General features: G+C 32.4%; 5 protein-coding genes and 1 pseudogene across 5 annotated transcripts; 1 reads left to right on the top strand and 5 right to left on the bottom strand.

The window, feature by feature from the left end:
- Nucleotides 1-19,428: 19,428 nt before the first annotated feature.
- LOC125829633 (uncharacterized) lies at nucleotides 19,429-20,544 on the top strand (annotated as a pseudogene).
- A 1,359-nt stretch (nucleotides 20,545-21,903) lies between these two features.
- Nucleotides 21,904-23,019, bottom strand: LOC125829634 (F-box/kelch-repeat protein At3g23880-like). The gene has a single exon (XM_049508827.1). It carries the CDS (start codon nucleotides 23,017-23,019, stop codon nucleotides 21,904-21,906), a length of 1,116 nt encoding a protein of 371 aa, XP_049364784.1.
- A 5,240-nt stretch (nucleotides 23,020-28,259) lies between these two features.
- LOC125829635 (ribonuclease 1-like) lies at nucleotides 28,260-29,167 on the bottom strand. Its single transcript, XM_049508828.1, has 3 exons — nucleotides 28,940-29,167; nucleotides 28,378-28,849; nucleotides 28,260-28,273 (listed from the first exon to the last, which is right to left on the bottom strand). Exons 1-3 carry the CDS (start codon nucleotides 29,165-29,167, stop codon nucleotides 28,260-28,262), a joined length of 714 nt encoding a protein of 237 aa, XP_049364785.1.
- A 139-nt stretch (nucleotides 29,168-29,306) lies between these two features.
- Nucleotides 29,307-31,703, bottom strand: LOC125829636 (uncharacterized). Its single transcript, XM_049508829.1, has one exon. It carries the CDS (start codon nucleotides 31,701-31,703, stop codon nucleotides 29,307-29,309), a length of 2,397 nt encoding a protein of 798 aa, XP_049364786.1.
- A 13,115-nt stretch (nucleotides 31,704-44,818) lies between these two features.
- LOC125829637 (F-box/kelch-repeat protein At3g23880-like) lies at nucleotides 44,819-45,922 on the bottom strand. The gene has a single exon (XM_049508830.1). The coding sequence runs from the start codon at nucleotides 45,920-45,922 to the stop codon at nucleotides 44,819-44,821; it is 1,104 nt and encodes a 367-aa protein (XP_049364787.1).
- A 12,615-nt stretch (nucleotides 45,923-58,537) lies between these two features.
- LOC125829880 (uncharacterized) lies at nucleotides 58,538-59,288 on the bottom strand. The gene has a single exon (XM_049509094.1). It carries the CDS (start codon nucleotides 59,256-59,258, stop codon nucleotides 58,725-58,727), a length of 534 nt encoding a protein of 177 aa, XP_049365051.1. The 5' UTR covers nucleotides 59,259-59,288; the 3' UTR covers nucleotides 58,538-58,724.
- Between the last annotated feature and the right edge of the window lie 12,801 nt (nucleotides 59,289-72,089).

Consider the following 72,089-nt stretch of genomic DNA (forward strand, 5'->3'; position numbering starts at 1 on the left):
CTAAATTAGAACAAGTCCAAATCTGTACATGTCTAAAAAAAAAATACAAAATATTCCCCATATAACTTTGGTCACAACCAACTTAAGCAAGAATCACTCTGGGCATATAGATTTCTTAGAATGTTTATTTAATCACGATGGTAAAACAGAGATAAAAAGGGAAGTATTACCTGTTGTAGGGCAGTGAACAGGGTTAACTCGATCAAAGGTCTGTGTTCGAACAATGACGGACTCGAGCAGGCTTGAGATTGGAATTCCCGGCGAGTTCGAAAGAGAATATCAAAGGCAATTTTCTTAGCAAAATGCAGTGCTTTGAAGTACTATGGGGGCGAGAAACTTGGTTCAAAGCTGAAAATACAAATGTATACTTATAGGCAAAAATAAGAAAAGATTTGGGCGGGATTTGAAGCCGTTTGAAATTCGAAATCGCTGTTTCAAGCTGGTCTCAATATGTGACAAAGAACCATTGATAAACATGGATTTTCTTCACGTGATTCGTACAAATCCTCACTTGAAATAGTAACTCTGCCTTTGCTTTTGATATAGAAAACTACAGAGAACCTTGAAGCATGAAAGTGGGAAAAGAAATAGAGACGTGTATTCAATTTTTCAAACTTGCACGAAATGACGCATTAAGCGTCTGTCAATGGAAAAACATTTGAAAGTTACGCCTGAAGAGGAAAGAGGCCCGAGTGGCGCGTTTAGAGTAGAGAAAAGTTTAAAACCTAATTTGTTTGCTAGGGATTGAAGGGAATGGGCTGGCTGAAATGTAAATGGGCTAGCTCACTTGGGCTCATTTTGACATAAAAATGGGCTGATCACTTGGTTTGATTTAAGGCTTTTGGGCCAAATTTCTTAGCCTTTTCTTTTCTTCTTTTAAATTACTTTGGGCTTCTTACTTTATAACTAATACAAAATATGTTATAAGATGACAACTAATAATTTACATAATAAAAAAAATCAATATTACGACTTTATGCTAATGTTAAATATAGAAACAAGATATCGACTTATAATTAATTTAATAAAATATGAAGCTTGAAATAAAATGACGACAATCGATTATTTAAGGAAAAGAGGTATAAAAAAAATAATATTAGTAATTTTGATAATAAAACTAATAATTTTAGAATATATATAGTCATAATAGTAAAAATAGTTGTGAAAAGGGATTATTTTATACGTTATAAAATTAGAATCTTGAAAACAATAAATTAGAAAAAATGAGGGTCAAAATTGGGTGTCAACAAATAGGTCCACAGATATCCCTATGTATACATTCTAAAAATTGAGGGGATTCAATGTTAACCTTCATTGGTGATGGCCTAGTAATCAATTTGCCTTAACAACAAACAGCACATGAAAACTTATCATTTGTAAGAATCTTCAGGTTCTTTAATGGATGTCCATTTGAGTTTTCAATGATTCGTCTCATCATTATTGATCCAAGATGACCTATTCGGTCATGCCAAAGCACAAAAGTTTTTAAGTCAGTAAACTTCTGGTTTACGATAGAGTGTGCTTCAATTGTTCTTATTTTTGCATAATATAAGCCAGAAGATAAAGTTGATAATTTCTCTAACACATATTTCTGATCTGAGACAATCTTGGTAATACCAAGGTATTCAACATTCATTTCATTTATTGTCTCAACATGATATCCATTTCGGCGAATATCTTTAAAACTTAACAGGTTTCTTGGGGATTTAGAAGAGAACAATGCATCTTCTATAACAAGTTTTGTCCCCTTAGGCAGAAATATAGTAGCTCTTCCGGAGCCTTCTATTAAGTTCGAATTACCAGAAATTGTAGTAACATTTGCTTTTCTTCTAAGCAAGTAAGAGAAATATTTCTCATCTTTGAATATGGCGTGCGTTGCTCCACTATCAATTACACGAATATCTTCATGATTGATCATTGATCCAAACAAAATTTGAGAGGTATCCATATACTCTTCAAGATAAAAGATATAAACGAAGTAAACATTATAATATTATTACTAAAAGAAAACATTACACAACCTTTTATTTATTTACAAGACTAGGAAAACATATTCATACTAGTTCATACAAACGACAGAAGTAAAATATATTTACATTATTACAAACCCATCACCTATCAGGTGATCTATTTTTCCTTCGGGATTCTCAAAGAAATTTGCTATATCTAGATGCATGGGTTCAACATTATCTTCAGAGATAAAGTTGGCTTCTGCGTTATTTTTCACTTCCTTCAGGGAAGCTTGACATAGCTCAACCAGGTGCCTTGGCGTACGACAGGTACGCGACTAATGCCCTTTTCCACCACAACGATAACATTTGTTGTCTGAATTTTTCTTCTGCACCACTTCATGCTTTTCATCCTTCTTTTTACACTGGTGGTGGTGAAGGTTATTATTTAGTGCAAGACGATCACCATGATTGAAATTTCTTCCTCGACCACGGCTACGGCCACGACTTTTTCCAAGCTTAGATTGGTGAAAATTTGTCGTATTTACTTCAGGAAATGGCATAGAGCCAGTACGTCAACTTTCATGGTTTTTCATCAGTAAGTCACTATGTTGTTCAGCAACAAGGAGATGTGAAACTAATTCTGAATATTTTTTAAATCCCATTTCTCGGTATTGCTGCTGTAGGAGCACTCGAGGCAGGGAAAGTGGAAAATGTTTTCTCCAGCATATCATGGTCAGTGATATTTTCTCCGCATAATTTTAATTGTGAGATGATTTTAAACATGGAAGAGTTATACTCACTGATAGATTTAAAATCTTGAAGTCTTAAATGGATCCAGTCATAACGTGCCTGTGGAAGGACGACCAACTTCAGGTGGTCATATCTATCTTTTAAATTAGTCCACAACACCAGAGGATTTTTAACAGTGAGATATTCCATTTTTAAACCCTCATCAAGGTGATGACGGAGAAATATCATTGCCTTAGCACGGTTTTGATTCGATGCTTGATTTTTTTTTCTTGGATGGTGTCTGCCAGACCTATCGCATCAAGATGAATTTCTGCATCAAACACCTATGATAGATAGCCTTTTTTCGATATGTCTTAAGCAAGAAATTCAAGTTTAGAAAGATTTGACATTATTTAAGAAAGAAAAATTTATTCCTTCAAGACTTTTAAAGTCTTTACTTGAACTGGCAGAGACTCGTGCTGATAACGTGTTATAAAATAACTAACTAAAATTAATATACTAAAAGAAGGACAATTGAGAGAGTAATGTATTTCAATACATATATATTCCTTTGTAAATGTAATGGCTATTTATAGCCAAAAGATGACTTACAAATGTATAACTTGGCCATTTTAATTGGTCAAGTGATGGTGGCCCTCCAATGGGTTAGTCCCACATGGCATGAACCTTGGCTTTACACTATTACAAGTGATGTAAGTCCTCAAATTGTTGGGGGCCACATGGCATCCATATTTTCTTTACAACAAAGATTATATATTTCCAATACAATATTGCAAAAAGTAAACCCACGAGAAATTAACAACAGTTGAATGGGAAAACATTAAATATGGCTTTAATTGTATTGTACTAGTATATGTTATATTGTATGAACATATTCTATAATAGATGAAAAAGCACCTCCTCTGTTTATCTCTTTTTCATGAACATATTTATTTTCGGGAAGAAAATGTCTCTATTTGCTCCATTATAATTTAATTATTTATCAAGTAAAAGAGGTACTTAATATTTTTTTGAAATTTTAATAGGTACTACTTAATTATGTGTAGCAAATATTTATGATGTTATAAACTTAAATTTTTTATTTATTTTTCCATCTCTTTATTTTTAAAAATTACTTTTTATTTTGAATATTAATGTTAGATAGTTAATATTATATTATTGTTATCGGAAAAGGGCCAAACGTGTCCTTATCCTTTGAGAAATGGTTTATAAATACTCTCCTTCCACTTTCGGGTTCAAAAATACCCTTAATGTTTTTTTTTAGTTCAAACCTACCCCTCAAACTAACAGAACTAAAGTCAAGTTTTGACTCTTTTAAAAGAGACACCTAGCATTTTCTAATTGGTCCACAAATTTTAATTTCAAAATAATTTTATGAAAAATCCCCCCATTCAATTTTTAGAACCCAAACCACTTCAGTGGTCAAAGAACTCTTGGGTTCTCTGGGGAAACTATGGAAAATTAAGAAATGTGAAGGGCAGGACGGGGGAGGGAAACAAAGGGATATTATTAATAAGAACTATGAATAAACTGTGAAGCCATTTCTTTATCATATTCTTCAAATATTTTTCTTATAAGTGAAAAAAAAAAGACCAACCCACTGACCCATTTTAAGGTAAATAGAACTCTTCCATATAAGTTTTGCATCTCCATTTGGTTTGAATATTTTTAAAAGATGAAAGTTAAAAGGGATAGACTTTAGACAATTCGAAGTTGAACACTTTTGTTGTTTACTATGTTCATGAAAGCAATTATGTATATAATTATATTTTGATGTTTTAGTTGTTATAATGTTCTGCAAGAAATTACAAATGACTAATTTTGATGAATCAGTTCAGCCAAATGTTATGGCAATAACTATGCTTTTATGGTGAATTTGATTTATTAATGACAGTAAATTGCTTTTGTATGTTGGTTAAGTAATAGTTGGATTCAACAATTGTGAAATGTCAATATCAATGTCTTCACATTTCAGCAATAAGTGTTCAATAGTTCAGTTTTCTCATGTATTTTTTGTAATGAGACGATAGATTGAAGGAAGAAGAAAAAACTCAATAATTTAATTAATTCAGAAAAGTTGTTATAGTTATACTATTTTTTGTCATGACAATGAAAAGAGAAGAAAAAACAAAACTCTAGCTACTTTATATATTAACTTGTTATAGTTATACCATTCATTTAGAATAAATTATCTAATCAAATTCGATTTGACAATTCATTAATTTTACCTTAATCGACATTTTGCTTCTTTATATTTTTCATCTAAAAGAAGAAAAGAAAAAGAAGGATAAGGATTTGGAGATCAACTAATTAATTCATTATATTGTGGTCATTATTGTTTGTTACCCGATCGGTACGTTGCTGCCTTTAATATAGATTACTCATTTACTCATAATCAAATATGTCTATGCACAATAGTCAACTATTTCCATCTACGGAAAAAGAGTAAAAATGTCACTAATGAAATCAACAAAAATGCATTTAGTTGATAGTTTGGTTAAATAAAAGAAATATCTTTTTTTCTAAATAAAAATTAATAGTTTTTTTCTTTTAAAATACTTTTTCAAAACTAATTTTTTTTAATTTAAAAAGTATTTGGAAGTTTGTCGCCACAAGTGTAGCTCCCTTGTGTGTTAATTTTAGAAGAAAGATTTGAATATATAATAGACTTGATGGGCTGTTATTATAAGTAAAGATTGTATAAGTTGAACGTCATATATTAATTTAATAATGATTTGTCAAATTGAATAATTTATTCTAAATGATGAATGGTGTAACAAGTTAATATATATGCTACACTTTTCCTTCTCTCTTTTCACAACATATTATTACCCTCTTATATAAGCCAATAAGGGCTGGACTATCACAACATTAAATAATTGTACATAATGTTATTGAAATTGTACTATAAAATTGGATAAATACAAACTTGCCCCTCTCCTACAAACACACGTCTGTACTATTGTTGAACACGTATATTTTTCTCATAAAACACGTGTACTGTATTTTACCTCTCTTCAGTGGCAATTTTAAGAGGATTAATTCAACAATTCTATTCACCTTCTTGGGGTTTCTCTCGGCTGCAATAGCGATGTCTCTTCTTGGTTTTCACAGGTTTGATTTTTCTTCATCTTTATTTTTTTCTTTTAGTGTTGAAATTTTGTCCCAATAGATATGTGCCAACTTAAAAGAAAATGATGAATTGAAATTTTCAAATTTATTGATTATAAATAAAGAGGTACCATTTCAATAATGACTACATTCAATTAATGGTTGCTCAATGTGCACAATCTTTAGCAAACTGGAGATGGCTAATTTCTTAGAGATTCATAGAGTTTTTGGCACAAAATCTTGCAAATTCTAACTCTCTTTTGAGTTTTCCATAGAAAAACAGCTCAACCCTATCTCATTTGGTGTTTTCAAGATGTAATTCCAAAATTACATTATCTATTTTCTTTTGATTTTTACTACTGGTAAATTACCACTATAGAAAACATGCAAAAATTAGAAAGGGAACACGGTTTTTATGTTTCTTATACTCGCCTGCTATCCGCCCTTTTTAAGTTTAGAATTTACATTCTTAACTACTTCAGTTTGAAGCTTCCTGGGCATAATTTATTGATGACTCAAATAGTTTGGCTCCTAAATTGATCTGCATCTTTCTCTACTCTTTGACGAACTACTTGATTACTTTTAATCTTTAGAATTAGATGTGCTAGAGGAGTGAGTCTGTACATTTTCCTGAGACTTATCTTTTCATTCAGTTTTCACCTGTGTTGTTCGGAATCTTCAAAAATGTCAACGGGTTCATGTCAAATTCTCTAAAAGTAGAGTATATTTGAAGAATTCGACACGAATGCGACATTGAAAGTAAAGTGTCTGCGCAACTGAGATTTTTGCACTCCTTATAGGAAACACTCATTTGCTTGGAGTATCAAGTTTTGTACGATTCTAATTCATAATTTCTCAGGAATATGTAATTCTCAATGGATAATCTGCTTCTGTCTTTGAAATCTTTTCTTCTTTCTAATTTTCTTTTGTTTTGTAAATAGGTGCAATTTGAATCGACTTTTTTCATCTCTCGGAATAGGAAAATTGGAGTACTACATAGTCTCCGGTTCGTAGCTTCACAGTCATTCATCAAATTTATTTTTGGGAATTGTTAAAGAGAGAGTTAAGTGTGAATGGGTGTAAAATTGGCTGACGAGGCTATAACAAGGCATGTTGAGATGGTTTAGAAAGCATTTCAAGTAAGTTTTTCTCAATATGAAGTCACTAAACACTGCCATTAAACCCCCTCTTACTTTCGAGTCCCTCTATGTTCCACTACGCCTGAGATTCTTTTTTTCGTAGTAGCAACAACTCTTTAGATCTACCAAACAATGGCGGACAGAGAGACATTTGCTTTCCAGGCTGAGGTTAATCAGCTTCTCAGTTTTATTATCAACACTTTCTACAACTACAAGGAGGTCTTCTTGGCGAACTCATAAGCAATTCTTCCAATGTAAGTCTCAAGAGAGTTTTTTCTGTATTCTCTTTGTATATTTTTTAACGTCATCATCTAAGATACTGTAGTTTCACGCTTTTTGTGATTTTGAAATTTGACTACTTTAGAGAAATCTTGATTTTTTTTTATTGTCTTCATAGATATCTTTATGTGATCTTTTAGAGTACTGTGGTGTCATCGATCTGTGCGAATTTGAAATTTGATTATTTAGAGCAATCTGAGGATTTTTATTGTATTTGTGGATGGCTTAACTTGATCGTCTAGGATATTGTATAGCCATCACTCTTTGTGGTTTTGTAATTTGATTATTATAGAGCTGCCTGAGTTTTTTTTAGGTTGGTTATATGTGTTGTCTTCGTGGATAGCTTAACGTGGTCTTTTAGGATACTGTAGTGTCGTCGCTCTCTATAATTTTGATATTTGGTTATTTTATAGCGCAAATGACTTTCTATTTGAAGGTTTTTTATCTTTATTGTCTTCGTGGATGGCTTAAAGTGATCTTATAGGATACTGTACGTAGTGTTATGGCTCTCTGTGATTTTTGAAATGTGATTATTTTAGAGCAGTATGAGTTTTTTTGAGGTTTTTTATCTGTATATTATATTCATGGACAACTTGATGTCATCGTCTGGGTTACTGTGATTTCATTGGCCCTTGTTATGTTGAAATTTGATTATTTTAGAGCAACTATGTGACATTTAATATATCAGGCAGATATCATCTTCAAACTTAGCTAATAGAAGTGTGCTTGGTTTGTGGTTTATGTTTTCTAGGTCTCTACTCTGAACATAGATATTATCTATAGCTTCAATAGACTAATTAGAAGTCAGTGGCTTGAGAAGTAAATCCTCCTTGAAAGACTGACTATCTTTCACATTCTTACAAGAACCAAGATCAGACTGTCGGAAAAATCCACGAGGAATATATTCAGCATCCATAAGATGACATGAGGGTGTCAATCAACAAAGAAGAGCAGAATAATCAATAAACCAAGATTTCTGTTCAATTCAGAGAAATTTTGTTTCAATCAGGCAACACTCTTAAGTACCTTCTTTTATTTTTTCGTAACGGGTGTCCACCCTAGCTTGCACTCTAATAAGTACCTAATCTCAAAGCAAGTAAGAATACCAAATAGCCATTTCTGTATAAAATCCATGATAACAATCAAAAGTTCTCTTTTTGTAGGCCTTTTACTTTCTATAAATGTAGTTGACATATACTTGAATATAATACAACATTTTAGTGCTACCACAATGAGATGCCGAAAGAAATGGAAATAATTTAGATGAATGTTATACCAGCCTTTACAACCACCATAACTTTCTCACCAACATCACAACTACTTTTACCCTCCTGCTCCCCTTTCTTGCCCTCCTTACTAATTACACCAGAATAGTTTTCACGTCTTTCTTTAAACTTTTAAGAAAATCAACCCCACAGAACATTCATGTTTGCTTAACACAACAAGAAGATTTTCAAGAACAAAACTTTATATGCATTATTGTGTTGTCTGACGCACCATATACAATTGTAATTGGCACTATTCTATAACAGTATATATATGTTGGTAAAGAAGAGATAACTGATGAGACCCTCTTTAACAACTAATAAGCCTAAGTGAATTTCTCAAGAAACTAAAGGTAAAAAAAGAAAAAGGAGTCATCTTTGTCCTATATAAGAAAAGTACTATGTGATTACATGACATGAGAGGAGAAATCTATGCAAAAAGATTCCAAATTCAGTTGCAAAAGACTTATTTTTTTGGAGACTCTATGACTTTGAAATATGAGTAATTTAGAGCAGTTATATCATATCACACAGTTCATATATCAAGCAATCTTTGCATGTTTTGATGTCCATTTGAAAGCACCTGATTCGATGTTTTGAATTCAAAAAAATGGTTCATTCAATGTTTTGCTTTGTCGTCATAATATTTAGCCGATAAAAGTGAGTTCTATATAGTCTTATATTTGCCCTATTTTTGCTTAGATTAGGTAGTGCAGAAACTTGCTCGGTTTGCGTCTTTTAAAGTTCTAGAGTGGACAACAATTCACTCTTTGCAATTTATGTAGTAGTTGTTTCGTTTAGTGCATTGACACTGAGAGAGACTCAGTCAATGATTACTTCGCAGAAAACGGATTAAAGACGGCAAGCTTAGTTGAAAAAGTATTAGAAGAAATGATCTTTCCTCGGATAGAGTAGATAAACAATTTCTATTTTAAAATGCATCCTGCTTCAGCACTCCTGCCAATCTATAACATGATTATCATTTTTTTGCTTTCAGGTACTATGGAGATAGGCAACACTTCTTTGCTGAAGAATATGTAATTCTCACTTGTGTCCTTGAAATCTTTTCTTCTTTCTAATTCTTTTTCCTTCTGAAAACAAGTGCAACTTGAACCAATTTACTTGGTCTCTGTGAGTACAAATATGAGAGTATTTACATGGTGTCCACCTTGTGACATTACAATACTCATCAAATTTTACTTTTCAGAATTGGTAAAGAGAGAGATACATGTTAATGGGTGTGAAATTAGCTGGCGAGGCTAATTAAGAATGCTCGGAAAGCATTTCAAGTAAGTTGCTCTCAATGTGATTATCTTTTGCGCTGCTTTGAATAGATATTGAATGTAAATGTTATTGTACCATGCATTTGGTATTAATAATTTAGCACATTTGCTTTTAACAGATTTTTCACGTCTTTCATAGATCCTTACATAGTTGTGTGTGCGCAAAATTAGCCTAATCACAAATAATAGTTCTTTGACCATGATGGTTAGTAATACAATGCTTTACACTTTACAGTACTATTGTGCTAGCATAAAGAAAAAGTTGGAAGGAGCTATAATTTAAGTGCAACATAACAAATTGAAATATAAAAAATCATTGACCTTGATCAGATGTTGATGATACATATAAAAAATCACTGAGAGAGGTGACAAAGCAATTGTAGATAAATTAAAAACTCGGTGGAAAGCATATATTTATTTCTACTTCATGTATGAACATGTTGTGTTGTCATACGTGGAATATTGAACCGAAAGTGTTGGAGATTTTCTATCTCAAGATATATGAAGTACTACCATGTTGCTATAAATCTGCTAAAACAATTTTCAGTTTTTGGGACCAAATCTGAAATCAATGATTGTTAGGTATGTTACTTATTTTTTCTTTATTTTGTGGATCAACAACTTCAATCTTATTACATTGTAATAACTTAACTAGAGTTTTTTTCTTTTAAAAGACATACATGTGACGGACGGTGTGTGCTTATATTTGGTAATTCACTGGGTTTTTCATTTGTGTATTTTTCTGACATTCGTAATTGACTTCATCTTCTCTTTTTGCAGATTTTACTTGATTCATTCTTCTCATAAGAATGAGTTGGATTGTGCTCATGACATATAATCATATGAAGAGCTATGGTGACTTCTGGATGGTATAAATATTGCAAATTTGAACTTTCCAAATTATGGATAACATAGGCAACTCAATTGTATATCTCTTAGACTTCTATCTACGTAAAGAAATTTTGTGTTTCATTCGATTAGAATTGCCACTACAAAAATGATTGATGTAAACAGGCACAAGAATTGCTTTGCCAATGTTATTTTAAAAAAGATAGGCATCATGTTTAGTTTGTTTGTACTGTTGTATTGTTACAGTGAAAAAAAAATCGAAACCATGCATGTTAGGCCCGTGCTGAGCACGGGCTATTCCCTTCTAATATATATATACAAGACAAATATATTCATAAATAGCCAATTATAGTTTTTCTAAATTAGTAATAAAAAAAAGATATAGACATGAGAAAGAGAAATGAGCAATAACCCATTGACACATCAATCAATACAAATAAAAACTTCATTGCGACATTTAATTCAAACTCACTTGGCCGATAAATTCTTCAAATGAAAGCAATTGTAGAGTGCTTAATATTCTGGAAAAATTCACCTAATTAGAAAAATATTTCTACTAAAGTCCATTATACTTTTAAATAATTATATAGTCTCTTTTTATCGTTCTTTGTCTCTCCCACTCTCCCTTCTTACTGCTCGATCATGATGATACTAAGAAGCAATTGATAAATGTATCAAAGCATATATTAAGACCAAATACATGAATTTATCGGTCTATATTTTGATATCAATCAGATATACCTTCTATACCTTCTGTTAGTGAACCTTCAAAAATAAATAATTAAAATTGGATTAATTAATCAATGGAAAAGTAATCTATATAAAAAACAGTAACCGAGTAACAAACATTAATCGCCACAATGTAATGAATTAATTAGTTGAATTTCCACATTTTTATCCTTCTTTTTTTTTTTAGATGAAAAATAATAAAGAAACAAAGAGTCTATAAAGGTAAAATTAATGAATTGTCAAATCAAATTGGATTAGTTAACTTATATATTCTAAATGAATGGCATAACTATGACAAGTTAATATTAAAAGTAGCTAGAGTTTACTTTTTTCTTCTCTTTTCATTGTCATGACAAAAAATAGTATAACTATAACAACTTTTCTGAATTAATTAAATTATTGAGTAAACTATCACCTTTGATCTCTTTCAATCATAAATCCTTTAAACTCACTCTTAGTAATACACACTTGAAGAATTGTTACATATAGTGCGAGTCATCTACACTCGTAAACCGTGAGAACTCTATTGTTGAGGTGTGTTGTCATTTCATATTCTACTGTTGAGGTGTAATCTGTATATTCCATACCTCTAATGAGGCAAACACATCTTCACGTATTACACTTTACAACTGTTGTAGGCAATGTCTTCTAGATATATGATAGTATTTTGTATCAACATTCAATAAGACAAATGTAGAGAATAGACATCCTTAGACCCATTTCGAGGAAGTGAAGTCCATAAAACAGAACACTTTAAGATGTCATGAAAATGAAAAAAGAAAGAAAAAAGAGAACTCTAGCTACTTTTAATATTGACTTGTTATAGTTATACCATTAATTTAGAATAAATTATCTAATCAAATTCGATTTGCCAATTCATTAATTTTACCTTTATCGACACATTGCGTCTTTAATATTTTTCATCTCAAAAAAGAAAAGAAAAATAAGGGCAAAGATTTAGAAATTCAACTAATTAATTCATTACATTGTGGCGATTAATATTTTTTACTCGGCTATTGTCTTTAATATAGATTACTCATTTACTCATAACCAAATATGTCTATGCACATCTATCTATCTATCTATCTATCTATCTATCTATCTATCTATATATATATATATATATATATATATATATGAAATCAACAAAAATGCATTTAGTTGATAGTTTGGTTAATCGATCAGAAATATCTTTTTTTCTAAATAAAAATCAATAGTTTTTTCTTTTAAAACTAATATTTTTTTAATTAAAAAAAAATATTTATACCCCTTCAAATAGGGCAATAGTGTCATGTGAAGTAAGCTAATGTAAAGGACTAGTCAAATTTAGATGACTCTGAAGTTGTCCAAACAAAATTACACGCAATAATCTCATATTGCACCTAATTAAATCGGTACAAGCTAGAATGAACCATAAATAAATAACATGTAAATGTTATATATTGAATATGCTTAAACTTCTTATTGAAATTTAATATCTGGACACCATTTTTGTCAAATAACGACTGAGATGGAGCTCACTATTCCCTTGTCGTTTAATTGTTACTAAGCTCTCTTTATAATAGTAAACCCCACAACCCTTACACTTTAGAACTAGTCAAAGCCAATGTGACTAATTCTTCTATGATTCTTTGGTATTATAAACAAATAGTAATAATTTTCATATTAACAATGTTAAGCATGCATTGTTTGATTGTGTTAAATAAAAATGAATTATGCACAAACACTAAAGTATTTACATAAAAATTAGGTAAAAAGAAATCCAAACCATAATCAAACAAGTTATCATTTGAGTTTAGACCTGATGGAAGAGGAAACACTTACACTGGTCCTAATGTCTGAAAAATGTACAAAGAACCATTATACTCATGTTACTAATATCTTGACTATTGAGTGAACTAACTAAGACGGTTAACAAGTATTGTATCATGCAACAACACACATTCTCAGTCCAACAAGCCAAAACAATGGAATCACAGCTGCCTCAGCGACTGTTTTCACATTAACAATGCAAGAGTAGTTATAAGGAAAATAAAAGGTAATTTTACGTCTAACAATGTCGATAACCGATGCAACATTAATTAAAATACACTTCACTTTCATAAAAAATTAATGATATTAAAATGCTCACAATCACCAACAACTTAAGAGTATAAAAACACACGATAATCTCATATTGCACCTAATTAAAGCTAGAATGAACCATAAATAAATCAACAGAGGGCCTGGCAAAAGTCTAATAAAAGTAGAGGTTAACAACAACTTTGAAGGAATAAGAACCGGAAATAGCTGAAAACAAGATCACCTAGTTATGAGTGAGGCAGAAGACATCATTCCAAATTAAAATGAACCAACGTTACACTTTCCAGTAACCAAAGATACTAATGAAGAGGAAAAAGGAAGCTTTCGGGATAAATATAGTTGAAAGGAAATAAACATAGCATGATCAAATAATTAACTTGTGACGAAGATAAACACGTTATTCTATGAAATAAGAACATAATTACGAACTAATATGCTTCTAGGCAAAAGGTGTTGATATTGTATCCAAAAGGAGAGATAACTGCGACAATTAATTAAGAATAGGATAGGTCATTATAGAAAGCTTCTTAACTAGATGAATATATAAAATAATATTAACTAAATGATATAAAGACAAGTCAACAGTGAACTAGATGAATTGATTGCTAAACAAAATTGCACAAAGAAATGAAAGCTATGGTGGAAAACTATCATTTTAGCGTATCTAGATATGGTTCTTAATATTCACAATTCATCTTTAAGAAATCAACAAACTACCAGGAAAGCTTCTAAATTAAAAGGCAATCCAACTTGTAATTAAAGGAGAATTGAATAAAATAACCACAAATGAAGCAAGGATGAGTAAATTGACATGTGATAGTGAACTCAAAACATCAACCCCAAACTTCATCATTAACATATGGAAATCAAAGAGAAAATTTTTTTTTTTTAAAAAGGAAGGGGGCACAACTCATTGCAACACTGAACTAATACTTATATGTTCGCAACCTATCGAGACTTATGAAAGATGAAAGATGAAGATCATGTACATCACAAATAGTTACGATAATAGTGATTTATTTACCTAACATAGCAATTTAAGGGACAAACATGTGACTTAACCAATCACATATACAATAATTAAATTCACATGGCAAATAGGATCACTTATGATAAAGGAAAAAGAAAGGCTACTCCTAATTTTAGCGGAAAAACAAGGATTCAAATACTTTGCAACTTGATGGGTAATAAGTACTTATAATGTATCAACAATAAACAGTGATGATTTAATGCAATAACACAATATGAGATCCCATCATATTTTAGTACGCATCTCGGAGTTAAACAGCCCACTAATAATTAACAGAACACTAACACAAAACTCAAGAGAGGAATAAACACATATGAAGGAAATTAACACAAACCTCATAAGGGCCAAGACAGGATCGTGGAAAGGCGTATACGCTACTTTAATGCTCTATGTATTTCACGTTTAAAAATGTAAATAGTAGACATCTTTCGACCAAAGTCTAAACAAAAAGGAGGTTCATACTCGACTCATGCACGACATACTAAGCAATAGGACAATCAAGAAGTTGTCAAACGGGGAAACAAACTGCTATGGCTAACCAACAATGGATGAAACAAACTTCAACTTCTATATTAACTAACTTTAAGATTCCCTCTTCGTTTTGGAAAACAAATGACACCAGGAGTAGCGAAATGAATTAAGCTCGAAGACAACGAAAACAAAAAATGACAGAGATTTCACCACATCCATATAAGCAAATAAATAACGCAACAGATCCAAGCAAAGAATAAGAAGCATCAATACTAACTGCAAAACGATAAAATTTGTAGTCCGACAGTTGGACTGAGCCACAACATTGCCCAAGAACACATGTATCACATTATTATCACCAACCAAGTAGCATCTAACGACAAACAACCACATAATAAATACTTTCCTATATAAAAAATGTCGCATTGAAAAAAGAGATAAAAATGATGATGTTATCGCGAGAGGAGCGTTTACCTTTCTCCGGGCAGCGACTGGGACAACAACGGGCTTGAGAACAACAATTCTTCCACCGAAAATCCCAATACGAACAACAAATAAGAAATCTGGGCAGAATTAGAGCGAACTACCTTTTCGAAATTTAGAATCAACTGACTAAATGTGAAATTCTAAAGTGTAAAATGACTATTTACCGAAAACTCCAACTCCGAAAAAAAAACACCTCTATATTCACTTGAGCGTAGAGGGTTATTTATAGGGGAAATTCAGCGATTTAGGGGGAAATTCGTTGGAAAATTCAAACAAAATTTGAATTTCTTCTGCTATTTTCGAAGCAACAGTAAAGGAAATGGGAAAAAGCTGAATGTCGCGATTTTGTGGGAGTTTTGGATGTTGATGGACTGCTGGATTTCACACGCAAGGAAGAAGAAGAAAACGTGCAGGGGGTAGGGTCGGTTTGGTGCTGTGTGGAGTCGTTGCTGACTCTGTGATTTCACACGCAAGGAAGAAGAAGACCAGTATGGGCAGTGGGGTCGTTTGGTACTGGGTATGTACGCATACTGTTCGCTGAGGGTTCTGCTTTCTGGGTTTGTTCACGTCCCACGGAGAAGGAAGAAGGAACGTATAGGAGTGGGGTCGGTTTTGGTTGTTTTGGAATTGTTGTATATTGTATGTTGGGTTGGGAATTGTTATGAAGTAGTGGGCTGCTAGAATTGTTGAATTGGGTCACTTGAAATGGCCCAAAGCTGATCTTAAATATGGGTTGGAATTGATATTAGAGGATGGTTAAGGATTGCAATTGTAGCCAATTAGAATTAAGAAATTTGCCAAATTGAATTTTAGAATTTAAACACGATGAATAAAGATTAATTAATTAACGATCTTCTTAATCTTAACAAAGTAAAATAATTAACTGAATTATAAACTAATTATTTTAAAAAAAAACTATTATATAACTAAAATAATTAACCAAATATCTAATTAAAACAAATATTTTTTGAGACGGTTTTCGAATATTCATAAAATATACTAATTATATACATAATTATGTAAAACATATATATTATCTAAAAACTATAAAAAGTGACGAAACTATTTAAAATAACTTGCAAACTTTATATATTTTCTTAAAACTTTGTAAAACTAATTATTTTAACTCGTTTGAAATTGAAAAAATTCGATGATTAATTTATATTGTGGAAGGTCAAAATTGGGTGTTAACAAACATGCTTCATTATGATGTAGACCTGACAAGAAAGACAAAAAAATAATCTTCAAGGAATCATTATACTAATGTAACTAATATCATGATTGTTGAGTGAATTAGCTAAGATGGTTAATGACTATTGTATTATGCGACCATCTCATCTAAAAGTTTATCATTTTTTTTATGTTTTCAGATTCTTGGACAGAGGACAACCTAAAATCTCTCAATCTATAGAAGCTAAACTCGGTCAACAACAGACCAAATATATTTCTTTGGAATCCCAGCGGCCTCAACGACTGTCTTTCATCACATTAACAATGCAAGAGCAATAAGGAAAATAAAAGACCATTTTATATCTAACAATAATGTCAATAACAGATGCAGCACGATGCAACATTAATTAAAAGACGCTTAGGATGAGCCACTTTAATAAAAGTTAATAATATTAAAATTCTCACAATCACCAACAACTTAAGAGTATACAAACAAAATTACACACAATAATCTCGTATGTAAATGTTATTGAATATGCTTAAAGTTCTTATTGAAATTTAATATCTGGACACCACTTTTGTAAAATAACGATTGAGATGGAGCTCATTATTCCCTTGTCGTTTAATTGTTACTAAGCTCTCTTTATAATAGTAAACCCAACAACCCTTACACGTTAGAATTAGTCGAAGACAATGTGACTAATTCTTCTATGATTCTTTGGTATTATAAACAAATAGTATTAACTTTCATATTAACAATGTTAAGCATGCACTACTAAAAAAATTGCAAAAGGAGACCTAAAAAAAGAGACCTCAAAAATAGGTCGCTAAAAAGAGACCTCATTAGGTCGCTATTTGCATCAATAACTTTTTCTTTTTTTTTTAACAGGAGAGACCTCGTGAGGTCAATTTTATAAAAAAATCTTCCTAATTAATAATATAAGTGACTTATTTTAATTTTTTTAGTTTATAGTATGTCTTTGTATAAAATATGCGACCTCACGAGGTCACTATTTGTTAAAATAAAAAATACTAATTTAGGTTTATATATCTTGTGAGATCTCATTTTATTAGTCAAATTTGTAAAATAATATTTTAAAATAAGAGACCTCATGAGGTCTCTTATTTTTATTAAATTAAAATAAGAGGGCATTTTTAATTTAGTTCATTTCCTTTCCTGCTCTTCACCTAAAAGCTAAAAAAAACCCTAACTTGTCTCTTCCCCATAGTTTTACAGATGTGTAGCCTCCGGTTGTTGTCAAGCCTCTCATCAGTTTGAAGTTTTTTAGTTTTCACCTTCGGAACTCACTCGGTTTGAAGCCAAAGCTTTCGTCATCGATTCAAATTCTCGGTGTCGATTTCTTTCTCTGCAAATAAAGGTGAATCTTTCAATCTTTAAACCAAGTTGTAACTATATTGTTTATTTATTGCAAGCATCCATCAATGTAGACTCTCTCTTTCAATTTACTGCAAGCATTAGTAGAATTTGTGATTCTCTTTTCACTTCATGAACATATAATTAACTTTGGGTTTTACTCTTGTTCTATTTTAATGTCCTGTTTTGACTTCTCATGATGATTAACATGAATGCTAGCAAGTTTTGTATCATATAATTTAGAAGAAGATACATGGGTAGTAATATCTAAGAATAAAGAAATAAACTCGGTTATGAAGATTTTCTATTATATTTTGAGATTATTATACCTTATATCTCACTCTAAATAACTCCTAATAATCATGTGTTGAATTCTGATTTAAATTTAGAACTAATATCATTTTGATTCATGTCTCTGTATGTATTTTGGTTGTTTTTTAACTGAGGAGAGAAAAGTTATATATATATATATATATATATATATACACACTATAGTCTATAGATATAAACCATCGTGCAATAATGAGGAGAGACAAGTTAAGAAACCATTGTACCGAGAAAGGTCCTTGACCCTTAATAGTGCCTATTGGCTGCATCATCATCATCATCATGCTAGTTGAAGCTGCTGCCTCAAATGCAAGAATCCCCTTAATACTACTAACTGGGAAGATGACTTAATTTCTTGCTTGAAAAATTCAAATTTTGTGTGTAGATGGATCATAGTTTGATGTATAATAGGAATAATTTGGTCAAGAGGGGCTAAGGCCTAAAGATACATGGGTAGTAATATCTAAGAATAAAGAAATAAAACCTGTTATGAAGATTTGTATTGTATTTTGAGATTATTATATCTTATATCTCAATCTAAAATAATCACGTTGTAAATTCTGATGCAAACTTAGAACTAATATTGTTTTGGTTTATGTCGTTGTATGTATTTTAGTTGTTTTTAAACTGAAAAATGTATGGATTAGATGTTTTTGCTGATAATTGACAATTAAGATGACTTGTTCTTTGTTTATGAGTAATTAAGATGACATATGGATCTACCTATTATTTTATTGGTTGTAGTAATGAGAAGAGGAAAGTTATATATATACTATAGTCTATAGATATAAACCATTGTGCAGTAATGAAGAGAGGAAAGTTAAGAAATCATTGTGCCCAGAAAGGTCCTTGACCCTTCTGTAATAGTGCCACCTTACTACTATTTTTTTAATGATGTATTCTATTTTGATTTATTTAGGGAAGTGGACATTATTTGGGACAAACTGTTGAGAGAAGTATGCTTTTGTAGTCACCAAAGATACATTTATTCATTTGCACAAGGCCTCGTTAAGCAATCCCTACTAGGATTGTTACAATTTGATTTTCAGTAAATTATTACATAAATTAGTGTTTAACAAATTCAATTTTTTGTGATCTTTATGTAGATGAATCGTAGTTGGATGTATAAAATGACTAATTTTGGTCGAATGGGGCTAAGACCTGAATTTGTAGAAGGCGTCACTGGTTTTGTGGAGTATGCAAAGACACTAGAACTTTTTCAACGTAATGGTGTGCTTAAGTGTCCTTGTAATAAATGTCAATGTTTGAATTATGAAAAACCAGATATTGTTAAGGGCGAAGGATCCAAGATTTAAGCAAATGAGTGAGATCGGTAAGAAGGCTAGACCATCTACTAAGGGTGGTTCTCTACACACAAGTGGGGCTCAAAGTCAAGGAAGTATGAGGAGGAAATTGGTATGTATCATTTTTCTGTAAGTTTTTATATATTTTAGGTATTAATATTTAATTACTCTTGATTATAACTTAATTAGTTCAATATGTAGGAAAAGGAACTAGGAAGATTGGTAACTTAGACTGAGGCATTCAGGGCAACACACATAAGAAAGAAGAAAAATCTCGAAGATCCAGACGTGTGGGTTGAGCCGCGAGCTGAATTGACCTATGTAAGCCTCTAATTTAAACTAATAGTTACTTGCTTTCTAAATTTATATTCTAATAATAATACCATTCAATTTAAAATCGATATCTTCAAGTTTTGGAGGATTTACGACAAACTTAACCAGAAGAAATCGAGGTATGCCACTTACCCAAAAACAGGCTGAGAGAGTGTGGCTAGACTTGATTGGTGGGCCGAGTAGATATGAGTATGCCTATGGCATGCCACAACAAACCTTTTGTGAATATCATTCTGAGTTTGAAGGCCTAAGTAGTTCCTATGATGATGAATCGATGAAGAAAAATTTAGCTATGGAGCAAAAGATAGCTGAGCTATCTAGCCAAGTCCAAGACTCGTGGGCTAGGGAAAGGCACAGGGACATAGAGTATGAGGGTCTTAAGGCTCAATTAGATGCATTACTTGCTTCAGGAGGGATTCCCCCTTGTTCCAATGACGTCATTTTCCCTCCTCAACCCTCTCGGTCTCAACCTACTCGATATCCAGTCTATGGTCAACAAAGAAATATGACAGATGAGTCTAGTAGTGATGAAGAAGATGAGGATCATGTGGCAAACACACTACCACATTAGTGAAGTTTAGAGTTGTAATAGATAATCTAAGTTCTTTACTTTATGACTTTTTTATGGGACTTATTTTTTTTGTGAATGCATGATAACATTGAAATCCTATTATATAACTTATGGATTTTATGATTTTTCGTTCAATTTCGGATTACGTTGAAGGTGAGTTGCATATTGAGTTGATAAGAGAATATTTAGTAAATGTGTTGTATTAGTTGATTGTTGGAAACTCTTTGAGCTTGATTTAGCTAATTAAAAAGGTATTGAATTAATATGACGGTGATGAGCAGCTGCAAAAACAGTTACAAGCTGTTAGCTTTTTCCAGAAAAAGAGGTCTCTTCTTTGCATTTTATTTTCCAGAAATTTCATAAAAGAGATCTCATGAGGTCTCTTTTCTGCATTTTATTTTTTAGAAATACAGTAGAGAGACCTCAGGAGGTCTCCTTTCTGCAGTTTATTTTTTAGAAATGCAGTAAAGAGACTTCACGAGGTCTCTTTTTGGCAATTTCATTTTTTAGGCTATGAGATAAAGCGGCCTTGTGAGGTCTCTCTTTTTAAATATAAAATAAAAATAAATAATATAATAGTGACCTCATGAGGCCACCTTTATTAAAAATAAAACAAATGTAAATTATGAAATTGCGACCTAATGAGGTCTCTTTTTAAAAAAAATTGGAAAATTTATTAGTGACGTCGTGAGGTCTCTGTTTGGCGACCTCATGAGGTCTCTACAAAAAAGTCACCTACATTATATCGACCTACCGTTGAGGTCTCTTTTTAGGTCTCTTTTTTCAGAAAAGAGACCTCATGAGGTCTCTTTTTTAAGTCTCTTTTTACAGTTTTTTTAGTAGTGATGCATTGTTTGATTGTGTTAAATAAAAATGAATTATGCACAAACACTAGAGTATTTACATAAAAATTAGATAAAAAGAAATCCAAACCATTTGAGTTATAAATGATCAATCAAACAAGTTATCATTTGTCTGAAAAATGTACAAAGAACCATTATACTCATGTTACTAATATCTTGACTATTGAGTGAACTAACTAAGACGGTTAACAAGTATTGTATTACGCAACAACACACATTCTCAGTCCAACAAGCCAAAACAATGGAATCACAATTGCCTCAGCGACTGTTTTCACATTAACAATGCAAGAGTAGTTATAAGAAAAATAAAAGGTAATTTTACGTCTAACAATGTCAATAACCGATGCAACATTAATTAAAATACACTTCACTTTCATAAAAATTAATGATATTAAAATGCTCACAATCACCAACAACTTAAGAGTATAAAAACACACGATAATCTCATATTGCACCTAATTAAAGCTAGAATGAACCATAAATAAATAACATGTAGTAAATGTTATCCAATATGCTTAAAGCTCTTATTGAAATTTAATATTTGTTTACCATTTTTGTCAAACAATGACTAAGATGGAGCTCACTATTCCCTTGTCGTTTAATTGTTACTAAGCTCTCTTTATAATAGTAAACCCCACAGCCATCACAATTTGAAATCGACTTCAGGTCTGGATGACGATATTCAAAAAGCCTCGTCTTGTTTGTCCTAACATTATATGAGACCAGCCGGGAACTTCTAGTTACCAAAATAAAAGAGTTGTCATAAAATGACTTAGTACGCGCAGTGAGATGAAAGGTCAGCAGTTTGTTCCAAACGCCTGGTTGTATCATTACCCATACATCATGAACAAACCCGTCGACAAAGTTCAAGATACCAACGGAGTCACCAAGCAACATCAGATTTGCCGACCAACTATAATCCTCGTTACCACGTGGTGGCCCTTCCATCTTTACAAACACCTCATTCCCAAAGTCAAATGAAAGAATCCTACATTTATTATTCTTCTCCTTTAACAACCAATAATAAGATCCATTCAGATAATCAGCAGTGTTATAAAAGTTTTCTTTACACATCATAGAATTTTCATGTACGTCTGTGTTATGTTCAAATATTTTCCATGAATCCCTAGAACATGAGTAGATCGTTGCATATTCTTCAATTTGATTATAGTAAAGCACTTTATAATTCTTAGTCATAGGCTCTAATCCGAACACTAAATGACGACCAACTGCAAAAGATTCAAAGCTAATTGCGGCGGCAGGGAGGTGTCTCACCTCTCTGTTAGCTGGATTCCATAATGCACACAAAATGTCATTACCAATTTGTCTTTCTAAGAAAAACACGCCATCAATAGAACCTAACAAGTTGGTAATATTATCTCCAAGCCTTTGGAAATTTTGTTCATCTATACCCTTATCGGAAACCAAAGTAACAGTAGGGGCATCATCAGCTGCACCATAATCATAAATCAAGTGTTGCGGAGGCTTCTTCTTCTTACTTAAATTCAAGTGGTCTATAGTAAAGCTAGGGTTATTGATAAGACTTCCCCAATTTTTGCATACACATTTGAATCTTAGCAACGATTTCACAGGCAAACTCAATAGAATCTCTCTTAATGATTCTTCAGAAAAAGTCCTACGCGTAGCCATTGTAGTACCACACAAGAAAAAATCCCCCAAAAGAAATGAGATATCAATCCAAAATCTAACAGATCTAAACGCACCTTTGATAGGAAGCCTCGAGTTGTTTGATGAAGAATTCTCTGAGTGATCGAAAAGAATTTTGCAGTTAATTTGGCTCCACCGGTGATGGACCTTACGGCAGTTTGGTGGTGGTTGAACAGTGGAGATACAACGGTAATTGGAAGAGGAATGAAGCAAAGGTTGTTTAGACAATTGGGAGAAGATTTATACGCAAAATCAGAGTCTGCACATGTTACTTTTTGGGAAATTTTAATTAAAATTTTTATGTTACAAATCAATTTTGGAAAATTAATCAAAAATTTTAGGAAAAAATAATACATATCATATTTACTAATTTCATTTAAGGAGAAATGGTCAAAATGATCATAAATAAGTTAATATTTTCCCCATTTTATTCTCATTTCACAACTGAACAAATATATTCATAAATGATCAATTATAACTTTTCTAAATTAATAAAAAAAAAAAATATAGGCAAAAAGAGAAACAAGGGGTAAATGAGCATTAACCCATTGGGATATAAATCAAATCAATACAAATAAAAACTTTATTGGAACACTTCTAAAATTAAACAAAATATTGTTAAAAAAATATATAGTTATGGTGATTTGACAAAAAATTTCAAGCTTTTCCAACAAGAAAAACTTAATTCAAACATACTATTTTGTTATAGTATAAAATTTAAATTTTTTTTTGTTATTCGTAATTCAAAATCTATTTTTTTGTTATAGTATAAAATTTAGAAAATACCAGTATATAACAATTAAAAAGAAAATGAGGATGAGTATTGGGCCGTGGGCATGTTTGATTACAAAATAAAAGAGAATTTTGGTTTGACATGATTGGGCCGTGGGCTTGTTCTTTTCTTTTTTAGATGAAAAATAATAAAGAAGCAAAGTGTCGATAAAGGTAAAAATAATGAATTGTCAAATCAAATTGTTTTGGATAATTTATTCTAAATGAATGGTATAACAAACTAATATTAAAAAGAGGAATTTTCACATATAGCCACTCAAAAATAGCCTAATTACTCTCCATAGCTATAGTTTGATAATTACAATTCGTAGTTACATGTTATAGGGAGGAGAGAGGCGAGCGAGACTGGAAGAGAGATGTCACGCCCCGAGCCTACACCCTGGGCGGGACCGGCACCGGGAGACCATTGCTGGCCCCAGGCGAACCCTTGGCCTGGCTTTCTTAACTCAGCGGAAGCCTAACTCAACAGAATAACTCAATGTCATGCAAAGACATAAACAACTTAACTAATAAAAATATGGCCCAAAGGGCAACTCGAGTCTCAAAATAGAATATTTACACATATATACATGTACATGGATGAGAGACCCAAAACTAAATGACTGATTGTCTGACTGTCTATTGAAGCCTCTAATATACTGAGATGGATGTGGGGACAGACCCCGCAACATCCTAATAGAACAAAACTAAGTACACGAAATAATTGAGTCCTCCGAAATGCAAGGAGGCTCACCACAGACTCTGGAGTGCTCAGCTGGATCAACGACGCGCAGGATGCTGATCCGGGGTACCTGTATCTGCATCATAAGACGATGCAGGCCAACTGGCATCAGTACATGGAATGTACGAATATGTGAGCTGGAAAAGCTGAACCACAACTTAAGCTTGAAAGGAGAACAGGAGATCACTTACCTTGACTCTGAACAACTCATATAAATAACTGGACTCAAAGTAAAGCAATAAGACGCAAGCCATACATAATAATCTGGTAAAAGAATGTAAACAACTTAGGTCGTTAAGGATAAAATGATAACAAACTCAACTTTTCTTTTATAAACATAATACAGCTTTTGTGGGAGGTTCTTTAACCGACAACCACCACTACGAGCCTTAGTGATGATACAACGTTTTACCTCACGTTGCCAAAGGACCATCCTATACCTTGCCATCGATATAGGACCTTACTTTTGCTTAGTGGATCCACTAGCCTAATCTTACGTGATCATCTAAAAAGAATGATACGACAAGTCCCATGTTGGCGCATGGTTCTTATGGAGAGTTGAGTTAATATGAACTCGTGTCCCCAATTCGGTGCTCAATACTACTCCCAAAAATACTTTGGCTCATGCTTTTAAAATAACTTCTCTCTTTGATTGAGATAATTACTCAAAACTTTAGCCCAAAGGCTCCTTTGGGGAAAGAAAACATGATTCCCTTCTTATTCAAATATAATAGCATTTACAACCTCCTTTGGGAATACTTAGTTCCCTAATAGTTTTTAAAAAGAGAACTTAACTTTAAACTCATGACTTAACTTGAAACTGAGACCCTTGCTCGACTTGAAACTATCTTTCCTTGAATCGGAATTATGAATTCAAGGTGTTCGATCACATGTTATGGAAGGATTCTTGAACGCTTAGACGCACTTTGGAACGTCGAAAACAACTATAAAACATAGGTGAATTACTTTGGAACATGCATGAGAAAGTGAGAAAAGAAGAGGGGAAACTTGGCTGAGACTTCAGATTTCTGGTGACACAGATGGGACTTACGGGTGCCATCGACGGACCGTAGATGGACTTACGGTCCGTACTGCAGGTCCGTGGATTGCGTCAGAGATTTTCCCCAGAATTCATTTAAGAAAATGACTAAGTGTTGACCTACGGTCCTGACTTACGGTCCGTAGGTCAGGCCACGGACCGTAGGTCGTGACCGTAGATCGATGCCCCAAAAACCAACTTCTGTTCCGATTGACGGTTGACCAGTACGGACCGTCGATCGATCTACGGTCCGTAGGTCAGTCCCGTAGATGGGGATCGACAGCCCAGAAATTTCTGCAAATCGATGGTGGATCAACCTTTAAAGGGTCAAAGCTCTTAGAATCACAATCCCCTCAACATACAATAGGTTTTAACTTAATGCACAACCCAATCAAGCCTCACAACGAACAATAACTTCAACAACCTCAACAACAATATCAACAACAACTAACAACTTCGACACTTCAACAACAATTCCCAATCTTTTCTCAAAGCATAGAATAAACTTGGTATGTGTGAGGGAAAGGATCAACCCACACGAAAAACTCACATACCTTGATAGGGATCACCCCCGACGAAAATCCACAATGGTCTTGACAAATCTCCTCTTTCTTCTCTTCTTCTTCTTCTCCTTCTTCTCTTCTTCAATCTCAAGAACCCTAACTCTTCTCTTTCAAAAATGGGACAAAAATGATCCAAAGATCATCCTAATACAACAATATGAGCTCAAAAGAATTGGCTAGGGAAAAGACTAAAATGCCCTTAATGATTCCCGGACGGATTTCCTTGTCAATTGCCCAACTTTCAAAGGTCATAACTCCCTCATACGAACTCGGAATCGAGCAAACTCGGTGGCGTTGGAAAGGTCGTTCCACGAACTTTGCAACCATAACTGGAATTCCACCTAACTCATCCTGAGCTAGAATTTATGGCTGTTCAAAGTTGGCCAAAATTTCACATTTTCCATACTTAGCCAAAATTTCCAAAACTTTAAATTCTTTCCAAAAAAAATGAAAATTTCCAATTCTAAGCCTCTTCAATTATTTCATATTGCTGGATGTTACAAGAGAGGAGAGAGGCGAGCGAGACTGGGAGAGAGAGGATAAAGGCGAGCAAGAGAGGGCAAAGATCAGAGAGAGGTAAATTGTATATGTATATCGGTTAGATAATTGTATATATGCATTTGTATATATGGCAAGCGAGATCGGGAGAGGGAGGAGAGAGGCGAGCGAGATTGGGAAAGGGAGGAGAGAGGCCACCGAGAGAGGGCAGAGAGTGGGAGAAAGGTGAATTGTATATGTATATCGGTTAGATAATTGTATATTATACATAATCATAAATCAAGTGTTGCGGAGGCTTCTTCTTCTTACTTAAATTCAAGTGGTCTATAGTAAAGCTAGGGTTATTGATAAGACTTCCCCAATTTTTGCATACACATTTGAATCTTAGCAACGATTTCACAGGCAAACTCAATAGAATCTATCTTAATGATTCTTCAGAAAAAGTCCTACGCGTAGCCATTGTAGTACCACACAAGAAAAAATCCCCCAAAATAAATGAGATATTATTCCAAAATCAAACAGATCTAAACACACCTTTCATAGGAAGCCTCGAGTTGTTTGATGAAGAATTCGCTGAGTGATCGAAAAGAATTTTGCAGTTAATTTGGCTCCACCGGTGATGGACCTTACGACAGTTTGGTGGTGGTTGAACGGTAAAGATACGCGGTAATTGGAAGAGGAATGAAGCAAAGGTTGTTTATACAATTGGGAGAAGATTTATACGCAAAATCAGAGTCTGCACATGTTACTTTTTGGGATATTTTAATTAAAAATTTTATGTTACAAATCAATTTTGGAAAATTAATCAAAATTAAGTTGTATTCAAATTTGATTTTTTTCCATAACTATACCTTTTTAAAACACTTTGTACATTTTTACCCCAATGATGGCACTTCTGGGCTTTTGACATGAAGCTTAAGCACATGTATCGGCCAAGTAAGTTTGAATTAAGTGTCACAATGAAGTTTTTATTTGTATTGATTGATGTCTCAATGGATTATTGCTCATTTCTCTTTCTCATGTCTATATCTTTTTTTATTACTAATTTAGAAAAACTATATTGGCCATTTATGAATATATTTGTCTTGTATATATATATATATATATATATATATATATATTGTGAAAAGAGAGAAGGAAAAGTGTAGCATATATATTAACTTGTTACACCATTCATCATTTAGAATATATTGTTTAATTTGACAAATCATTAATAAATTCAAGGGTATTATATATGACGTTCAACTTATACAATCTTTACTTATAATAACAGCCCATCAAATCTATTATATATTCAAATCCTTCTTCTCAAATTAACACACGAGGGAGCTACATTTGTGATGACAAACTTTCAATGTAGAATTGGTCAGTGGTACTCATGCTTCCGACCCTGCAAAAACTCAAAATCGTCCACATATATAATATAATAATGATTAAGTAAGTGCATATATATATCATCCACAACATAATAATAGTATTATTAATATTAGTAAAATGTAACCATCATCGATCAACTATATATTATAATATTGTTTTAAAAGCTAGGAACATAGACGACAGAGATTTATATATATATATATATATTAGTCTCCGATCCGATCTTTGATAATTAAGCTTCCTTGCCTGAAAATTAATTAAGAAAAGAAAAAAAAACAAATAGTTAATATAATTACATATATGCTAGGGATGGGAGTATAGTATATATTAATAATATTTTACGTACGTACGTAGACTAATAGGAAATATGAGATTTTGATCGTCTACTCTACCACAACCTCTTGTGGCTGTACTTTTGGGGCAAGATATGAATGTGTTGAGCGATTTGTCCAAACAGAAGTGAATTTGCTTCAAGAAGAAGACGTTAGAAGAAGTGGCCCGCTGATGATCACATGAGATGTAAACATCAATATTTTTATCTTTTAACACTTGTTCAGAGATAAATGTCTTCATACCCATTACGGTGTAAGCAGGATGATTTTTCGGACCCATTTTACCATTCTCTAATATTTTAAGCATATCTTTCAGTCGTCTCGCAAATGTTATCGCCCCATTAAAATATTCAACATCTGGGACGATTTCTGATGTGCAATACCCATGCTTGGCCCACTCATGCTTCCATAACTTTTCGTCAGTCCAGCGAGCCTCCAAAGAAGGCCAATACAGCCCCAAGAAATTCTTTAGGCTCCTGTCATTTAACCACTGTATATAATATAATATAATATAATAGTATTAGAAATATTATATATATAGAAATAATAAAATTAATAATTATACATGCACGTGTCGTACCACTTTTTCGACCGTCGTTGGATTTTCAGGAACATTACACGTAAAAGGAGTGTGACCTGTAGCATTCCCTGGCCAAAGGCCATGGATTGAGAAATCCGACATTTTTACGGAGGGCTTGCACGGTTTATCTGGCCTCCCACAAAAGGTTGGAGGCCATTGCATAATCATCTGCATATGATGGTAATTAGTTATTGGTGGTTTAGTAATTAATTCAGACGATGCACTCATAATTATTATTATTATAACAGTAGCAAACAACATCGTCAAGCAGTGGCGGAGGGAGGATTTTCATCAAGGGGGTTCAAAAAAAAAGATTAATCACATAAATAATAGGCACATACATATATCTAAAAACTTAAATAGATCATTACAATTGTACTCTACGAGGTTTCATATCTTGAAATGTCTTAATAATAGCATCATTAGGAATACTATCAAATACATCTTTTTCTACAAAAGGCACCAAACAACCACTAAAAAAATCATCACTCATTTGACTTCGCAAGTCATTCTTGATAAACTTCATTGCCGAGAAAGCTCTTTCAACGGATGCAGTGGCAACTGGTAGAAGTAGAGCAAGTTTCACTAAGTGGAACACCAAAGGATAATTTGAATGTTTTTTTGTTTGGACTAATCTTTTGGAAAGATCACAAAGTCCATTTAGATCAGAGAACCTTTCATCAACATCACGAACATCAACAATGTAACTTGCAAGTTGATTCTCAAGAGTATCCATATTAAATTCATCAAAATCATCTGGATATAATTCAGCCATCCTCATTATTTTTTTGCTGTCAAAACTTGAAAACGAGTTAATTGGATTCAAACAAGCAATTCCATGGAGCAAATCAGTAGATACCTCATTAAAACGATCATTAAGCTCTTGAAGTTGCCAATCAATAATATTGCAAAACACTTCAACACGGTAATGATGTAAGACTGTATAGTGAGCAAGTCTTCGCCGTGATCTTAAAGAGCTAACATATGGCTCCTCAAAGTTAGGTATCAAAATTTCATGTTTGGTACAAAATATAGATACCTTAGCAATAAGAGAATTCCATTCATCATCCCTTAAAACTTGCAACCTTTTCTTTGCTACTTCAACAAGTAGCATGGCATTTGCAACATCTTGCTCCTTTCTTTGTAAGCATTTATTGAGCTCATTTGTGATTGCTAATACATCTCTCATCAAATGCAACATGAACGCAACCTCAAATGTTTGACAAGATTCAAGATGTCCCATTGCCTTGGCTCTTTCATCCATACTTCGTGCATCAAGAGCAAGTGATTCAAGAACTTCAACAATAGAGCCAAACATAAGAATAAAATTGTTAAAGGATTTATAATGAGATCCCCAACGAGTATCACAAGCTCTTAAAAGACCAAGTTGTTGATTCAAGCCCCTACCGGTTGTCAATTCACCCATATCTAATGCATCTTGAATTGCTGCTTTTTGAGAATCTCGTAAATCATCCATACGCTTAAAAGAAGATCCCAATACATTAAAAATATTTGAGACCAATACTACAAGTTTTCCCACTTCAACACACTTTTTAGAGATCCCAACAAGAGTTAGTTGAAGTTGATGAGCAAAACAATGTATAGAATGAGCCGATCTACTTTCTTGCCTAATCAACATTTTAAGTCCATTGACCTCACCTTGCATATTGCTTGCCCCATCGTAACATTGTCCACGCACACGTGATGGACTCAAAGAATGTTGAGCAAGTAAATTAATAATTGTCTCTTTCAAGGATAATGCACTAGTATCTTGAATATGAATAATGTCAATAAGTCGCACCATCACGAATCCCATTCTATCAACATATCGTAATACAATAGCCATTTGCTCCTTGCGTGAAATATCAAAAGATTCATCAACTAGTAAGGCAAAGTAATCACCATTTAGTTCCTCGAGAATAGCTTTAACTGTTTCTATCTTGCATGCAGTCACAATATCTTTTTGAATTATTGGAGAAGTCATTTGATCATTTTGAGGGGCATGTTCAAGTACATAATCATGAATTTTATCACATCTTTTTGCATACCATGAGAGAATCTGAAGAAAATTACCCCTACTAAGTGATGATTTAGATTCATCATGACCTCGAAATGCAAGTCCTTGAGTTATGAGAAGTCTTACTACATCAACCGAAACACTTAAGCGGATATAATATCCATGTTTAATTTGATTAGATTGTCTCTCAAATGCAGATTGAATCGACTGTTGTTGCCGTAGTAAATCTTGACATTTCTTTTTTGATCGATTATGTGGGCTATTTTGCAGACCAATATGCTTGTCAAGACCACTCTTTTTATTCCAATTCTTAAATCCTGTACATGAAAATACTTCGCCTCCACCTTGATTAATATTGTGATCTTTAAATAGATAGCAATACAAACAATAGGCTGCATCTTTACTAACACTGTACTCCAACCAATCATGATATACATCATCAAACCATTCATGATTAAAACGACGCATTGCTCCAGAAATATTTGTTTGAGGGTACTCATGCACCTCCAAGCGAGGTTGACAAGGACCATTCACAAGGTATGCCCTTCTAATAACATCACGATGATTTGGATGATAATTCAATATTGGAGTTCTTTCACCGGGATCAAACTTTAAAGTACTCAAATCAAATTCTTGAGAAGAATGTGATGGTACTTCAGAATGATTGACATTTTCTTCTTGGTTAGATTGACTATGACTATGAGAGGCTAAACTGGATTTCGATATTGGGGTAAAATACTTCTTCATTGAATATTAAGACTGGATTGTAAAGTAAAAGTTTAGTTAGAATTTAAGAGAAATAAACACACATTCAAAAGTCAAAACTATTAAAAAAAAAAACATACACACAAGAAGGACCAAAACCAAAAAGCTTAAGCAATGGTTATTGGATTATTACATTATATTTCTCTATCTCTCCAATTTTAGATTAAGAAAATATATTAAATTAGCCAAACAAAAAAAATGAAACTTCAATGATATCAATAATTCAGCCAACTAAAAGAAAGCATATCAAGAAATAATGAAATAAGGTATATAGAAATCTAGTAAGAAAAAAGGGAACCAAAAACATACCAAAGTAATTATTAATGGAGATGAAAGAAACGATTGCGGATATAGACTTCAAGATTTCAATAATGACCAAGCAGCAGTGACAAGGAGCAGCCAGCAGCAGCCTGTAGTGACAAGCAGCAGCCAGAGCAAGGAAGAAGAACAATGAAAAAAAAAAACGTGAAAAAATCCTAAAAGAAGAAAAGGTTTTTTAATATTTGACTTTGTAATTAGGGATTATCAGGTTTTTAATAAAGAAGAAAAGGGCTTTTTAATATTTGACTTTATAATTAGGGATTAAACTAATAAATCTTAAATTCCCGCCTAAAATAAAAGGCTGATAAAAAATTGCCTCTGTTCGGATTCGAACACGCGACCTAACGGTCAGGAGCGCGAATTCTTGAACCCCCAACGCCGCTGAGCTACGCCTTTGGTGTATGTTCAGGGGATTCAATATTATATATATACACATAAATAAAAAATTTAATCGTATATATATAGTGTAATTTTTCGACGATGGAGGTTCGGATGAACCCCCTTGGTTCAACGTAGATCCGCCCCTGTCGTCAAGTACTCCATATTTTATCTATCGATATGCATCTCTCACTCATCTATTTATACTAACATTATCAACTCGATCTTAAATACAACATACTCATTTACTCATAACCAAATATGTCTATCCACACTACACAACTACCAGTCAGAAAAATCCTTATTTTAGCCCTACCTACCTACTAATATTAATTCTTCAATTCAATATATATATATATATATATTATATATATATATATATATATATATATATATAAAAAAATTGTATCCATCTCTTTTGTGACATCAGCCACGACTGATATATATCAATCATATCAATAAATCATACATCTTTGTACTAAGTTTAGGTAAACAGTTATGTGTATATATGTATTAAGTTTGATACAAAATTATTATTATTTGTGGTGAAAATTTTATAAATGACATGTATAAGACTAATAATTTCAAGTTATAACAATATAATGATTCTTTTAGGTTATAACAATAAATAATTTCAGGTTCTAACAATTTATTAAAAAGAGTTTTTTAAGTAATGTAAAAAATCAATTTTGAAAAAAATAAAAAGATAAAAAAGAATAAAAAATTGATTTTGAAAAAAATAAAAAGATAAAAAAATGGATAAAGATGTATTAACTAATTTTGAATTCATTGATGACAATTGTTAATTGACATAAATTTAGGAGATTCAAACAAATTAGGAATATTTATTTTCCTTATTTCACTTAAATCTGTTAACATTAATTTAAAAAAATTAGATTTTATTCATTTTGTTCAAACATTTCTCTCTCTTTGATTTTTTTTCCAAAATTTGGCGTCACTCACAAATAGATTCAAATTTTTTAGGTTGAATAATCTTCATTTTGTTGTAATGGACGCATCTTATCTATATTAATTAAACATGCTGGTAGATGGAATCGTTCTGATTAGTATTCTTTACGATTTATTGTTTGTATTTGTATATTACTGAAATGTAAAAAAAAAAGAACAATGAAACTGTAAATGACATTTTCTGATTTTGTTTATGTATACTAGATTTAAGTTGTGATGTTTTTTGTATGAACATTATTTTGTTCATAATATGTAATCATTTTTGTGAATCTCATATAATGTTAGGACAAACAAGACGAGACTTTTTGAATTTCGTCATCCGGGCCTGAAGTCAGATCCAAAGTGTGGTGGTTGTGGGATTTACTATTATAAAGAGAGCTTAGTAACAATTAAACGACAAGGGAATAGTGAGCTCCATCTCAGTCGTTGTTTGACAAAAGTGTCGGCCAGATATTAAATTTCAATAAGAGCTTTAAGCATATTGGATAACATTTACTACATGTTATTTATTTATGGTTCATTCTAGCTTTAATTATGTGCAATATGAGATTATCGTGTGTGACAGTAGTGTTTTTATACTCTTAAGTTGTCGGTGATTGTGAGCATTTTAATTTTTATTAAAGTGGCTCATCCTAAGTGTCTTTTAATTAATGTTGCATCTGTTATTGACATTGTCAGACATAAAATTACCTTTTATTTTCCTTATAACTCCTGCATTGTTAATGTGAAGACAGTGGTCGAGGCAGCAGGGATTCCATTGTTTTGGCTTGTTGGATTGAGAATGTGTGTTGTTGTGCATATGCCCATATAGAAATGAGAATGTGTACGTGCTGTTGTGCGTATGCCCATATAGGGCTGAAAATGCATGTGTGTTGTTGCACGTACTGAGAATGTGTGTTGTTGTGCATATGCCCATATAGGACTTGAGAATGTGTGTTATGTGTATGCCCATATAGGACTGAAAATGTGTGTTGTTGGGTTTGACTAATACTAACTTGTAATGAACAAAAATAAGTAAATGACGACGTAAATATTTATTTACTAAAAAATACAAATATTTTGTATCCCACTTCATACTAAGTGGAAAATTATAGCAGTAGCCCCAAAATCTATTATTATACCAACTTTAATAACATTGTATCGAGTATGATTACGTTTAAGAAATTGTCTTTATTCGATATGCATACACTAATGTGTTATGTCACATGATCACAAATTCCGTGAGAATTCATAGCTTTTCAATCCAAGTGCATCTTGTAGGGATCATTCTCTCAATCGGCAAATTATAGGTTGAGAAACTTCACTATAGCATCAAGCGTACTATTTTTTGTATATTATATTGTAAATAATTGTTGTTGTTGCACATAACAGCTAGGGCTTCCTTGCGATTGTATAAATATGTTGTCATTTTCCTGCACAATGTAAATAGAAACAATTATAGTGTACGTGATGATGACAATTATTCAATTAAAAAAAAATACTCTACAATGAGTATTTGTTTGTAATAAATAAAAACTTCACTTGATGTACGACGTCGTTATATATATATATAAAAGTAAGTATATCATTCATAACATAATAATATTTTAAAGGAACGTAGACTCATCCACAACATAATATATGGAGTAATAATATCGTTTTAAAAGGAACATAGATGACAAAAATGATATTTATTAGCTACTCTCCGATAAGCAAGCTTCCTTGATCAGTGATAAATTGTCTGAAAATAAAAGAAAATAATAATTAATTAATTAGATGCATGCAATTAGGGAGGGTATTCCTTGATCAGTGATAAATTTATTTGTTTCCCCTGTTCTCCCTTCTTACTGCTCGATCATGATGATACTTAGAAGCAATTAATAAATGTATCAATGCATATATATATTGAGACCAAATACATGAATTTATCGGTCTATATTTTGATATCAATAAGATACATATGAAACACGTTTGAAAGACCGCTGAATTTAGGAATTTCCGTTAACGGTCAATAATAAGATCCATTCAAATAATTAGTAGTGATAAATAAGCTTTCTTGAGAATCAGTTTCGTCTAGGCTATGTTTGAATATTTTCAACGAATCCCTAGAACATGAGTAGAATGCAGATCAATTAACTAGTATAGTACTAACATGACTTTATTCAAAAATTATTCTTTTGGCAAATTGCTCACATTTCTTACTTATTTATTTCCTTCTCTTAAGAGCTATTCTTTTTTTTAGATCTACATGACTAAAATGTAGAATATAACTAAGTATTAATAAAATCAGTGAGACTAATTAATGTGGTACAAAATCTACTATACTAGTATAAATAACAATTACCATTAAGTTAAAGGACTACAATTTTAGATGGCGAACTTTTCATTTATTTATTAATTTTATTTTTTTTTGCGTGTTCTTGAATGGAAATATCGAGGCTGTATTGGTATGGATACCAATGATAATGGCAGGGATTTTCTCGAATATTCAATCAGGAAAGTTTTACTTAGATCGTCTGTAAAGTAATTATCTAGGTTCAAATCCGTCTGCAAAAATTGGTACACTCTTATCAAAAACTCTAGTTTTATTCGGGAACATTTGAATTTTAACAAGAACAATCCCCCCATAACTCTTTAATTATGACTAAAGTATTTACATCAAAAAATTAGGTAAAAAGAAATCCAAACCATTTGAGTTATAAAAGAGATATGTAAACTTGAATGCAGGCTATATAGAGTATGATACTAATACTAATTGCCTAAACATAATGAATGTAACTAATTCTCATTCTGAAAGCAACGACTGCATTACATACCCAATAACATAGTGGGGTTGGTGAATTCTTGAATATAAGTGATCGTCCATCAATAACATTCTTTCTTTTCTTTTTTTTGATGAAAAATAATAAAGAAGTAAGATGTCGATTAGACAAGTTACTGTAGATGAATGAGATAACAAGTTAATATTAAAAGTGGCTAGAGTTTTCCTTTTACTTCTCTTTTCAGCTGCCTCGACGACTATCTTAACATTAACAATGCAAGAGCTATAAGGAACATTTTGTTAGCATTAATGTTTTGATAATGATTGCAGGACATAAGATCAGTTGGACTCACAAAAAGGAAAAGTAACATCAACAGGATAAACATGGAAGGAAATATATTTAGAGCAGAGGATCATGAAGACAGATCAGCAAGGAACAAATCAAGGCCAACAAATCCAAAAGATTTACTCATTCAAATGGAAGGAATCAGCATGGAGCAAATCAAGGCTAATGAATCATAAAGTCAATAATCTGTACAAGGCAGATTCTCACAAATAAGGAAGGAGAATATTTACACGAACATATCTGATATGGACGTGTTTACACTCAATCAAGGAATCCTTACAAATCCTTGATTGAAAGAAAATCCCTTGGGTTTTCCTTGAAGAGCAGAATTATCATCCATCTCCAGCAATATAAATTATCCGCACCTTCAGCATAGAGAATTACGAACTTCACTTGAACTTGTATTGTTGCTTTCTTTTATCTTTGAGAAAAACCTTGTAGTCTGTCTAGTCTACAATTGTAACAGAAAAGAGAAAGAATTATCTCTAGTATAGGTTTTACAAGTAGAGGTTGCGTCAAGATAAGAAATCTGATCTGCATATCAGACAAGTACTGAATACTCCAACATTGTATCACCAAGTTCACTCAAAGCTCTTAAGGAAACCCTTGTAACCCAAGGGGACTGGAAGTAGGCACCACATCGGTGTTCCGAACCAGGATAAAGTTTTCTGTCTCTTTACATTCTGTCATTATATTTTATATCGTTTGAAATTACTAACTTGCAGGTCAGTTGACTCTCACCCTTGAGTAGTCGACTCGAAGAAAATTTCAATTCACCCCCCCCCCCCCCTCTTGACTTTCAATTGGTATCAGAGCAGGTCTCACATTTGAAAGTGCTTAACCACACGTGAGAAAAGATCTATGGCAAACTACCAAATTCCTGGTGCAATCCTTCAAGACGGTCACTCATCAAATCGTCCTCCGTACTTCAATGGCCAACACTACTCCCACTGGAAGGACAGGTTCAGAATCTTTGTCCAATCAAATGACTTTCAAGCATGGGTAGTAATCAAGAAGGGACCAAAACCAATCCCAGGCCTAACTGGAAAGGAAGCTGCTGGAAAAGAAATTGATCTAGAGTCCTTTGAGATAACCAAGGAACAACAAGAGGTATTGCAAACTAATGCTAGAGCTATAAGTCTTTTGTATTGTGCAGTTAGCGGAGCAGAATACGACAAGATTTCAACATGTGAAACTGCAAAGGAAATGTGGGATAAGCTTGAAGTTACCTATGAAGGAACCAGCAAAGTGAAGGAAGCCAGAATCAGCTCTCTCGTAAATGAATACGAATTATTCAAAATGGCAGATGATGAGAATGTTGAGAATATGTTCTCTAGATTCAGTAAGATTGTATGTGAACTCAAATCCTTAGGGATGGTCTACTCAAATGGTCTACAAGTAAGAAAACTTATAAGAAACCTTCCAAAAGCTTGGGAAACTAAAGCAGCTATTCTAGAGGATGGAGATCTCCAATTGATGACTTATGATGAACTTAGGGGAAATCTCATGGCATATGAACAGAATCACATTAACAGGTATAATAAAGATGAGAAAAAGAAAATTGTTGCTTTTAATGCAGAAGTCTATGAAGCAGAAGAAGAAGTCGATGAAGCAAGTAGTGAAGGAATGGCTCTCATAACTCGAGGAGTCAGACAAATGCTAAGACAAAGAAAACAAAGACCTCAACAAGAATCAAGAAACAACAGCTACTCAAGAAATGATGATCGATGCTATCATTGTGGAAAACCAGGACACATCAGGCAAAATTGTCCAGAACTAAAAAGAAAGAATTACAGGAGGAATGATAATCCAAAATCTCTTGGAGCTTGGAGCGAGGAAGATGTATCTGAAGAAGATCTTTCAGAATCGGCTAACATATGTTTCATGGCTCTAGAAGAAACTAATCAACAAAACAAGAACGATGCATCTAAAGAAGATCCCTCAGAATCAACTGATGTATGCTTCATGGCACTAGGAGAAACTAGTGAGGTAAGATTGCAAATTTGTCATAACTGTATAAACTTGCAAAATTCTTTAGACATGATTACTGATGAACTTCAAAAGGTCATCGATGAATATAACAAACTGGCAAATGAAAAGAAAAACTGGCAAATTTCTCTGGAAGTAAGTCAAGTGGAAATCGACTTACTTCTTGAAGAACTTGGTGAACTTAAGATGCAACTAAACAGTGTCAAGAAATCACCAAGTCATAGTCCAGTTCGCTCCAACAGATCTTTTCAAAATCTTTCTCAAAATTCCTCTTTTTACAGTGCTAAATCTTTTTTCAAACCTAGCTGTTATACTTGTGGAAAAATTGGTCATAAATCCTTTAATTGCAAAGCCCACTCTTCTAGCAAATGGGTATGGCGACCCAAAAATGTCAACTCTAACCCTCCAGGACCCAACCAGACTTGGGTACCTAAAAGAAACTAAATTATTTGTTTTGCAGGAGCGTACTAAGAGGACCTACAAAAAGGGAATGTGGGTAATCGATAGTGGATGCTCCAGACACATGACTGGAAAGAAAGAAAACTTCAATAAAGTAGAACAAATTGATGGAGGCTATGTAAGGTTCGGAGATAATGCTAAAGGAAAAGTCACAGGGATCGGAAATATAACTATCAGCCCTTCATGTGACCTTGTAGAAGTATACCTTGTTGATGGATTGAAACATAATCTCCTGAGTATCAGTCAATTATGTGATGCCGGCTTTGACGTTCATTTCAATGCAGTACAATGCATCATAAGCAACTCAGAAAAGGACATAACGATAATTGGAGAACGAATAGAAAACATCTATGTTCTGAACAATGTTGATCTACCAACGCTAACTTGTCTCACAGCTATCTCCAGTGATCCATGGCTCTGGCATAGAAAACTTGGACACGCAAGTATGCATGCTCTAGAAAAACTTTCTAGACTGGAACTAGTTATTGGTCTACCAAAGCTCAAATTTGAGAAAGATCATATCTGTGATGCGTGTCAACTCGGTAAACAGACTCGATCGTCCTTTAAAGAAAAGGACATTGTGAGCAGTTCTAAACCTTTGCAATTATTACATATGGATCTTTTTGGTCCTACTAAAACTGCAAGCATTGGTGGTAAAAGATATGCATTTGTAATTGTTGATGATTATTCACGTTTTACTTGGGTTATTTTCTTATCTCATAAACATGAAGTTTTTACTAATTTTGAAGTATTCTGTAGAAAAGTCCAAAGAGAAGCAGGCTATTTTATTTCCACCATTCACAGTGATCATGGAGGAGAATTCGAAAACAAATCTTTTGAGGAATTTTGCAACCAACAGGGATACACTCAAAATTTCTCATCTCCCCGATCTCCTCAACAAAATGGTGTAGTGGAACGAAAGAATCGATCTCTCCAGGATACAGCCAGAACTATGCTTCTCGATCGAAGTCTACCAGATCACTTCTGGGCAGAAGCCGTAAGTACTGCATGTCATATCTTAAACAGATGCTTGATCAGACCTATCCTGAAAAAGACCCCTTACGAGCTATGGAAAGGTAAGAAGCCTAACATTAGTTACTTTCACCCTTTCGGATGCAAATGCTACATTCACAACAACGGTAAGAATAATCTTGGTAAGTTCGACCCTCGAAGTGATGAAGGAATATTCTTAGGATATTCCCCTTCTAGTCGAGCTTTTAGAGTTTTTAATAAGCGAACTCTAAGTGTTGAAGAATCTGTTCATGTTGTTTTTTATGAAACTAATCCAAGATTGCAGGCTATAGATTCAATTTTTCAGGAAGAAGAACCTATATCTCATACCTCTTCAACTAGCCAAGAACCAACAGTAGTCGACTATGACACTTTCTCAAAACCGACTAATTCTGAAGAAGAGTCAACTTTCAACATAGAAAAGTCGAATGTTCCAAGAGAATGGAGACACAGTTCAAGTTTTCCAAATGATTTTATTATCGGAAACCCATCAGAGAAAATGCAAACCAGAGCCTCCATTAGAAAACAAGTGTCTGTAGCTCTTATCTCACAAATTGAACCAAAACGAATTGATGAGGCCTTAGCTGATGAATCATGGATTGAAGCTATGAAAGAAGAATTAGAACAGTTTGAAAGAAATCAAGTTTGGACTCTCATTAAAAGACCAAAGAACTGTTCAGTAATCGGCACAAAATGGGTTTTTCGAAACAAACTCAATGAAGAAGGTAAAGTTATCAGAAATAAAGCCAGACTAGTTGCACAAGGCTACTCTCAGCAAGAAGGTATTGATTATGATGAAACTTTTGCTCCTGTAGCAAGGTTAGAATCTATACGAATTCTTCTTGCATATGCATCTTTTAACAAATTCAAATTATTTCAAATGGATGTAAAAAGTGCTTTTTTGAATGGGTTTATAAATGAAGAAGTTTTTGTTAAACAACCTCCCGGTTTTGAAAATCCTTCATGTCCTGATTATGTTTTCAAACTTTCTAAGGCACTTTATGGTCTTAAACAAGCCCCTAAAGCTTGGTATGAAAGACTAAGTACCTTTTTGCTCAAAAATAATTTTCAACGAGGAAAAATTGATACTACACTTTTTACGCAAGCTCTTAATTCAAGTCTTCTCATTGTTCAAATTTATGTTGATGACATTATATTTGGAAGCTCTAACATCTCTTTGTGTGAGAATTTTGCAAATCTTATGAAAGGAGAATTCGAAATGAGTCTTATAGGAGAACTCTCATTTTTCCTTGGACTTCAAATCAAGCAGTCTCATGATGGAACATTTATTAACCAAAGCAAATATGCAAAGGAGTTAATAAAAAAATTTGGAATGGAAAAAGGAAAGGCTTTCGGAACTCCTATGAGTCCATCCACATGTTTGGAAACAGATAACGCAGGAAAAGACGTGGACGAAAAACTTTATCGTGGAATGATCGGATCACTGCTTTACTTAACAGCCAGTCGACCTGACATTATGTATAGTGTGTGCAAATGTGCAAGATTTCAATCCGCTCCAAAGGAATCTCATCTCACTGCTGTAAAAAGAATTATTCGATACTTGATCGGTACTTCAGAGATGGGACTATGGTATCCTTGCTCATCTAATTTTGAATTATCTGGATTTTCTGATGCTGATTTTGCAGGTGACAAAAATGATAGAAAAAGTACTAGTGTAGAAAATGGAGATTTCGTTCTAGAATTTGTTAACTCTGAAAATCAACTTGCTGATATTTTTACTAAACCTTTACTTGAAGAAAGATTTTGTTTTCTTAGAAAATCCTTAGGAATTATTGCTATGTGATTTTTTTTCTTGCCTTAATTATGTACTTTGATGTGATTGTGTTTCCTTTCCTGTCTTTTCAACTCTTTTTCTGACTACCGTCTCTTCTTCTTCTCTTAACCCTTCATCTTCCTCTTTCCTTTAAACTTCAAAATCTCCTAAGTCTCTTTCATCTTCCTTACCCATTCTTCTTCTTTTCTCTCCACCATGACTAGAACTCGTTCAATGACTGCTCCAAAAAATCTCGTCAATGATCACGGCTCCACTGAGGTTGACCTTCTTTCCCTCTCCTCTAATTCTGATATAGCAGAATCCTCTGCTAGACCCTCCTCTTCAAAGAAGAGGACTTCATCAGTCAAGAAGAAAAGTTGTAAAAAGGCTCGCTCAGATCCATCAATCTCTTTTGAACCAGAGGACATGCATAAATTTTGGGGAGTTGAACAAAAGCGAAAGTTCGAAGCTTTCAAGAAGCGTCCTATTGTGTCAGGACGAGTAATAAACTTAGAACAATTGGAAGATTCTCACTGTCCGGTAACCTCTCTTTTCAGAACTCAAAAATTATCTCTGTTGCTTCGCCTATGTGGTCTTGAACTCTATGAAGAACCTGTCAGATTGTTCTATGCTAACCTTCGTATTTCTGAAGATAGTGGAGATCTGGAAACCCTAGTGTTAGGAAGTCGCATTGTTATAAATGATTCTATGTTTAAAGACATTTTTGGCTCTGAGTTCTTTGATGATGTTCCCTATATGAATGGGGTGTGGCCTGAAAATTTTGAAGTCTCTTTTGAAGCTGCAAAAGTAGCAGTTGCTGAACCTAATACTGATCTATCGAATTTTGGTCCTCTGTCGTTATGTTTTGAAAATCGTATCATTGCTCATATTGTGGCTACAACCTTGGTTCCTCGAAAGGGCTCTCTTAGCAATATCTCAACTAGAGATGTATTCATTTTTTACTGCTTGGTAAAAAAGTACCGTATTAACTGGGCTGCCTGGATTCGTGAATATATGTTGGAAAGTGTTAAAGATTCAAATCCCTCTGCCAGTTTACCCTATGGGTTGCTTGTTTCTCGTATCATAGTCGACTCACTAGTTGATCTATCTAACTACAAGTCTGTTGAAATCAATGCTACTTATGACACTAAGACTTTTTCAAGTATGGGATATGTTCTGGTAAATGATAAATGGCACAAGAAGGAATCCCTCCAGGCTAGGGCTGAAACTCCCAAAGCTACTCGAGTGTCAGCGGACTCTGCATCAGTTCTTCTCCAGGAAGTTGGAGACATCAAGACTCGTCTGACCCGTCTTGAATCAAATGTAATGATCATGCAGGACTGTCTGAATAAGAGCCTTCAGCACAGCAAGGATACTAGCACTGATGTAAGCAAAATTAAGCTTGCAATGGAAGATTTGAAAAAGGAAGGTGTAAAGACTGTTAACAGGTTAATCAAACAGGTGGTCTCCATCAAGGCAGGAGTTGACTCCTCGAACAATGAGCTAGCTGTCTCAGTTCAGACTTCGTACTCTAACTTTTCAAAAGATGTTGAACGTTCCTACGACTCTTTCTGCAGGAACATTCTCAACACTCTCAAGTATTTCCTTGGCCGTCGCTGAAAACTCTATTTCCTTCTCTCTTTTGCTCAGACTTTATTCAAAAGGGATATGTCCTCCTCATCTTAAACTGCTTTAACTTGTTTTGTCTAAAACTGTGATTATCTTGTATGTTATCTATGGTACCAAACTCTGCCTTGTCTGTCATTTTGTTTTCCTTTTTGATTATGCCAAGGGGGAGAAATAAAAGTCATATAACCATACGCAGCAGAATACAGAAATGCACTCAAACAGGGGAAGCGCAGAACGGAGCCTAGAGACAGGGGGAGCAAATAACAGGGAAGTTAAAATGATCACATTCACTCGCATAGTTATATTATGTGTCATTATCAAAAAGGGGGAGATTGTTAGCATTAATGTTTTGATAATGATTGCAGGACATAAGATCAGTTGGACTCACAAAAAGGAAAAGTAACATCAACAGGATAAACATGGAAGGAAATATATTTAGAGCAGAGGATCATGAAGACAGATCAGCAAGGAACAAATCAAGGCCAACAAATCCAAAAGATTTACTCATTCAAATGGAAGGAATCAGCATGGAGCAAATCAAGGCTAATGAATCATAAAGTCAATAATCTGTACAAGGCAGATTCTCACAAATAAGGAAGGAGAATATTTACACGAACATATCTGATATGGACGTGTTTACACTCAATCAAGGAATCCTTACAAATCCTTGATTGAAAGAAAATCCCTTGGGTTTTCCTTGAAGAGCAGAATTATCATCCATCTCCAGCAATATAAATTATCCGCACCTTCAGCATAGAGAATTACGAACTTCACTTGAACTTGTATTGTTGCTTTCTTTTATCTTTGAGAAAAACCTTGTAGTCTGTCTAGTCTACAATTGTAACAGAAAAGAGAAAGAATTATCTCTAGTATAGGTTTTACAAGTAGAGGTTGCGTCAAGATAAGAAATCTGATCTGCATATCAGACAAGTACTGAATACTCCAACATTGTATCACCAAGTTCACTCAAAGCTCTTAAGGAAACCCTTGTAACCCAAGGGGACTGGAAGTAGGCACCACATCGGTGTTCCGAACCAGGATAAAGTTTTCTGTCTCTTTACATTCTGTCATTATATTTTATATCGTTTGAAATTACTAACTTGCAGGTCAGTTGACTCTCACCCTTGAGTAGTCGACTCGAAGAAAATTTCAATTCACCCCCCCCCCCCCCCTCTTGACTTTCAATTGGTATCAGAGCAGGTCTCACATTTGAAAGTGCTTAACCACACGTGAGAAAAGATCTATGGCAAACTACCAAATTCCTGGTGCAATCCTTCAAGACGGTCACTCATCAAATCGTCCTCCGTACTTCAATGGCCAACACTACTCCCACTGGAAGGACAGGTTCAGAATCTTTGTCCAATCAAATGACTTTCAAGCATGGGTAGTAATCAAGAAGGGACCAAAACCAATCCCAGGCCTAACTGGAATTTAAAGAACCTGTAAATGTTATCCAATATGCTCTAAGCTCTTATTGAAATTTAATATGTGGCCCTTGTCATACAATGATTGAGATGGAGCTCACTATTCCCTTGTCGTTTAATTGTTACTAAGCTCTCTTTATAATAGTAAACCGCACAACCACCAATCTCTGGACAATAATGCAGGCCATGATGACGAAATTCAAAAAGCCTTGTCTTGTTTGTCCTAACATTATATGAGACCAGTCGGGAACTTTTAGTTACCAAAATGATAGAGTTGTCATAATATGACTTAATACGCGTAGTGAGATGAATGGTCACAAGTTTGTTCCAAACGCCTGGTTGTATCATTATCCATACATCATGAACAAATCCGTCGACAAAGTTCAAGATGCCAAAGGAGTCACCAAGCACCATCAGATTCGCCAACCAATGATAATCCTCGTGACCAGCTGGTGGCCCTTCCATATCTACAAACACCTCATTCCCAAAGTCAAATGAAACAATTCTACATTTATTATTCTCCCTTACCAGCCAATAGTAATATCCATTCAGATAATCAGTAGATTTTAAAATGTCTCGTTCAAATATATTATTTCCCTCTATGTCTACGTCTAGGTTATGTTTGAATATTTTCCATGAATCCCTAGAACATGAGTAGATCGCTGCATATTCTTCCAAAGCATTATAGTAAAGCACTTTATAATCCTTAGTCATAGGCTCTAATCCGAACACTATATCACGATAGTGTTTATCGTAAGGTATAAAATCAATTGTTGCGGCAGGGAGGTGTCTCACCTCTCTGTTAGCTGGATTCCATAATGTACACAAAATGGCATTATCAATTTGTCTTTCTATGAAAAACACACCATCAATAGAACCTAACAAGTTGGTAATATTATCTCCAAATCTTTGAAAATTTTTTTGTTCATCTATACCCTTATCGGAAACCAAGGTGACAGTAGGAGCATCGGTTGCATCATAATCATAAATCAAGTGTTGCGGAGGCTTCTTCTTCTTACAGTGGTCTATAGTGAAGCTAGGGTTATTGATAAGATTGCCCCAATTTTTGCACACACATTTGAATCTACACAACGATGTCACAGGTAAACTCAGTAGAATCTCTCTTAATGATTCTTCAGAAAAAGCCCTACTATAAGCCATACTAAGTCCACCAACACAGAAAATTGAAAAGCAAATGAGATGAGATATCAACAAAATCAAACACACCTTTGCGTTTAGTTTCTGAATTCAACAGATCTGTTAGCCCACAATTATTCATTGAGTGACAAAACTTTTTTGTAGTTAGGTGGTGGTTGAACGGTGGAGTTACGACGATAATCGGAGGAGGAATGAAGCGGAGGCTTTTTATGGGTGGAGATGCGGCAGTGAGAACAGAGAACAAATATATACAGTTAGGAGAGTATTTATAGGATCTGCAGTATGCACATACCAAAACTACCATATATAAATCCATTAAATATAATAAACCAAAATATTTTATGTGATACAAATAAATTTTGAAAAATTAATCCATTTTTAAAAAAAGAAAACTTACACTTTGCTTTCCTTAATTTCGGGAATCTGTTGCAGAAAAATGAATAACAAGTCAAGTACTATGTGTTGAATGGCATTAATGAAATCAACAAAAATATATTTAGTTGATTGTTTTTTTGGTTTAATAGATGAGAAATATCTTTTTTTCTAAATAAAAAATAATAGTTTTTTCTTTTCAAGTACTTTTTTTAAAATTATATTATTTTAATTAGAAAATTATTATATTACTTCAAATAGGACAATAGTGTCACTCATAATTTCTTCTTTATTAAGGAATTATAATTAATGTCACTAATCAATCCATAAGAAAAATAGTATCACTCATAATTTCTTCTTTATTAAGGAATTAATTAATGTCACTAAGCAATCCATAAGAGTCCATTGCAAAATGCTCACGTATCCTCCATGATTCATTTATTAAGGGGAAAAGGGTTTGAAATATATCCAAATTTTGACCGAAATTGTTATAACAATCCTAAACTTTGGGCACGATCTATTACTCCCCTGCACTATTTAATGGTGTATTTTAAATATAAATATAGGTGCCCACGTGGACATCATAAATATTACATTAATATGTATAGTAACTTGTCCAGATGACACTTATATATTTTTAAAATACAAAATAGTGCAGGGGATAATAGGTCCTGCACAAAGTTTGGAATTATTACAACAATTTCGATGAAAGTTCGAATATATTTCAGATTTTTTTCCCTTTATTAACTATGAAGTTCTAATACAATTAAATTTACCACAAACAAAGGGGGGGAAAGTCTTTTGTCTATAATCTATTGTAAAATTTATTTACCAAAAATCAATCTAACAAAATAAGGATACACTTTTACATATAACTTATATGTTTCCCATTAATATCAATATCCTAGTTCCTATAAAATAACTAAATGATAAGTTTGTCTATTATAGAGTATTTTGATGGATGACAAAAAATTTAATTAATATTTATAAGGACCTTTATACTTTTAAAACAATACAGATATAAAAGATTGGTGAAAGTTTAGGCGCCTACTCCAACCTATAAACAAGGACGAACCTAGGGAGCGGGAGGATGTTTATGTGAACCTCATCGACTAAAAAATTACATTTTTATTGACAAGGTAATTTTTTTTATATACATATATGAATTTTGAATCACTTATACACAAGTGACAAGACAAAAGAATGGTTCAATCACCAATAACTTGGAGTATAAAAACACTATTACACACGATAATCTCATATTGCACCTAATTGAAGCTAGAATGAACCATAAATAAATAACATGTAAATGTTATCCAATGTGCTTAAAGCTCTTATTGAAATTTAATATTTGGACACCACTCTTGTCAAACAACGACTAAGATGGAGCCCACTATTTTCTTGTCTTAATTGTTACTAAGCTCTCTTTATGATAATAAAGCCTATAACCATCTCCATCTAAATGTTACTTTAGGCTCGGATGACGTAATTCAAGAAACCTTGTCTTGTTTTCCCTAACATTATACAAGACCAGTCGAAAACTTTAGTAACGACCCAAACCGTCGTTATTTAGGAAAGGCGAAACGTCAAGGAAAACTAGGCCCATCATCCCGCCAGAGCGGGACAGATGTCGCTAGGGTGGCGGCTCTCCAGCGGGATAGTGTGCGCCAAAGCGAGAAGGACGGGACAAAATTTAAATAACGTGAAGTCTTAATTTCTCCTTTTTCCCAAAACACCAAAAAGAGGCGAGGATCACCCCAAAAACCCTGAAAAGGCTGCTCTAGGCTTGGGAAGGACGTTGAACGAGATTTCTAGTGTAAGGATGTCGATAGCTTGCGGATTTTCGGTCAAAATCCACCTTCTAGTCGTTCAGAAGCCAGGATTGGAGCTACAATCCCTCTGCGACTGCTTGGCGCCCAGGTATGCTAGGTTTATTTAATTGAGTAGTTATCCGTGATTCACTGCGTAGTATATTGGTAATTGATGGTAGAATTCATGTGTAGGCTTTCGAGCACCGAATAAAGGGATGGTTTGTAATGACCCGAAAGGTCATTTTGGTAATTTTTCGTGGAAATGACTATTTTGCCCTTTCGGTAGTTGCCCCGAGTCCCATGTTTTGTGGTTGTAAAGTTAGTTTGAGGAAAAGTTGGTAAAAAGTTGAGTTTTTGAGAAGTTGAGTTTTTATGAGTTAAAGTTGGTTAAAAAGTGTTTTTTCGAGTTATTTGGAGTTTCGGGACTCGGATCGGATTTCCGTCGATTCCGACAGTTTTAGAATGTCGAAACGGGTCTGTGTGAAGTTACGGAGTTGAATTTGGAGTTGAAACGAAGAATTGAGGTCCTAAGTTGCTAAAGTTGTGAAATTTTGATAAAGAGTTGACTTTGGTCAACATATGAGGTTCCGAGGCTCAGATTGAAATTCCGAGAGTACCGTTGGTTTCGGGAGGCGATTCTAAGTCTAGAATGAGTCTTGGTTGAATTTTTAGACGCTCCGTTTGAGTTTCGAATTTTTTTGGCGTTAAACTAGTTTCTTGGCATCTTATTGAATTTCGGGTCAAGGAGTCCTCGAATTCAAATTCCGACGGTTCCATTGAGTCCGGAACGTCGAATTTAGTGGGGGTACATATTTAGTTTGTGTGCACGACATTCCGAACGAATCTCGAGGGTCCAACGGGGACTTAAACTTTGGTGTTATTGTTGTTTCAGCTGCTGTGTTTTTTTAGCTGCAACAGCAGTTTTTTTTTTTCTTTCTTTTTTTAAAGCCAAAATCAGTAGCTAAATTCCCACAACTTGAAAATACCCATTTCTCCATTTTTAGACTTTGAGAGCTCGAAAATAGGCGATTTCAAGTGGTTTTTCGCAAGGAATTCATTGGGTAAGTTATTTCCAACTTATATCTTTGATTTCCATCAATTATTTATGGATTTTAACATCAAAATTTGAGATCTCAACTGTAAAATTTGGGGGTTAAAACCCAATCCGAATTTAATAGAAAATTTTAGTTTGTGAACTCATTTCAACTCCTTTTTCGAAACGGTTTTCACTATTGGATTCTAAATTTCATGGGGAACATTTTTCACTAAAAATTTCCAGATTTCGAGAATATTTTCCGGAACGAGATTTTTTGACCATTTTACCCTTTTTCTCCAAACTTCACGATATTGGCGTTGTTAGATTCGTATTGATTGTGGGATGCCATTTATGAATAGATTGTGGTGATTTGGAGCGTGCTCGGAAGGGTAAAACTCAGATTTGAGTTACTAGTTGAAGTGTTTTGAGGCAAGTGACTTCTAAACTTTGTTAAACTCTTAGACTACACATGACTACTTTCCTAATTGTGTTGGGGAGTAATGGGGATTGAGGATGGGTTTTATTTGTTGATTGAAATTGTTGTAATTGAAAGATGGGGAATAAAACGAGCTAAATGTGTTATATGTGACTTGAATTTGTTGAATAAGTCATGTGATAACTGATATTGAGGGGATAGAAGGGCATGAGTAGGCTATGATTGATACAGACATTGATGTTGAGACAGATGATGTGTGATACTATGATGTGGTCGTGATATGGTTGTGATTGAGACAGACGATGTGTAATACTATGATGTGGTCGTGATATGGTTGTGATTGAGACAAATGATGTGTAATACTATGATGTGATCGTGATATGATTGTGATTGATGACATGTGCATATTCATTATTTATCCCATGTGTGAACTATCTGTTGCATGAGTTCTGAGACACTGATATGAGGATGGATGGATATGAGACACAGTTGAGACTAGCTCCGGCGAGAGATATATGACATGGACTAGCTCCGGCGAGAGATATATGACATGGACTAGCTCCGGCTAGCGATTTGGATGCCGATGGGATCTGGTTCCGGCGGTGATATATGGTCCATGGGTTCTGATTTGAGTATTCAGTGCGGTCTGATTACGTCAACAGATGTGTATCTTAGGACAGACATGCATCACGACTACATGACATCATTATTGCATTTGCATCGCATTTGACTTCATCTTTGTCTGTGGTGTGTGGATTTTTTCTATTTGCCCCTCTTCATGTGATATATGATCTATTTGCTCTTACATGAGGATATGAGGTTGATGCTGAGACACTGTTGGATATATCTGTTGATTATGAATTGTGTAGTATAGGTTGTTGGTTCGCTGTTAGAATGAAGTTTCGGTGGTTCGGTTGGGATTAAAATGAGTTGTTTGTAGCTACTAGTTTAGCTTAGTTTAGTGTTACTTGCGAGTACCTGTTGCTTTTGGTACTCACCCTTGCTTCTACACAATTATGTAGGTTGACAGCTCTATCAGATCCGGCTTATTACTCATCTTCAGATTAGAGCTTCCAGACTTACCTGAGAGGTAGCGGTTCATTCCAGACGTGCCCTCAAGTTATCTATATTTACTGTTCTGTTCTATTCTAGAACTTTACTATGAGACTTGTATATTTTATTCAGATTCTGTATTAGAGGTTTGTACATGTGACAACCAATTATGGGGTTATGTTGAGTTTATTTAAAGACTTCCGCTTATCTTTCTATCTTATTCTTGTTTTATAAATTATGTATCGTCGGGTTTTTAGGTGTTAGGCTGACGTGTCCGGTGAGGTTTGGGCACGTGCCATCACATCTGGTTTTGGGGTGTGACATGGTTGTACATGTATTTCTAGGTGTTACATCAGACGTATGCCGTGGAAAAAAGCCTCATCATATGAACTAGGGTTAGGTGTTGGTTGATTTCCTGGTTGTGTGACATAAACATGTTAATGGCTTCGTTATATGCATATATGTATGGGATTAGAGATGTATGAATCGAACCTAAGGGAAAGATGAAATATGTACAATTGTATGCCATGAACCTAATACTTGATTGAATAATTATGAGTATGTTCAGTATGGGTGTGATTGTGATTGTGATGGTTGTATCGGGTGTCACGTACAAACACATATACATGCATTGGATCGGGTGTCACGTACCGACACACATACATACATTAGATCGGGTGTCACGTACCGACACACATACATACATTGGATCGGGTGTCACGTACCGACACATATACATTCATTGGATCGAGTGTCACGTACCGACATGCTAATAGTTTGGGTGTGGCTTTCATGAGAGGACCACTTGTGATTGATATTTTTATATCTACTTGTTATTGATAATGTGGAATTGAACATTGCTCCTGAAATGATAACGAGATTGTGCATTATATATATATATATATATATATATATATATATACACAGACGTGGGTTTAGAGTGTCGTAAGAAAATTAGGTATATCTCGTCAATGAATGAATTGTGAATGGTCAGGCCCAAATCGGGATGTGGTATGGTAAGCTGAGATCGAGGGTCCAGGTTTTACTATGTGTTACCTTAGAGAGGTGGTCATGTGTATTGTAGTTGAGAATTAGGGTGGTGTTATGGCGCAAATGTTAATTAGTTAGGAATTACCATGGAAAGGGGTTATTATTGAAACAGTTAACAGCCTTGATAGAGCGTACTATTGAGTCAAGGGTTGAGTGGTGAGGTGGAAGAAGTAAGGGCGTACCATAAGGGGTTGGCCGGGTTGGTAATAGTTATATCTGGAACCTCCTTGGTTCCTCTAAGAGATAAAATGGTTAAGTTATGATCAAGAACGGAGCGAGTAAGGAGTTAGAGTCAAGTGTACTAGTATATGTTAAAGTATTTGGGAACGGTAAGTGCAGGAAGATCCAAATGTGAAGGAATGAAAGGTTTTATTGCATGTTTCCTGCTAGTCAATTTTTTATATTATGCGGTGCGTATCGGGTTGACCGATGATGTCTACCAGTACGTGTGGTTGTACTGATACTACTCTTGCTGTGCTTTTTTGGCATAGTTTGGTTGCAAGGTCAATGATATTTCGTAGGTTAAGACGAAGACCATCTCCAACAGCTTCTATTTTTCCTTCAGTATGGTGGGAGTTGCGTCATTTATTAATTATGTATACCTTGTAATCTTAATAGCTCTTGTACCTGTTTAGACTAGATCCTGGGGGAAGTTAATTACTTTACAAGTTAACCTAAATCGTTTAAAACTCTTTATTTTATGAAATCTTCATGAAGTTCCTTTTATCTATTGTTTTCTTAATTTTCCGCACTTTTAAAACAGTTGGAAATCAAAGGTTCTCCTACTTAGGTGTTAGAGTAGGTGCCTGCACCGTCCGGTGGGTTAGGTCGTGACAACTTTTAGTTACCAAAATCAATAAGTTGTCGTAACATGACTTACACGAGTAACACAATGAACGGTTGCAAGTTTGTTCCAAACACCTGGTCGGATTATTACCCATACATCAGAAACAAACTAGTCGAATAAGTTCAAGATGCAAATGGAGTCACCAAGCAACATCAGATTCGCCGCCCAACAATGAACCCCGTGACCATCTGGTGGCCCTTCCATCAGATAATCATTAGTGTTATATAAAAGCTTCGTTCACACTTAGTATTTTGATCTATGTCTAGGTTATGTTTGAATATTTTCCATGAATCCCTAGAACATGAGTAGACCGTCGCATATTCTTCCATTTGATATTATCCTTAGTTATGGCATCTAATCCGAACACTAAATGATATGATGATCGCATGTATTAAAAGATTCAAACCCAACTGTGGCAGCAGGGAGGTGCCTCACCTCTCTGTTAGCTAGATTCCACAATGTACACAACATAATTAAATAATCCATAGCATATTTACTAATTTCATCTACAGAAAAAGCATCAAAATTGTCTTTTAAAATATGTTAAATGAACAAAAATGTCACCCATCGATAGTTTAGGCCATAAATATTCTTATTGTTAATAGTTTAGTATGATACTATGATATATAAGGTATAATAAACTCAAGATAAGAAAGTGAATTATTTTATCCCACGTTTGGTTGAAGATATTAGATACACAAGTTTTTAGATTATCTATCCCATAATTTTTTGCTATAGTGATGGATAAGTTATCTCATATACATGGTGGAATAACTCGTGAAATAACTTATGTCAGGATAGCAACTAGTAATAAGATCGATTCAAATAAATTAGTTGTGTTATATAAGCTTAATTTCTTCACAATCAATATTTATTTTCATCGACGTCATGTTTGAATATTTTTCATGAATCCCTAGAACATAAGTAGACCGCTGCATATTTATCTTTGTGATTATAGTAGATCGCTTTATAATCCTTAGTCATGGGATCTAATTTGAACTTAAAATGACGACCACATATGTCAAATAGTTCAAATTCAATTGTGGTTATAATAGATCACCTTATAATCTTTAATCATGGAATCTAATTAATTTGTACCTAAAATGATGATCACATTCGTCAAATGGTTCAAGTAAAGTTAGGATTATTGATAAGAGTGCACCAATATTTATACACATATTTAAATTGTAATAATAATTTCAGAGACAAACTCAATAGAATATCCCTTGCTAAATCTACAGAAAAGCCCCAATATTATTGTTGGTACCCATATTAGAAAAAAATATCTTACACGATCACATTTAAAAATCCGTACAAGAAAAAATTAAATTGAAAGAAAGAAATTATTTTAGTATAATTGAAAAGTTGAGTGGATTGAGAAGCAAATAAGAGAGATGAAATCTAAACCCACCTTTGAACTGACACGTGGTGAGGGACTCGAGTTATATAGCATGAGTTTTTAAGTTATGACTTATAAGTTAAATTCGTAATTTTATGATTTAGTTTTATTAAATTGACTTAAAAATAAATGCTCAACAGTATTTATTATTTAATGTAAGCATTATAGAATTTTTAAAAGCACCTATGATAAGTCTATCTAAACAACTTATTTAGAAAAAAATTCCATGTTTATATTAAATAGTTCTGGGGGTAATAGGTCCTCATGAAAGTTTAGTATCGCAATAGCAAATTCGATCAAAGTTGAGGTATTTTTCAGACTCTTATCCCTTATCTTAATTAATTGCTATCCATACTAGTAATTAACTGTAGATTATGCTACCATATTAGTCTAAAACTAATTTTATCTGTAATAAGTTCTATTCTACATTTTCGTTATGGAATTTTTTTTAAAAAAAATATAACAATATAATTTAATAGAAACGGAAAATAAATGAGAGGAAATGTGAGCAATTTGCAAAAAGATTAAGGGCATTTTAGTACCACACAGTCAAACATATTTTCCTGTTGCTACCATCATTTATTAAAATGGTAATATCTTTTATATCAACTAAATTTTTTTAAAATAAATAAATGGAAAAAAAACATATGTTTGCGCCCTGCAGATCAATTATCTAATATAGTACTAAGATGACTTTATTCAAATAATATTCTTTTGTCAAATTGCTCACATTTCTTCTAATTTATTATTTCATTTTCTTTAAAGCTGTTTTTGTTTTTTTTGGTAAATCTACATGACTAAAATGTATCATACAACTAAGTACTAGTAAAATTAGTAAGAATAATACGGTACAAAATACTAGTGCTTAATAACAATTATTATTAAGTAAATTGACTACAATTTAAAATGACAGAATTATTATTTTATTTATTGATTTTTCTATTTTGTGTTCTTGAACGGAAAGATCGAGGTTGTATTGGTATGGATACCAATGATAATGGTGGGGATTTTCTCGAAGATTCAATCAAGGAAATTTTACTCAGATCGCCTATGAAGTCATTGTTGAGGTTCAAATGTGTCTGCAAAAATTGGTACACTCTTATCAAAAATCCTAGCTTTATCCGTGAACACTTGAATTTTAGCAAGAACAATCCCCCACAACTCTTGATTTATGATTATGGTGCGCCCAATGATTTACCTCCCCTCACTTTCATTTCCGATAATGGTATAGATTCTCCTACACATGAAGTAAATCCCCAAAATTTTGAAGGTATGACGAACCTCTTAGGTTCTATCGATGGCTTGTTTTTCTTGGAAAGAGAAATTAATAATGACATCTTGTGTGCATTGTGGAATCCTGCTACTAGGGAGGTGAGAGACCTTCCTAGTACAGTCGAAATCAAGTTCGAATCATTTTTTAGTTTTAATCGTTTTTTTGGATTTGGATTAGACCCCTTGACTAACGACTATAAAGTGGTTTACTATAATTACAAGAATGAAAATGCAGCTGTGTATTCATGTTCTAGAGATTCATGGAGAATCTTCAAACATGAAAATGTCTACGACAATCGAAATGTTGAATGTGTGGATACCTTTTATGGTAGTACTACTTATTTGAATGGATCTTATTATTGGATGTTAAAGAGAAATCTCGATTTCAACTTTGGTTTCAAATTTCTTTCATTCAACTTTGGGAATGAGGTGTTTGAAATGATTGAAGGGCCGCCACATGATTATGCTATTCGTAGTTGCACTGCAGATCTAATAATTCTTGATGATTCCATTGCCATTTTGAACGAAGTTGACCTGTTTGTTTTTTATGTATGGGTAATGATTCAACCAGGGGTTTGGAACAAATTTGCTACCTTTCATTGTTTTTCATCTGTTATGTCTTGTTGTGATAGCTCTCTAATTCTGGCAACTAGACGTTCTCGATTGATCTCCTATAATGTTAAAACAAAGAAGACGAGACATCTTGAATTTCGTCATCCACGCCTAAGCAGAAGCCCAATTTTGAGTGGTTGTGGGGTTCACTGTTATAAAGAAAGTTTAGTAACATTTAAACGGCAAGGAAATGGATAGCTCGATCACATGAGAGCTTCTTGATGACAAAATTGGTGATCAGATATCAAATTCCAATAAGAGGCCTTAAGCTTATTCATTAAAATGTAAATGTATTCTCTAACTTTGTTCTTACTTCTTAGTTCATTTTATGTATTCTCTCATTGTGAATTTTGAGTACAGTGAAGTTCTTTTTTATGAAGAGCAAACTAATGACTTTAAATTTAGTATCCTATTTATGTGCTTGCATAGGGGACACGAAAGAGCATAGTGTTACTCCTTGTTATAGCTACGAGTTTGTTTATAGTCACGATTGTTGCTATAGTAAAGGTTGAAACTTCAAGTCGTGTGATGGAAAACCTTCATGCACAGTTCGGAGAGCATTGAATTATAATAAGAAATTTGCCATCACATTATTGCATGCAGGGGAGTTCACTAGGATAACAAAAGTGGGTCAAGTGTACAACTACTTAATTTTGAAATATTTATTTAAGTTGTATTCAAATTTGATTTTTTTCCATAAATACATTTTAAAACACTTTGTACATTTTTACCCCGATGATGGCACTTCTGGGCTTTTGACATGAAGCTCAAGGAAAATGTATGATTGCACTTCACACATTTTTGTATTAAGTTTAAGTGAATTTGTTTTCAAAAACAATAATATCTTCATCGAGTTTCAATAAAATTTAATTCATGTAATGATCCTACTTCATGATTAAAAAAATTAATTGAGAAAATCTTAAAAACTTTTTTTTTTAAATGGAGTTAAAAGAGAAATGTTACGAGTTAAACTTTGATTAGTGACAAAAAGTGGCCATTTCCCTCAACTTTGATAAGGCTTGTGGAGGAAAATTGGAAAAAAGACTTGAATTGTCTTTTTTCTTTTTCAATTCGGTTAGAGAACGATAAAATAATATAAACTTGTATCGTTATCATTTAGATGGTTATTTAATTAATAATTTTTATTTAAAAACATTATTAATTTATTTTAATGTTTTCAATTAAAAAAATGACTTAAGAGTGATATATGACAAATTAATCAAAAATTGCATCATTATAGCACACTTTTCCAATTCATGTCATGGTTGGCAAAATCATAAATAAAAAAAATAGTTTAATACCTAGTTGTTTTTGTATTGAGAAGAGCTAATCTTCTATGGCCATTTAAAATTTAAATAGAAGGAAATGATATTCACTATTTTCAAATCTCTTACTTAAAAAAATTAATAATAAATCTATAAAATCAATTAAACATGTTCAAATTGAATTTAAGCTTTATCTCATACACGACTTTAATCTTCCCATGAATTTCATGTTTGAAGTTCAAAATATCCTGATAATTCTTATACTTAAATAGTTTAATTATTACATGGAACATACATATTTTCTCAGTCTCGTATCAAATGATCATTTTTTTTACACGCATATTAAGAAATCATAAATAAGAAGATAATTTTATTAATTCATCTTTTAAAACTTCTTGACAATTTAACAAACAAATGTAAACACTTTCAAAAAATATTAATTACAACGGTACTATAGGAAAATTTTAATTGATGTTGTTTTGATTTAGTATGGTGGACAATTAATATAGAAAATCATTTTTAATAAGATGTTCAACTAATATGAAACGGAGAGAATATATTCCTAGTAATTAACGTTCATAACACCAAACTTGGCAGCCAAAACACTTGGGTAGAGCTGTCAAAAAGGGTCAGCCCAGCCCCACCAGGCCCAAGCCTCGCGGGTCAAAGAATTTGAAGGGCTAGGGCGGGCCGGCCCTTCATTTGGAAGGGGCTGAAAATGCTCAACCCAACTCAACTCTAGAAAGGCCGAGGGCTGGGGTGGGCTAGCCCTTCTTTTTTTATTTTTTTCTTTTCAAACTTATAATTCTATAACATCAAGAAAATGAGAAGATTTTCAAATCAAATATGGCAAACAATGGTGTTGTTTCAATAATACTAGCAAAAAAATTAGTGTAATTATCATGTATCTCGCATACCAGATACACGAGCGAGATAAGAGAGTGACAAACAACATGGGAGGGAAGCGAGGGCACGAGATTTGTCTATGTATCCTGGATACATACGAATCTACTTGAATAAATTAACCTAATTTTGAGTCCATATATTTTGAGATACATGTATTTGAACGTACCAAAATCTGATAAGATTCATAATATTACAACAGTGTGTATTTAAGTAATTAGATTATATACTAGTAAGATTATTATAAGTTCCCTCAAATAAAAAAATTTGGCCCATGGGCCGACCCTGGCCCCGATCAAGCCTCAAAGGCCAAGGGCTTATATGGGTTGGGCTTATAAGCCCTAGTTTTAAATGGGCTTAAAAAATTCTATCTCAACCCTATCCAACGGGTTGGGTCGAGCCGGCCCCATGGGCTAAACCCATTTTGACAGCTCTACACTGGGTTTAGCCTATTGTTGCGGATTCAATTCTCGCTATAAAAAATCCAATTAATAATATAAATAAACTATTTATAACATATCTTTTGAGGTGCGAATATACACAAAAACTTCGTACATTTAACTAACTTTTTAAATAATTGAATCAACTAATACTTAAAAATAAAATAAAAAGTCGTTGATGTTAGTTAACATTTTCAAGGGAATGAAAATATTATAATTTGTTCTTCCTTCTTCGTTTTTAATCAAATAATAGTATATTAAAAAAACAAAAATTATTAAAACCTTTACAATATCTTTCCCTAAACTAAACTATTGAGCGGGTAAAGTTTCGGGTCTCCAAAGAAAATCACCCGACCCATACCCGAGATCTGAATGATCAAATAAACCATCTAACCCAACATATTCACCCATATTGCCACTATAATGATCCGATTCAACAATTCCCAAATCAAACGGGTCATAACTCGGTATCTGGTCCTCCAATCCCCAAAACTCGTTACTGAGTCCCACGGACTCAGTACAAACTCGGACTGACTCAGTCTCTGCCTCGCTAGGCGGAGGCAGTCCGAGTTCATCATCAGAAGCTTCCAGAAGGTATCCTAACTCCGGCTGAGATTCGCCGGACTCCGACGAAACTCCGGCAGTCTCCGGCGGTGGTGAAGCTGTAATTTCGTTTTCGAAGCTCTTCATGAAGGAATCGAGATCGTGACTCGGAGTGCAAAACTCCGAATCGTATAAATCGTCTAAGAGATCTTCCCGGAGTCTTTTTACCTCCGGGGAATTGATCTCTAATTCGACCGAATCGTCATAGACTCGCTTTCTCGAAATCAATTGATGATCCATTTTTGATGTAATATGAAAGAAAATGTAAAATGCAAACTAAAATGAGAGATGAGTTGAGGGAAAATAAATAACAGAAGGCTTATATAGTGGGCGGGACAAAGATGGGGGAGAGTTGAGTAATGATGATGATGTAAGCATGTTAGTGGGACCCACTTGGACATGGGTGTATAATTTATTTATTTTTTAAAAAAAGTTAGAAACTATTTATTTATTTTAAGTTGTCTTGATATTTGTGTTTCGAGAAAATGAGATCTCTATCTCCTTTTACTATTTTAAATAAAAGGAAATAATATTTTCAAATCTCTTGGGACCCACTTGGGCATGGGTGTATAATTCTATTTTTTATTGCTATGACCTTCAATTGTATATTTATATTTTATTGCTTGCTTAAACGTGTCCATGATGTGTTGTCGAGTTTTTCTATAAGTATCGATTCTAGAATTTTTTTTACTTTTTTTTTTCTCCCTAAAGTAGTGTGAATTTAATGATTAAAGTATTGTATGGGTTAAGTGGTTTTGATTTTCAGATTTGGAGTCCGGAGTAGGGCCTCACACAAGACGAGACATTGTCAATTATTGTCTCTCTGGTTGCGGAGATGAAATTAGAATTTTAATTCTATAGATTTTAAATTGGAAAAATTACTTAAATACATAATATTTCTTTACTTATTTTCAATATTTCCCTACTCTTTTACTAAAATACAAATATCCCTTATTTTCCCCCAATTCAACTTAACCGGATACTTTATTAGTTTAAGTATCCGCCCGTTATTAATTAAAGTATCTGTGTTGTTATATTATGCATCCGCCCGTTAATTAAGTATCTGTGCTGCTAACAACTTAATAATTTAAGTATCGCCCGTTATTAATTAAAGTATCTGCCCTGCTATATTATGCATCTGCCCGTTAATTAAGTATCCGTGCTGCTAACAACTTAATAATTTAAGTATCCGTCCGTTATTAAAGTATCCACGCTGCTATATTAAGTATCCACACTGCTATATTATGTATCCGAAAAACACTAAAAAAAGGGATTTTTGGTAATTAATGAAAGAGTAGGGAAAGGAAGTAATTTCTTTCTTATACTATGTCATTTGCCTAATTTTTACTTTTAAATTCTATAATCACTATATTAAATGTTAATAATTGAATTAAACTTAATATTAATATATATATAATTAAAAATATTAATAGTCAAATAAAAGTTACTAAATTTTGATAAATTTGTATGGATTTCTACCTCCGCTCCTGCTCGTTTATTTGTTTGTTTGTTTGTTTGCCTTTATAGGTTAGATAGTCAAAGTACGATATTGTGGTGAAACCTAATGCCTGACGGCAAAATGCAAATAAAGGCAATTATTATAATTGACAACTTGAGAGAATGTCGTGTTAATTGGATTATGCGTGTTGTGTTTGGGGTGCCAACTTGGATTAGTTGAGGAAAGTTTGATTTTTATTTTTTATTTTTTCATTGGTGGTCGTGGGTGGAGGGAGGATATCAGTTACGAGTTCAAATAACAGTAAAAAATAATTAAAATTTATATCCATATATTGTAAACTTAATAACAATGACGATCATAAATCAATAATAAATTCAAAATTTATGAACTCTAAATTTTAATGTTCGACTCAGATTCATATGAAAGTGTTCTCTGTATTTAGAGTATTTTTATTTCGGGGGCTTAAATTTGTTGTCTTTGATAAAAAGACATATATTGTATTCATCTCACTAGAATTTGCAATGACGATGAGAATGTTGATGAACGATTGAAATGTATGGTACATTTTGTAAAATTTTATTGGTATTCGATATTTAATTCAATTTTATCAACTTATTATAATTAAATAATTTATTAATTAAATAAATATATTATTAATTAAGCATGATTAAACGAGAAAAGTTTATATTTATTAATTTAATGCAAATATTAAACTTCTACCATCTATTCTTTTCTGTGTAAATAAAAGTGAAAACATTACTTTCCAAGCATTGTTCATTTGATTTTTACCAACCATTTACTATTTCAACAGGGAAAATTATTCTCTTTTTTTCTTTTTGGGATTATGGATGTTTTTGCTTTGGGTGCCAACTTGATTGATGAGAACATTGTTGAGTGGTTGAGAGATTTGTCTATAGTTTGGGTTAAAAGTTAAAAGATTGTCTTCTATGATATTCAAAATTTCTTATTTTAATTGATTCAGATTCTTGTCGTGTAATTTAAAGAATGTGTTTTCTTCTAAATGAAAAAAATATTTTTAAGATTAAACTCAAGGCATTTCTAGTTAAAGATGCAAAAATCTTTTCATCTAATCAAGTGTCTAATATCTATGCAATAATGCAACTGTGTAATTACATACATGAATAACAAGTATTTTATGAAATTAATAGATATACATAAATTAGTTCGAATACCATACTTATCGAAAAATATCTTTCGATGGTAAAAGAACATCTCTCATGCATTGGTAAATTGATATGGTAAAACTTTATGGTTAGTTAGGTTTTACGTATTTGTCTTGATGTTGGTGTCTTATGTTGGTTGTTAATCATAATCGACTATTTAAAATATATTCTATAGTAAAGCTAAATATACCTTTCCTTAGTTGTACAACACCACATGTAGTGAATTTCGTAAGTATTATGAAAAGAGTAGAATGTACGTATATATACATTATTTAAATCTTATGAAAATAAAGATTATTGTCGAAAATCCTCGATTCAGCTGTAACAAATTAAAATTATCATAAAAAACAATAATAAATAAAAGAATATAATTTTTTAATTAAATGAAATAAAATAAAAGTTAGAATATATTTAATCGCATAAATTTTACAAGATATTGATTCTAAATACTTGAATTATATGATTCTATAATTGTATGTTTAATATTTTTAAATAATAGTGGAAAAACAGTGAAATTTCGAAATATAAAATATATATTTTAAAGTGGTGGAGGAAACTATAGATTCAAGACAGCTAATAAATTCCTCTATAGTGAATTATTATGCTTTTTTGGAAATAATGATAAGTTCCAAATATTAATAGGCGTGGAAGAACATAAAGGTACAGTCTTTTTCAACAATTAAAAGACAAAAATAAAATAAAATCATAAATTCTTTTTTAAAAAATAAAAATTAAAAAAATTGGGAAACTTTTGACAAATTGGATTTATACACTAGACATGTTCAAAAATTTACGTCGGTGCGTATAAAAATAGGGATTATTTTTTAAACATTACATTCATATATAACTTTTCTACCCATAAAATAGGGGAAAGATGTACTGGCAAAGCCAAAACTTCGACTAAGGGGTGTCAAAATATAAATAATCAAAATCGCGTAGAAGTCAGGAAGTGTCAATATGTAATATATATACATAAAAAAAAAAAATTACTCTAGCAGCACAATGTAATTTTCTGACGAAGGGGTGTCAATCGCTCAACTACATGTGGCTCCACCACTGTGCACACACTATGCATTTTAAATCTCACTTACGAGACTATATATATTGCGCATATTGACATTATTATCGTGTATATATATATAGTCTGAGTTTGTTGTTTTTGACCTTTTTTTAGAAGATAATTAGTTTCTACATTGTATTTGTTGTCTTAAGTTACACATAACGCGACCAAGACCAGAATCTATCATTTTGTTTCATCATAAAAGATACATTCAGAATTTATCGTCGACGCATGTTAATCATCATAAGATTCGGTGAATTCTCAAAATAGAGAGCTAGCGAACATAGCATAAATATACACTTTACACAAAATCAGAGATATAATAAAAACTATCAAATTAGCAGAACTCGATAACTTTAATACAAATCTTGTATTTATCTGTTTAAAAAAAATTATTATTATATGTATAAAAAAAGTTATTAAATTTTAGCTCGCAATAAAATTCATAACTCATAAATGAAAATTAACACATCTAGGCCGGTGCATTATATTATATATTAGTAATAATTTGTACACGTTGTGTGGTGTAAATGTGTAGTGGTTAAGTAGATTGGAGAGACGAATTCACAAATTAAAGTTTACAATTTTTTTTATCGATTTCAAGTTGTTCTTTTATAACGAATTTCATTTCTGACCAAGAGCCTAATTTATCACTAGATTCTTAATAAATAGTTTTATATATTTAATAATGTTCATTATAAATATTGAGTTTACACGAAAGTTATTATTCTTAAAAACGCGCATTCCATACACTAGATCCGCCTACTCACGAGAACGTGACAAATTCAATTTGTTCACTTATTCATATCTAGCTAATTAATGTATTAATTAAATAATCTATATTAATTATTTAATTTAAAGGCCAACTAATTTCATTGTTTTTGAAGAAGCAAATTTGTTTAAGTAATTGCCTGTTACTTGTTTGTTCTGTAAACGACATGAATCAGACTGCAATTTTTCTTTATTATTTTTTTAAGAAAAAAAACATTTTTCCTTAAAATACATAGTTAGATCTGATCTGGTTTCTTGTTTTTTTTAAAAAAAATAAAAATCTCATTTACTATATTTGTCTATTTATTATTGCCGTATAAATTGGATCTTTATGTGACTTGTACAATTTATTGTTAGGTTGCTTATATAGTTAATGTATACTTAAATTTAGTAATTAATTTAATCTATATGTCAAAAAAGTTAAGTAGGTTGCTATAGTTTTGCCGTCCAAGTTAGGTGTTATGTCAAAGACGTACCCTTTTTATATAAATTCGGCTAGTTTTTTTAAAATTTTCTTCTTTAGGTTCGATTAATTTGAATTTATACGATAAAATGTCACTCTATGAAGAGAGCATTTCCTAACAAAGACGACTTCGCAATACTATATATGTCGGGTTCAAGATAAGTTAGAGCTCTAGTTATGATTCAACAAAACAAGATAATTTTGGATAAATTATGTATTTGTATAGTAAAAAAACTTGCTTAAAATTGAATAATAAGCTACTCTTTTCGTTCCAAAAATAAATTATTTTTAGACTAATATTTCAAAATAAAATGTTAAAAAAGAACTAAAACACCATTTACTTTAAAATAAAGGAAATAATTTTCTTTAAAAAAAATCAAAATTCTAGATCCGACTAAAAAAATCATACTCTTTGAAGTAATTTATGACTTTCTATATTTGTATTTGAGTAGTTGTAGTTTTTATAATTAAGATTAATAAAAGTAGGCTGACTAATGGCATTAATGGCATGCAACTACACGATTTCATTTGTGTAGATTTATTCAATTATTAATCTATTGCATTTAACAATCTTTATAGTATATGTTTGACCATAAGAAATATTCATTTTTTAAAATAACTTCTTATTATATTTAAAAATTAATATCTAGTCATAAAAGTTCCAAAATTAACTTAAAATTGAATTCGAAATTTGAAAAATAGATTATAATCTATATTCTAACATTATCTTCGTAATTTCAAATACATTCTCTTCTCTTCTTTTTTTAATATATATAGTTTATCTTCAATTTCAATTTTCAAATGCCTACCAAGTTTCAAAAAAAGATTTATTTTTTAAAAAATAAATAAATAAAGCAGTTATATAATAGTGATGACATGAAATGCAAGTTGCTTTGGTATTATTTATGACAAAAACAATACGTGAAGCGTTTGGACAAATTGATTTTTCAAGTGTCGGTTTGGACGTACAATTATATGCTTTCTCTGTTTATATTAGTTGTCTATATTATTAAAAAATAATTATTATTTGAAATTATTTATTAGATAAAATTAAAATAAAATTAATAAAGGATTTTTATTTTATTTTACTCTCATAATCAGTATTTTTTTAAAAACGTAAATAAGTTTCAAAAAACTTTCTTCGGGAATAAATTAGTAAAATTATTTTTCTTATTTGTTAGTATTTCTTAAAAGTGGAAATGAATGCTCTTTGTCACAATTTATATGATACTCTTTATTTTATTATTCCGTCTAAAGAAAATGACATATATATTTTATTATTTGATAAATATTTAATGGCACGATCAATATTTTACTCATGTTGGATTCCACTTATAAATCCACAAAGATGTAACTTAAGGGATAACTTGGAATATTGGGAAAATCACATTTCTTAAATTTTGTATCTAATTAAACTATATCATATAAATTAAAGCGATGGAAGTAATAATAGAAACCGAGGAAATAGTAAGTAGCATCAATTAATTATTTTTTTATTTCTAAAGGAATCCATGAGTTTGGGTCAGAACCCACTAGACACGCCGGTCCACGTTCCATGTTTTCGCTTAAATTTTCCATATTTGAAATGTGTAAACCGAACGGGTTAAAGTTATGACTTATTTAAAATATAAAATATAATCAAGAAAAATGTTTTGAGTAGGGTTAAACGAGTTATGTGTCGAAAATCTTTGTGGTTCCTTTTAATTTTTTGCAAAATAATGTTGTGAAGTACCTAATCGTTTGTCCCGGCCCAAATTCATTACATGTGTTATTCGATTTGACCTAACAAACTTCATGGATTTTGTTTTTTTAATCTGCCATATCATTGAGTCACATTTCTCTCTCATTTTGATGTAGAAATTCATTTAAGATGTCATGCACATATTTTTTTTCCAAAAACTTATCTTACTAGCGTAAACGTCTTTCTATCCTTCTCTTTTGATCTGCCTATGTCGATCCACCTTTGTCATGGACGTCACACCACTAATCTCCTAGTCAGATTCATCAGTTATAAATATTGTAAATTAATTTCTTCAATGTCCTCTAACAACGCTCAATGAATTACCATTGTCAAAACCTGGTTATCGAGAGATATCCTTCGATGACCCTTCCTCATCGAATTATCATGATTCATTTATAAAGTGATATATATATTTCAACTCGTTCAAATTTAATTTATTCCATTTATTTACCATCTCTAACTACATTAGACTTTCCTAAAAGGAAATGGAAAATAAAGGTACTCTTATTGCTTAATGAAGTTATGGGGTCCCATTTTGTTTTTTTTTGTTGTAAAATCTAGAAAAGAAAAGTTTGAATTGTTAGTAATTGCAATGGCACCATCTTAAGGTTGTTGACAATAGTAATTGCATTTGCAACTACCTACTTTTTTATTGTCATCCACTATATTTGATATTTATTTTAAAATATTAATTAATTTAAATTTGTATCGTATAAGATTTTTTTTAACAGAAATGTGTTTTATCGTAATTTTTTTCTTCTTTTACTTTTATGACCTAAATTTATAATCTCTAATTAAAAATAAAAATTTATATTTTTTCCATTAGAACTTTTGGTGGTGCAATTCTAATTACAATTACCCACTTTTGACAATTGACAATTAATTAAGTTTCACCTCTTAATTTTCTCTTTTCTTCTTTTTCCTTTCTCTTTTCCCCCCTTTTTCTTTATCTTTTTTTTCCCCCTTTAATCTTTTATCCCTTGTTAAGTTTTCTTGGATTTCCATGTTAAGAAACTAGCAAAGCATAAACTCAATTCCTAAATTTCTATTTTTAAATTCATAATTAAGTCCTTTTGGGATTCAGATCATTTGACTTTATGATTGTGCAATTCATATTTAAAATTTTAACACTCCTAAAAAAATATAACAATAATTTTAGTATAGTTAAAAAAAACCATAAAAAATAGATATATGCTTGTATTATCTATATCTTTGTAGGTAAGGATAACGATAGATTTTTGGTTCAAGAAATTTATTTTTCACTCCACAAAATACAATAACATACTCAAGAAATTCATTTTTCACTCGTAAATTGTAATAACACCAAAATAATGTGATAACTGAAACAAAATAGACAATAGATGGCGACTAATATCAAAAGTAAAAAGCTACATATATAAGATTAATATTCCCTCCGTCTCATTTTATGTGGCACTTTTCGGATTTCGAGATTTAAACAAATCTAACTTTGACCGTAAAATTTTCATAGATTTTTTAAACATTTTGAATTATCAATTGTTATGACTTATAGTGCTTTTTATGTAGTTTACAAATATGTAAATTTCATTTCAAAAAAATTGAAGATTTCATGCGAAAATTTTCGATCAAACTTAAACTGTTTGACTCTCAAAAAACGAAAAGTGTCACATAAATTGGACAAAGAGAGTACTACAATAAATACGATACTCCTAGACTACACTAAACCTAATCTCATCAAAAAGTAAGTCAAAACTTAATTACTTTAATAACCTTCTACTCTAATCCGCGACGTCCCTACCTTTCCATCTAAGATATCACTCCACAAAAATATCAGTTCAATTATTTATGATTGAAATCTAAAAGATTCTAGTGTAGATATTTTTTAAGTTATGTCTTGGTCAAAAGATTATTGAGATCCTTCTTGTACTCATCTGACAGAACTAATAGTAACATGAATTTCAATTATTTTTCCTTTTTTTAAAAAAAATAAATTGTCTTCTTGACTTTTTTGGTCCTCAAATTCTCATGTGCTTTTAATTTAGGACACATAATATAATTTGGTTACACAACTAAGTACTAAGAAATAACTAACTTATATTATCCAAAAATATTTTATTTTGTAGTCAATAAACCAAAGCCTAATTTTAGGTGTCAATATCATTATTAGGGTGTGGACGTTATGTATTTGGTGGATATAATGAAACGATAGAACGAAATACACCGCAAATGATAATTATAATTTATTTGAGGGAAAAAAGGATAAATATATTTCGAATTATCGTAAATGGTATGCAGATACCCTCCATCATACTTTTGGACATTGGTCCCTCTGCCGTCCAAAAACTAGAGCATATATGCCCTTCACTCTAACAAAAGATTAAATAGGGACACGTGTCATAATCTTATCCGTCGATTCGATATTTAATAAATGTTGGGTCGGTGGATAAGATTATGACATGTGTATGTCCATTAGTATAAAAGGTATATATGTTCTAGTTTTTGGACGGAAGGGGCACCAATGTCCCAAAAGTATGACGGAGAGTATATGCATTCTATTTATAATAATTCGGGGGTATAGTTGTCATTTTTCCCTTTATTTGAGGAACTTTGATAAAACGAACTTTTCTAGCGTGTTACATTTAAATACAAGTTAGACTTTATGAAATTCGTAATGAAAAAAAACAATAAATTTTCTAATTTGCAATTAAATTTCTCTCCAGCTCTTATAAAAATGTACATCATCTTCTTCTAAACACAATCTCGATGTTTTGAGAAAGTTGTATGTTACGATTCAATCAGATTATTCTATTTCATTTATTCTCCATTTCCTCTGCTTTAAAAACCATAATTTAATGAATCTTTCACATATCATCTTTTTGGTGAATTGATACGAAGAAAATAATAAACTATATTCACTTGTATAGTCTATTTATCATGTTAGATATGGAATTTGTTATTCTAAAAATTGTTAATTCTTGACTTTTCATGTGCTCGAGAAGGCTTCCTTAATTTGTGTCAATTAGGAAGTTGCCTTTTTATTTTTATTGGTTTTCTAATCAGTGTTTGATACTTATAGTCAGACTAAATTTAGATTTGTGTCGAAAAGTTTTGAGGAGTAGAGCATTTTCTGACAAAAAAGACTCCGTACCTAATAGAATTTAAATTTAAGACCTCTTGATTAAGGATAAAAAAATACTCATCATTCCATCACAACTCTCGTCGGTGAAAGTTGCCTTTCTAGATTTTTTTTGAGTGTTATCTATTTTTATTTTATTTTCCCATTTCTTCCTTGGCCCCTACTACTATTAAAATAAATAAATTGCCTCTTTTATTTAGGTGGGCCAGGTGATGTTGTGGATCACTGTGCCAACTGCCCCTCACCTTTTTTTATCATTAAAAAAGTTAGAGCAACTTTCACATATAACAAACACAAAATTCATATTTGTATGTTATATAAAGTTTGCATAATTGCGCTCCGTAGCAAACATAAATATGTATATTTCGCTATACATATACAAAAGAAAGCAGTTGTATAATCTGCTTTGGTATACATATACAAAAAGATCATTTGTATAAAGTGAGAGAGGCGACTGAGCGAGCGAGATCTGAGAGAGTGGCGAGCGAGATCTGGGAGAGGGGAGAGAGGGGAACGAAAATATATGTATATATACAATTTTCACGCATTTTATACATTTGCGTTTTTGTATAAAGTGAGAGAGGCGAGTGAGAGAGCGAGATCTGGGAGAGTGGCGAGCGAGATCTGGGAGAGGGGAGAGAGGGGAACAAAAATATATGTATATATACAATTTTCTCTCGCTTTATACAAACACAAACACATTTTATACAATTTGCGTTTTTTGTATAAAGTGAGAGAGGCGAGTGAGAAAGCGAGATCTGGGAGAGGGAAACGAAAATATATGTATATATACAATTTTCTCTCGCTTTATACAAACACAAACGCACTTTATACACTTGCATTTGTATAAAAAACGAGAGAGGCGAGGAAGAAAACGAGAGTGGCGAGCGAGATTCACCAGGAGAGAGGTGAGATAACAATAGTTTGCTATGAGGTACAATTAAATCAAACTATATTTATAGCATTTAATTTAAATTAATAGTTTGCTATTATATACAATTTTCCCAAAAAGTTATAATCTTCGAAAAGAAAAAGAAATTGGTGTGTGGTGAAAATATTTTCGCCAAAACGAAGAAATGATTTCGTAATTGTAAAAAGAAAAGGTTCATAAATAATATTTTAAATTTATTGTCTTCTATCCATTCACTCTACACGATTACAACTACACCCCAACCCACCCTACTCTTATCTCTATAATGTTTTTGTTAGATTAGGTATCTTGAATTTACCTTCTTCTTTTTTATTTCTTTGTAAATAATCATTATTCTATATCTCGATAATAGAGATTCACATGATATAGAACTTAATGAAAGTAAAAATATTTTCTAATAAGCAATTTGCTTAGATAATCGTAGTGATTGAATATTTTGTCACGCACCTTGATTAATTTAACAGATTTTTTTAAATATCTCCTATTATAGATATCAAGTAATCCTATTTATCAAAAGCTCATAAATAAAAAGAGATCACTTGATAGAATATTTGTATTAGTGTTCGATCAAATCTAATTACACCACATACTACTATATCACAATTATTAAAATGCAATTCTTCTCTAATTATTGCATAAACACAAAATATTTTATACATTAAACTACGTTTTTATATCCCACCCAAAGATAAAACAAATTGGATGCACTTAGTTTCTTGTGAATCATGCCAGATACCCACTTTTTTCAGACATTTTCTAGGTCAAAAAATTATGCGCACCCATTAAAGAAAATTAAAAAGAAAAGAATACAGTACCAAAACTACTCCTAATCATGTCACCCACTAAATAGTTACTTAATATTATTTTTAAAAAAATTAGTTATACTTAATACTATGAAGCACTCAAGTACATAGTTTGTGGACACATAAAATAAAATACTCAATTTTATTTTAGAAAGAATTTCTTCGAAGTATTCGAATCATAAATATTGATTAAGGAAGCTTACGAGTTTTTCCATAATAAAAGTAAATCTCCAGTGATCACGACTTATGTTATTAATTAGTCAGACATTTTTAAAAAATAGATAAATTTATCTGTATATATTTTACAACCTAGTTATCTTTTAGGATATGCAAAATATTTTTCTAATATGAGAAGTCGTCTTTAATTTCTTCCGACATATATATATTATGTGGTAAGGTTTAAAACAAGAAAAAATTTATGAATTATGAATTAATTCCAATATCCTTTGTACCAAATATACCCTTAAATCAATCTACTTTATTAAAACCTCACCATATCATGTCACACACTTTTCTTATTACTATTAAAAAAAGAAGAAATTGGCAGTGGATGAAAGTAGAAATCATGGATTGGAGCACATAATTAGTGGCCTAATGGGCATTTTAAAATTAGGCTACCTGTTTTGCTCATGTCTATTTATTTATATTATTAATCAACAAAACAAGGGGTTCCATAAATGAATAAATAAAAAAAGACAATTTAATAATTCGATGGTCAGTATTGTCCACCATTCATTTGGTCATAGTCTTTTTATTTATTCAGATAAGGTTTCGAGATGATAAAATCAATCCATAATATTATGACTTATTTAATTCATTTAGGTTTGGACAAATTAAGGTTTTCTTTATCTTGTTAATTTAATCTATTTTGATCCGTTTAATTTAGCCTAATTAAATATTGGACTGATATGCCAATCAGATTGATCCACGAAAAACTTTTTCTAAATAATTTTTTTAATTTTTCTTACTTGATATGTTGTATATAGTCTTATGATACTAAAACAAATTATAATAACCAAATAAAGAATTTAAAAATTAATGGATTATATAGTTAACTCAATTATTTGAGGCCCCTTAAAATTCTTGTACAACTTTTTTAGGTTATGGATTTGATTTGATGTAGGACTTGTCCTTTTGCCTCATTTGATGAATAATTAAATGTGTCTTGCAATATCTTTTTAAAATATTCACAAGAATTTGGCCACCTAGAATAATCGACACCAAGATTTGTATTAAAGTTTTGTGTTGATGATGGAAACAATTTTGACTAATTTAATACTTATAGATTCGTTAATGAACAACCAAGAAGAAAATAAAAAAAATAATGTAGAAGGACAAAGATGGTGTTCATGTGTGACCACCTCAACATATTTGTCAGTTTATAATTCTGAATATCATCAGAAATTTCGATTTTAAATTTTGAAAGATCTAATCTTTGATAAGAAAGTCCTTTACCTTCTTTATTGGTCTATAAACAAAAATTCATATCAATGAAGTCAATAAGTTTAAATACTGAATCATTAAATAAAAATATATATAATTTG

This window comes from Solanum verrucosum, unplaced genomic scaffold, assembly GCF_900185275.1.
Source record: "Solanum verrucosum unplaced genomic scaffold, falcon-dt-bn FXZP01000008.1, whole genome shotgun sequence".
NCBI lineage: Eukaryota > Viridiplantae > Streptophyta > Magnoliopsida > Solanales > Solanaceae > Solanum > Solanum verrucosum.

Excerpts from the sequence above, each read along its gene's own strand:
- LOC125829634 (XM_049508827.1), bottom strand. The coding sequence starts at position 23,019 with ATGGCTACGCGTAGGACTTTTTCTGAAGAATCATTAAGAGAGATTCTA.
- LOC125829636 (XM_049508829.1), bottom strand. The coding sequence starts at position 31,703 with ATGAAGAAGTATTTTACCCCAATATCGAAATCCAGTTTAGCCTCTCAT.
- LOC125829637 (XM_049508830.1), bottom strand. The coding sequence starts at position 45,922 with ATGGCTTATAGTAGGGCTTTTTCTGAAGAATCATTAAGAGAGATTCTA.
- LOC125829880 (XM_049509094.1), bottom strand. The coding sequence starts at position 59,258 with ATGGATCATCAATTGATTTCGAGAAAGCGAGTCTATGACGATTCGGTC.
- LOC125829635 (XM_049508828.1), bottom strand. The coding sequence starts at position 29,167 with ATGAGTGCATCGTCTGAATTAATTACTAAACCACCAATAACTAATTAC. Across the intron at positions 28,850-28,939 it reads CAACGACGGTCGAAAAAGTG|TGGTTAAATGACAGGAGCCT; the intron begins GTACGACACGTG and ends TATTATATACAG.